This window comes from Coloeus monedula (assembly GCF_965178545.1).
Source record: "Coloeus monedula genome assembly, chromosome: 22".
Taxonomy (NCBI): domain Eukaryota; kingdom Metazoa; phylum Chordata; class Aves; order Passeriformes; family Corvidae; genus Coloeus; species Coloeus monedula.
Genome location: NC_138802.1, coordinates 3,636,530 through 3,707,590, shown reverse-complemented (window position 1 = coordinate 3,707,590; position 71,061 = coordinate 3,636,530). Strand labels below are relative to the sequence as shown.

The window sequence follows — 71,061 nt, the reverse complement described above, 5'->3', positions numbered from 1 at the left end:
CACTTTCTTGCTGTGGCATGACGCACTTCATGCAACAAGATGGACAAAGGCAAGGGGGATCTTGAGTGTGGGGCAGCACGAGCCCTTGACAGCAAATCCTCCACAGCCAAAAACATTGGAGTCCTAAACCTAGCTGGAACAGGAGAGGGAGGCAATGCTCTCTGGACATCTTGGTCTCCTCTGGATGCTGTGACAGGCTCTGGGGCTGGCAGTAATGCCCTGGTCACACAGAATTCCAACCAGGCGGGAAATTGAGGCAAAATCTGTCGAGTGTGCTCTGTGTGCTGGTGATGAATTATTCATCCCCTCCCAGCCAACATTTCCATGCAAAAGGGCCACCTTAGTACTAAGGAGACAGGAGGAAGACAGCAGGGCCGTGGGTCCTGCAGGAACACCACGCACTTCCAGGAGCGGAGCGGGCACGTCTCCCGCACGTCTGCGCAAAGCAAACACGGATTATGCCGTTTCTTCAGGCCTTTCATTTCACACGTCATTTTTTCTATCTAAGTATAGGTTTACACGAGAGGTAATTACCATCCTTTCACAGCTCTTAGTGCAGAGCAAAATGAGATGGAGTATTACATTCGTAATCTAATCGTAAATAAAAAGGGCCGTAATAACCCCCAATTAGCACATTAAAGTGTGTCGAGGACTTGTTTTACCACTCCTGTGTAAACAAGACCCCTGGGAACACCTCACATTGCTGAGGCAGAACTGGTGGGTCCCTCTTCTCCCTCACGGAGCCAAGTTATGCAACACCCTGAGCACCAGCTCTTAGTTGGAGTCAGATATGGAATTTTCATGAGGATAAATTAATTATGGGCAATTCTGTTCCCTCTGCTGACACATCTGGTGCCAGGCAGGGAGGAGAGGGCTGGAGTCTCCTCTTCCAAGCTGCTGGGACAGCATCGCTGGCTCCCGTTGGCAGGTTGTGGGGAAGGAAATGGAGATAAAACAAAGGGGTGGTGTGAAGATGAAGGTCAAAAATGACCGGGAGCCCATTGCTGCTCTCAGAGTTTGGCACTGAACACAGCATTGGATGAGAAACATCTCCCAACACTCCAGGGTGGGCAACAGCTGAGGTGGGGGCTGGTGGGGTCACTCCCACACCTGGGTCGAACCCGGTGGATGTGCATCAGCCATCCAACAGGAGATAGTATTTTCTTGTCGCCTTCTGTAAATCCATGGAAGGCAAACGGGCTCAGGCCTTTCCCAAAGCCGTGATTGCAATCCCCCGGGGAGACTCATTTTCAAATGATCTTGTTAGACATTGTTAGGAATTGATATATTTGCATAGCATGAATGTTAAAACTCAGAAAGAACTCAAATGCCAATTAGAACCACGGCGGTTTTTTTCCCCCTCATTAATCAGTCATAAAAGAGCAGCTCCAGGTGTTTTACCCTGACTAAACGCCGGCAGAACTCTAGTGTTATTAATCTTGATGACCCAAGTGCCATCGCTGTACGCAGATTTCAGCAAAGTGATGGAAGACTGGAAACGACGCAAGACGTGAGACGGAAGCGCAGCCATGGATCACTCCCAGGGCCTGGGGACCACCTCTGGGATAACAGTGCTGGGATAACCCCGCTGGGATAACACAGGCTTGGAGCACAGCAGTCAGGGATGCTGCTGGGATAGCGGCACTGGGATAACCTTACGCTCTGCATAGAATCAGCAACGAAACCTGGAATTTTGTTTCAGAAAACAGCGAGGAAGTGATGAGTCAAGGAAGACTGGGCTGAGAACTGCTTGTGCCGGTGTTCCAAGGCAAGGAATGCTGCACTCAGGTGAGGGAAATGCCATTGGGAAAGTAAAAGGCATCATGAATGGAACAAACACGCAGATGGGTTGGGTTATGGTGATGCCATGAAGATTTTTTGCCTTTTCTTTTATACCCCTGTTATACCTTTTTACAACTTCTGTATTCTCAGTGCTTTTTGCCTCCATTCTTGGACTTGTTTGTCAAGCTGAGAGACTCAGCATTTTAGAGGCTTTGTAGCCAGGGATCAGTGTGCCCCAGAGCCCAAGGTCCTCTCCAGAACACATCCTGTAAACCAAGATAGAACCATCCAGGGGAAGACTCCTTGGGGAGAGGGGCTCACTCGAGCCTCTCACTGGGGAATCTTTGATAGATCTGCTAATTAGTAGCACCTATAATGTTATACCCGATCTTTGGGGATACTCAGGCTGGGTGCATCTCGATGCATATGACCTGGACGTGTGCACCTAAGGATCCTTAAAATAAATACCAAGGTAAAATCCCTTTTCTCCTTCTAACCGTGTATGACTCTTGATTTTAAGACCAGGAAAAGGCATCAATGGCACCTGGCACAGCAGGTTTGCACTGAGTCACCCACTTGGCACCCGGGCACCCAGAGTTTGCTTGCTGGGGCCCCTGTTTTGAGATCACTTGTTTTCATTGCTGGGCTCCGAATGGCACAGCCCAGCACGGAGTCGCTGGGGTTCCACGGCGGCTCAGCCTCGGTGGGCACTGGTTATGGAGAGAAGGACCCTGGAAATGAGCGGGGCATGAGGGCAGCCCCTGTGCCAGCAGGGACCGAGGCACATCCCAGCCTACAGGCAGTCAGAAGGACATCGCCAGGCTGTTCTGAGCCATCGCAGGAGGAATTCAATCAGCTTCACAGTGATTAATTACCCAGCCATAGCCTCAGGTGCAGCACTCCCCTGGGACAGAACGGGGCAGAGGCGCAGCCCTCGCCTGGCCTCCCACCCGGGAATAAAACCTGCATGGGATCAGCTGTAATTAGCAGCACCCAATTATATATCCCACTACAAATGATGATGAAAAAGCAAAAACCCCGAACTAAAAATATCTCCCCTGGGAGAAGTGTGGCCAGTGTTTAAGCTGATAAGACAGAGAGCGAGGAAGAAGATGAAGCAGCAAACTGTCCTTCCACTTAAAAGGTAGGGCTTCAGATATGCAGATTTTCAATAAGCTTTTGAAATTCTCTAATAAAAATACTGTTAAATATTAATTATATTGCTATTTATAAATCTATACATAATTAATAGGAAAAATTAATGGAGCAAGGATTGGTTAAGAACTGTCTTCTAAATATTTGAATAGTGAAACATAATTATGTTTTGATGTGAAAATGTCAGGAATACACTGAAGTGTTTTTCTATTATTGAAATGAGAGAAACTTGCTGGGAACTGCAGCCCTGGGAAGGGGCTGTTTCACCTTGTTCCACTTCACCAGCAGAGTTTTTGTGCACTTTGCTGCCTCGGGACGGTGAATGCCACTGCAAGTGAGAAGTTTGGACACAACAAATTGTGGTTTTCCCTGTTTCAGGTTACAAACGCCCCCGTGACCCAGCTGGAGACCCCCTGGGTGCTGGTGGGGAGCAGCACCTTCCTGACAGAGCGGGGACAAAGGCACAGCAGCGGCCAAGGACAGACCGCACGCGTTGTGGGAACCTCGCAGAGATATCCAAAATACTTGGCTGCTCTGCCTCCTTTTGGGGAGATTTCATGGGAAAGAGATGCCAGGCTGTTTCCTCTGGAATTTGTGACCTCTGCTGCATTTGAAGTGAGAATGGGGTGGAACGACCAAGGAGGGGTAGGAGAGATGGAGGGAAGTGCTCAATGTGATCCCAGTCTTGGGAAGCTGCTGAAACTTGGAGCAGGGTTTCCTGGGCTCCCCGGAAGCATTTTTGGGACTTTTTGGGCAGATGCTGCACTCACCAGCCTGTGCTGCGTCCCTGGGCAAGATGTGGGTGCAGCCGCCCGGGGCGTCTCCAGAGTCCACTCACAGTCCTGCTCTGTAGGTTTGGGAGGGTTCTGCACTAAAAGCAACACAAATCACACATTTTTCTTTACAGGAGAACACAGTACAAGCTTTTGCACTTAGTCAAAGGCTTTTTTACCTTAAAAGTGCGATTTGCTGCAAGGGAACAATGCATTCCAAATAAGTTTTATTTCCAAACAGTCTTTTATGCTGACTTGCTTTGTCCTGAAAAACTCCTGCTTGGTTCTGCTCCCTGCTTTTGTGTTTGCTGATGAACAGGGTCCTTGAGACATGGCTGTGATGGAGGGCGAGCCCTTAGCCAGGCTCTCTGGCCCAGCCCTGGCTTGCAGCAGGGAAACCCCGGCCGAGGAGATGCACGCTTGGAACCTCCTGCTAGGGAAATGGCATCCGTGAAAATCAGCTCCAGCTGAAGTGTGAGCATTCAGAACAAGTAACGCTGCCTCCGCCACGGCATTGGATCTGTCGTGGTGCTGGAGTCTTCACCCTGTGCCTGCTCCCCGCCCCTGCCCCTATGGCTGGTGATTTGGCTCCTTGGGGACTCGCGCACCAGCGCAGCAGCCGGAGCCTCCCTTGCCATGGCATGAGGGCAGAGCCCCTCCCGTGGCACCAGGAGCTCATCCATAAATGTTCCAGAGGTGTTACACAACCCGACAAACTCGGTGCTGTGAAGAACGCAGCATAAAACACAAGGAATTTAGTAGAGCATGTAAAAGATGCTACAAACCCATAAATTTTCCCCTAATGCAATCCTTATGCAGATCTGGGCACAGGGCTGGGCCCTCTCTGCCATCACTCACCCTGACAAATGAAACTTTCCCAAACTTTTGCACATGAAGGAAAGGTTTGCAGTTTGGTTTCTCGGTTTGCTTGTTTTTAAATGCGTAACATGAGCGATTATGTCTCAAGCCAAATGCTTCAAAGGCCTTCTAACTTTCTGGAAGATTCATGGCACAGCTTCCCCACGTTTTTTGAAGAGGAAACTACATTTATTTATTGCACTTTAAGGGAGAGATAATATCTCTCAGCCAATTCCCTAAAACAGCTCTGCTGTCCTAAGGCGCTTACCGAGTATTGCTCTGCTCAGCTAATATATTACTATATAAAAAGGGAACAAATGACCTTAAAATTCGGACATCTGTCTCTGATGGGTTTCTCTGTGGTTCTCAGAAAGAAGTAACAGAGACAGACCTCCCTCAGGCCTGTGCAGAAAGCAGGAGCTATTCTGGCTGTCCTGCTGCTCCTGCCAAAAATCTTTGGCTGGAGCAGTGCCTGAGCATCTCTGTGTCAGCACAGGGACAGAAGCCCTCTGCGAGGACCTGGCCCAAAGGCAGCTTTTTCTTCACGACTTTGTGGACTGAGGACTTGCCCCATCCCTGAGCTCTGCCCCACATGAGGCTTGGGGACACGGTCACAGCACCTGGTGGGAGGGGAGTGATGGCTCCCAGGTACCCCTGTGCTCACACCTGGGTTTGAACATGGTGAGCATCCCCAGGCCCCTGCAGGCACTTCCCTTTTGGTGGGGGATGCTGAGGGCACTGAACCAAGCTCCTGGTGCTTGAAGGTAGAGGAGATGAATGCCAAGGCAGCACACGGGCTGTGTGGTGGCTGTGCCCGGCCACCACTCTGTGTCACAGCTGGTCCCTCCAGTCACGGGCTCAGCATCTGCCCAGTGCCATCCCCGTGGCAGGGCCCGAGGTGAGTGGGCACACGCTGTGCCACAGCCTGCAGCCTGAGCTGTTGGAGGCAGCAATAACCCCTCTGTCCTTCTAGATCTCCCACCACTCTCCCTCCCAGGGTTGCAGGTGACCAAAAATGGGCAACAAACGAGCAGTCAGCATTTGTGCTCGAGATGTATTTTAAAAGGTTAAAGCAAAACAGATCAAAACATCCTTTATTCTACAGTCTTTTCCCCAAAGTAACACGTTAGCCCTAAGGTAAAAATCAATGTTCAAAGCCTGTACCAATTTTCAGAGAGACAAATGCTGTGTTTAACACTTTGCATCCTCGGTGTGCGTGAGGCGGTGCCAGTGGTTCCCAGCTAATGTCTCTGTACTGGTGAGGTGGTGCTGCAGATTGAGGAGGGAAAGAGCTAAACCAGGCACTTGTGAGAACTCCTTTCACAGCATTTCACACTGATGGCTTTAGAGGATGCCAACACTCTGGGTTTGTCAGCCACATCTCCCCAGGACAAACGCAGGAATTGGCCTTCCATGCCAAATCAAGACAGCACATCCCCGAGGATGTGCCAAGCACGCGCTGTCCAGCCCCCACATCCCACTGCAGGAGCCACACTGGGACCAGCACGGTGCTGGGGCACTGCTGAAACCGAGCACGTACCGGTTTTGGTGACCTTCTCAAGTCTTTAAACTCAGCAAAACAGGCAGCACCTTGCTCAGACTTGTAAGGAAAAGATTGGGTTTGTCCACAGGAGTCTTTCCGTGTTTGTGAAAGGTCAGTGGGGAATGTGAAACTCGCCGTGGAACCACAGTGGTTTGTTCAATTTACGAGCATCATTTGTTTTAGTGCAAACAGAAACTTATTCAGGTCCCTGCTCTCACCAGAGGCCAGGGCTGGATCAGAGCAGCAATGTCAGCCCTGAGCCGGTGGGTTGCAATGCCCCGGCAGAAGATGAGAGATGCCAACAAGGCTTCTCATTAGCCCACAGCAGTTTAATTACTCATTGCATGGATGTCTCCTCAGAGAGAGGACAAGGGGCATGGATTCTTGCTGCTTCTTTCTAAGCAAATGCCAGGGGTCTAATTCCTAAATTTTCAGACATTTTCCTGATTAGAGGCTGCCTCAAGTGCCAGGGAAAAGCCAGCAACGGAGCAGAGGTTCAGGTGCCTCATTGACCCTCGCTCTCCACAGCGATCCTGGCAGTGATCCCTGCTTCCCATCCCTGTGGAGCTGCTGCTGCTCCTGCAGGCACGGATTCCTTCCACACAGAAATGTGTGGCTGATCAAACATGCAGCAATAAAAAAATTCCCTCAGCCCACAAACACCTTCCCCATTCAGCTGGGCATTTTCTGAGCTAAAAGGGCTTTTTTCTCCCTTGATGGATCCCTAGAACGATAATTGAACGATTTGCTGTAATAAAAAGTTAAATTGCATAAAATTAATATTGATCCAAATTAGACCATTTGTCTCCCTTCCCTTTTCAGCTCCACAAACACGATTATTACTCTGGCTGTTACAAACCAAATACAATCACAAGTTGCAATCACAGCTTGTTTTCTGCCCTTTGCTCTCCTTCCCCAGCTCCCTTCTCTTGCAGGGGAGAAGGCAGCACCGGGGCCAGCACTTTTTGGATCTTCCCAAGCACCACGATGCCTCTCTGGCCCTGGACAGGCTGTGGCACATGCTCCAGCTTCCAATGTTTGCAGCAGGGACCACAGTGGACAAGGAAGGGAGGAAATATCCCAATGACAGACTTCAGAGCCAGTTCCCTCCTGCTTTCTCTTCCCCTCCACCATTTTCTCATGGTGATAATTGGAAAGGAAGGAAGGAGCTATAAACACCTCTGGAAATTAAAATGAACATGTATAGTCTTGGCAGAGAGGAAGAATATCTGGTGGGTCTTGACTCCTCTCCCCTACACCTACTGGCAAGTGTTTACTTTGAAATTTTTCATTGTCTCCTCTGGGAGTACAGGCAAAACAATATTTGACAGCCCAGGAAAACTGCGGTTTCTATGGAGCCAGGGATGAAAATCTGGCTCGGAGGAAAGCAGGGTCTTGAACATGAGCGAGCCTTCCCAGTGGGATGTGGGAAAAGATGCCCCCCCAGCCTGCAGTGAGCCTCAGAGCAGGGATATGTTCCTGGAGCTGGTGAATGGAGCCAGATTCCCAATGTCCACCTGCAGGTGGACACAGCCCTGGAATTCCCAGCATCCGCAGTGCCACACAGAATCCTCATGGCATTGCCCAGATAAACCCTGGGTTTCCTGGAAACCCCTCTAGCTGCCATCCCCATCCCCAGGACCAGCTCAAGGCAGCAGCCTCCAAAACCTTCTCTCCACAGGCCAAGGAGCTGCTCCTCAGTGGCTTTGGGACATCACTGCTGGAACCAGAACTTGCTGGGGCAGAATAAGCAGAAGGATATCCAGGCTTGCCTGTGTAGGAAACACATTTTCCCTGCATTTGGGCTTGTTCCAGAGCAAGTCCTTGAGTGCAGGGCTGCTTGCCAGGCCCAGACCCCAGCCTGGGAGGCAGAAAAAGTTCATGGGACTAGAGAGGTTTCAAACCAAACATTCCTGGCTCAGGGAAGCAGGTCTGTTCCCACAGAGCCATTCCAAACCAGCTCCAGTGCCAAACAGGTTTATTCTGTAAACTTTGCAGATGCGGAGGCAGGGCAGAGTTACTGAAATAGCTCTCACTGGCAAGGTTTGGGACTAAGCTGCCATGTAAAACTCCAAGGAAATATTTGAGGTGAGCAGCTGGGGCCAAACTCTGCCAGAACTCAGCCCAGAGCATCGCTTGGGACCAGGGACAGCTCCCGACTGTGGTTCCTGGTGTACTGGATTTACCAGGACCAGGGAGGAAGAAAAGAAAAGGGAAAGGCAATTGTACATTCAGCTCAGCCCTGGATTGTTCTTTCACCACGTTCAGCTGAGCTTTACGGTGCTTAATTTAAAGTGCTGTTCCGTGTGGGAAACTCGTAAAACAACACGATCCATATTTATTATCTCTTGATGATTCCGACTGAAATCTTCCCATTTTGTGAGATCAAGGGGAGGGAGAAAAGGCTCGTGCTGCTGTGCCAGCCCTGCCAGAGGGTCGCACATGGGTCTGCAGACAGCCCATGCTCACTGCTCTGCTCAGCCACCTGCACAAGGAAGAGGCTGCAGAAGACACAGCCCTCGCCAACATCTGCCTCGTGCCCCTTATCTCCCACTCCTTCCCCTCCAGGAAAACATAAACCAGCACCTCACAAAGCCTTGGAGAAAGGCTTTTGAGCTGCTAGGTAGAGCCCAGCAGCTTAATATGTCCTTTTCCCTGGGAATCCACCGTGAGCAGCTCCCCCAGTCCTCCCCGCGCCTCGCAGCCGCTCTGCAGCCGAGCTCTGCTCCTGCCTATTCTCCGATGCCTTGTTTTCCTCCAAAGTGAACATGAGTTGCTGCCAGCTCAAATTAGTGTCTTCTCACACTCGGCCAACTGAGCTGCTGAAGGAGGAGAAGGAGTCAGGATCTTCCAGCCTTTAGAGTCTGTTCAACTTCTGTTAACACACGGCCCGATCACCGAACGGGTTCGGGAGCCTTTGGAACTGGGGTCTCTCCATCTCTTCTCAGATGGGAACCCGGCTCTTCCCAGAGCAGCCATGGAGCAAACCTCTTGCATGGGAACCTCAGGCAAGGCTCTGAGGAGGTTAAACTTTGCACACAAGACAGAGAAGCAGCAGAAGTTGAGCCAAAGGTACCAAGGGCAGGGTTTCAGCAGGAGGTGCCAAGGATGGTTATAAAACTGCAAACCAACCAACCAAACCAACCTACAACAGCAAACTGGCCCCAGAAACAGCTCAGTGATCAGTAACTGGCCACGGCAGCAGTTCCTGTAGAACGTCCTGGAAATGCCTTCTGTGGGAGTTGGGGAAGAGGGGAATCCCTCTTGCATTTCCACGGAAACACAAATAACTCCAGCCACTGAGCTGGATGGGGAAACCTTTCACAGGGGCCATTGGTCATTTGATTGGGTGTGGTTGATTGCACAGCTTTGGTGTCTAACTGCCACACATGACATCCCTCTGGAATGACACCTGGGCGCCAAAAAAATTAACAGGAGCCAGAAAAAATCCCAGCTCAATCCAGATACTTTTGCCTGGTTATTTTTGATTGTCCTCCCAGTCTGCTTGCAGACCCTGTGAAGGAGGATAGGCTTTTTATTGACCAGATAGCTGTGGCTGTAATCTCTCTGAAAATGCACATTAAAGGAATTTTAAAATCGAGATTATCTCCATGAGTAGTCCTTAATGATTCCTCTGCAGCTGTTACAATGCTTATGTAAATATTGCCAGTGAATATTTAAGGCTCTATTAAAGAGAAATTTACTGTGCTGTCCATAATTGAATCTCTCCATAAATCCCACTGCACAGGTTGGCTCTCTGGAACACAACCACTGCCTCCTGTTCAGCTCAGCATTGGGATTCTCCCCTCCACAATCCTTATGTGGTTGTGGATATGATGCTGGCAGCATCCTCAGAGAGACACAAGCCTCTGGAGGGGACCTGTACCCCAACTCCAGCAACTTTAAAATCAAAATGTAGGAATAATGTTCAAGTAGGGGGAAAAAGTTAAACTAGGAAGATGTAACAAAATGTGATTGAATTCAGTATAAATTAATATTCCAGGTGGGAGCAATACACATGTATGTATGCACAACTGCCATCAGCTCTTTTGTTCTGAAGCTGGAGGAACATGAAAACAGAAACCCGTCTCCTATCTGAGCTCAAACCTGCCAGAAGTAGCTGAGACATGAGAAGAGGCTTTGGCATTTCTCTGGGCTCACGAAGAGTAAGCCAAATGAATTCAGATTCATCTGCACTTGAAAAGCCACTTCTCTGCAGGACTGAAGCAGCAGATGGATGGAGAACAGGAGCACCACAATCTTCCAGAGCATCTCCCACCACCCAGCATCGCAGTGCCCAGGATGTGAGCTGAACCAAAACCTGAGCCATGGAAATTCCAGCATTTCCCAGAATACTCTGAAAGATCAATAAACTGAACAAGAAGCAGCACCAGATGAAGTTCTCTGAACCAGACAGGCCTTTTCTTCCCCCTCTCCATTACCAGGTCTCAGTCTGCCCACACAAACCTACCACGCTGGCAGTGGCATCCCCTGGTCTCAACCCACAGCCACACATCCCCCGGAGCTTAAAGAGAAGAGAAACCAAAGATCACAACTAGATGAACCTTATTTTTTAAAATAATAATTATTATTGAACATTTACAAGCCAATATAGCATCAGGATCTTAGGAAGATTTAATGGGAAAAATTAATTTTCCTAATTCATTTTCCTAATGAAGTACTTGAGCTCCAGGGCAACAACTGCTAATGGTGCTTCTATCTCAGCTGAAGAGGCAAAAAAATTGTGTTTAATAGTAATTTTAAATATAGATTTGAGGTTCTTTCCCATAAATCATGAAGTCAGATAAGGACTGCACATAATAACTTGTCAGATTACATAAACAAAACTGATTTAAAATACCTCAAAAAACCACTTTTATTCCATTTGCAAGGCTGCACTTTTGTGAGGAGACTTCACTTCTGCGTGAGCCACCACGCACTTAACCCTTCACCCACGGTAACTCTTCCTATCTAACAGCACCAAACCTGGTCATCACACAGGCTTTAAAGAAGAATTTAAATTGTATGGACATGAATTTGTCCAGGGAGGGATCCTGGCAGGTTTGCTCAAGGAGAAGAGCTGCTTCCCATGCAGGGTGATGGGCACCCGCAGCGACAGCAGCCCAGCCAGGCACCAGGAGATGCTCCAGGAGATCCTGCGGTTAAAAGCAGCCCAAACCTCTGCAGGCAGCTCAGGGCTGCTCCCCGCCAGGTTTCCAGCCCCAGCAGCCTCCCAGTGCCTGCTCACAGGAGCATTGTCCCTCCACCACGAGCCCTGTGTGTCAGGGAAATGCAGCATCCATCAGTTTTATTCCCCGTGTGCCGCCCTGAGACACCTCTCAGCTGCTGCCGTGCTGAGCTATTACTCTGAATGTAAATAATGGCCCACGCTGTTCCACTCCTTTACAACAGGTACTTTTTTAATGCTTCCCTCCTTGAATCCCTCTTCCCCCGAGGACCAGAATGGGGCAGGCTGCTTCGTTACTGCAGCGGAACCCCGTCAGCAGAGCAACACCCGCTGGCTCTGCACCCCCAGGGCTTTCACTGGGGGAGCAAACACCCCTCCCTGATACACTGAAAACATCAAGATGATCATTAACATCCTCCCTGAACCTCTGCTCCCTTCAGTAAAGGCATGCCAAGGGGGAAAAAACCCTCACTGACAAAACCTGAATTAGCACTTCAGGGTGTGTTGACAGACAATGGGGGAACCATGAGCCCTCCAAACTGACCATCTTCTGGCCTTGGACCATCCCTAAATCCCCGCTGCCGGGACAACCACCCATCCCCAGCTCGAGGGCCTACTGATTCCCATTAATCAGCACCAGTCTGTGCCTGGGTTGAACCAGTAGCTCACACTGAACCCTCTGTCCCCGGCCAAGGAGCCTGTGCATGGAGGGAGCGGGGCCATAGCTGCCAGCAGAACCACCTTCAGGGGCCAGTGGGAACTGGGACTCCTTGGAAAGCCCAAAACTCTTCCCTTCTCCAGAACCAGCAGAGGGACCAAATATCTCCATCCCAAATGCCCTATCCTTTTCAGTGCTTTATAAACTTTTTATCCAGCTGTAAAATTTCTAATTATCTGAGGTAACTAACCAACGTTGCATGAACTCAAACTGAGACTATTCCAGTCAAATACATAATTAAAAATTTCTGCTGTGCTGGTTCCTTCCCCCAGTTACATAAAATACTGTGCAGGGTGCAGCACCATGGCTGGGACCCCAGCTTGGTGATCCTGATTGTGGTAAATGCCAGGACCAGGAGGAATGAGCTGCGCCCTTCCCTTGCCCCCAGTGCACCAGCACTGGCCCTCCTGGCTGGCATTCCCACCTCTTCCAGCCATCATTCCCTGCTCTCTCCATCTGCACTTGCTTTGGAGAGCCCCAGGCTGCACCCAGGAGCAGGCTCAGCTGGCAGAGATGGCTCCGGAATTAGAGTGAAGCACATCTTCAGCTTGCCCCTCCTCAGAATCCACTCTGGGAAACATTTCTTCTGTAAGGAGCCAGCAGCAGCTGGAGGCTGACAGTTTGGAAAGCCACAAGGAAGAGAGACCGTGGCAGGGAGAAGCCGATGCTCCCAGCTTCTCTGGGGTATGCATTTCCCAGCTGCTGGGACCTCAGTGTTTGCATCTTGCCGACCATGGAGAAACTACAACGTCTCCTCAAGCTGTGCCAGAAAACCTGATATTCCTCCTAATGATTCACCTGCCTCCACACTGCATCAAAGACATCAAGTGGGTCTCATAGCAACTGCCAGATTAGCACATCTCCCTAAGCCAGGCTTATCACTGCGAGCAGGAGGGCTGGAAGGGAATGTGTGTGATGCCAGCTGGGAAATAGGAGCAATTCCCCCCAGCTGCCACATACCTGCCAGGGAAGAGCTGCCACTGGGCCCCTAGAAGGGACAAGCATGGGCTGAGCCCCAGACAGCACTGGCTCCCTACCTGGCTCCTAAATAACGTCTCCCCCAGCCTAATCAAGCCTGGGAGGCTCCTACCCCACAGGCAGTTGCTTTCCTGCACACCTGCCTGTGAGAGGAGCTGACTTCCAGAGCTCTGCTTTGGCTCAGCTGTGTCCAGCTGTAGCCTCTGGCACATCCGTGTGTGCCATGTTCACGATTCCCTCAGCTTCCCACAGTCCATGTGAGCAGGGAGAGGGTCTGCAGCAGCTTGCTGTGCTTGTGTCCATGTTCCACGTGCACTTGTGTTTGCTGTGGGAGTGCTGACAGCGGATGTCAGCACCTTTAAGCTGCAGGAGGGGTTTAGAATCACAGAATCACCGACTAGTTTGGGTTGGGAGGGACCTTGAAGTTCATCTTGTTCCAACCCTCTGCCATGGGCAGGGACACCTTCCACAAACCCAGGTTGTTCCATTGCTCCTTTTACTCTGAGGGTCCTACTGGAACAGCCCCAGCCTGTTGGAAAGCCTGGCTGGAAGTGCTGGTGGGAGAGGGAGGCCAGCCACGCTAAATGCTCCTGGCAGCAAACACATGGATGGACAAGCGCATCCAGCTCCACTCCAAATCCATTTTAGATCAAAGGCATTTGACTCTGCCTAATTCCAGAGAGTCCTCCTGTCTTCCCAGTCCAACTGTAGGACTTCCCAGGCACAGCCCTATTCCTGCTGCTGCTCCAGCACCGAGTGCGGGACCTGCCTGTGGGTGTCACGAGTCCCATCTCCTTGGCAAGAGGGGACAAGTCCAGAGCAATCCAGACGGTTTCCGTGGCTTTTTTGGCCGTGGAAATCCTGTCCTTTGGGTCTCACTGCTGCTGCTTTGCCCAAGCATTTCCAGCCTCTCCTTCATCTCTGGATGCTATCCATAGCATTGATCAGTGATGCCAGGGAGCTTGGCAGGACCTTGTGACCCCATGCCTGCCGTGCCACAGCTCTGGGGATTTTGTTTGCCAGGACAGCTGGATACAGAGACATCTCCAATGGGAGTGTTTAACAGCTTTTCACAACAGATTATTGGAGGGTGCTTTAAACCCCAGGGCCATTATCTGAGCCTAATTTTCCGTTCCAGCCCCTAACATTTCAATTTCCCCCTTCACTGATCTCTGGCTTTAATGGCTCTCCCAAACTTTCCTCAAGTTGAGAAGTGCCCATTTGGCGTTCCTGCTGCATCCTACCGATGCCTCATCTCCTTTCTTTCTCCTACCCCTTTCCCTTTTCTCATCCTTTTCACCTTGAAAATACAGCCTCAATGTCCTCACTTCCCTGGGAATTGCCGCACTGGCCCTGGCCCTGGCAGGGATGCTGCATTTCCCCTCTTGGCTCCCTCACATGGGACTGCAGCTGGACCCTGGGAAGGAATTTCATGGAGCTTGGGAACCTTCACTTCCCCTTTTCTTGCCTCTCTTTGCAAGCCAGGCTGGATCTGACACTCTATGTCGCTCCGGCGGGACTGAGGGTGGTGCTTGGCTGCCAAACAGCTCCAAATCCTTTCAGTGGGGCCCAGCAACACTCGGAGGTCTCCAGCGGCTCCGGGGGCTCTCGTCCCCCTGCTTTGTCTGCTCACTCCGTGTGCCCAGCGCTTTTGGCCGGCTGCCGCCAGCGAGGCTGCGCTGTCCGGTCTCTTCCCAGCCCCCTGGGGACAGGATGCTACCGGGCTTTGGCAGCTGCTGCTCGGTGTCACTCAGCTGTCACTGCCTTTGTCCCTGCCAGCAGGCTGCCTCCCCGGAGAGGGGCTTGCTCACCCACTCCCAGCCTCCCTGGCACCGAGCGGTGCCGTGGGCTCAGGAGAGGGTTTTGTTGGGCTCCTGGCTGCTTCTTCTCCCATCCTGCAGAGTCGTTCCTCAGGCAGAGCCGGCTCTGGGATGCATGCACAGCCCAGCTCTGCCCTCCCCTCTGCCCAAGGAGAGGTGGCTTCAGTGTCTTTGGGAGTCCCTTATTTGACGCCAGGCAGTTCTAAAGCCTGCCAACACTCAGGGAAAAGGTTTCAATGGCATTTAAGCCATTACTCCTGGCACCTGGTTTTCAGCCACGCTCTCTGCTGGACTTTGAAAACTGCTGGTGGGACAAGGGACATCGAGCCAGGTTCTTCCCAGGCAATGTGGGACACACAGCCACAGCAAAGCTCTAGCATGCCAGTGTCTGCCCAGGACGGCCAGGTTTTGAGGGTTCCCATCTCCTAAGCCCCTGGGAGAATGCCAGGGCAAATATACGAGCCCCAGCATTAACAGCATCCATGGGCACAGAATGGTTTCAGCCAGGAGGCTCGTGGGGCTGATTGAGAGCAAATTGGTGAATGTGGGGCTTTTTCTCTCCCAGGGCTGAGCATGGCTAACTGCTCCAATGGACAGCTTTATGGACTGTTACATGGCTATGGCTCTTCCCATGGCTTCCCAGACCCATTTCACAAATGGTGCTGGCTGCAAGCCACTGCTCTGTGCCGAGCTGCTGGCTGGGACATTGTCGCGGAGGCTGAAGCGACGAGAAGGAAAACACGGATGAGAAATAGATAGGGAAAAACAAATGTCAAGCTGTGCTTTTTATAGTGTGAGGGCAGAGTACTGGCTGGGCTTTTAAGTAGAGAAGGATGTGCTGGTAATTGGAAAGGTGCTGGGGGGAGGGTGGCAGCCTGGCTCCTGTACCTGCAAGTGCTCAGGACCCCTGGCCAGCCAGCCCTGAGCGAGGATGTTGCACTCTGACTGCCCACACTGAGCCTGGCTGAGACCAAAGGCACCATGTCCCTCACAGTGAAGCCCGGGCACGGGCCAGTCCTGATCACCCCAGTCACAGAGCCTGCACGGTTGGAGAGAGGAGACTCAGAGGAAAGGACTGAGCTGGATCCCAGCTTTCAGGCAGGGTTGGCCCCATGTCACCACAAGCAGAGCAGTCCTCTGGGTTAGCAGAGAGCTTGGAAACACTCACTGGCAGCCAGAGGCTGAATTAGTGTTGCTTAACTGTGGCTTTTTCTGGGAAAATAAAGCCTCAAGGCCACATGTGGCCATACCTGTTCGTGCTGTCCATCGGACACATCATGTCATGTGCCCCCGCTGGTGAATCCTGTGTTCTATTCCTAAACACTGCATTATCGAAGGCCAGAACGAGTATCAGGCAGAGAAATCAGCTGTTCCCTGACCTAAGCCGACTGGAATCAATTACTGCAGGGGGAAAGTGCGGTCAGCCACCTCAGAGCCCTCTGACAGGTCAATAAATACTCCTGAGAGGACACGCTCGCCCGCGGAGGTGGACGTGTTTCCCCTGGCATCGCTGCTTGAGTGATGTCCTGCTGCGCTCCGGTGCTGCTGACCTGGGTGTCACATGGGCTTCACACAGGGCTTCACACCAGGATGTCACTTTGCCCCCAAGCGCCACCAGGGTTTTTGCTCCTGCCCCTCCTGCACTGGTCCTGCTGTGGCAGAGGCGAGGAGCCGGCTCCCAGGACACCCACCACCAGCTCCCGCCTCCGTCCTCTGCGCCAGTCACAGCACTTATTCACGCTTGAAAATTTGCAAGGGAAAGATAATAAACCCCCGAAGAAATTCTGTCCCTGTTTTGGCCTGACAAGGAACTAAGAAAAATGTCACTTTTCAGTTAATATCATGTTCGGAAAATGAGCAGGAACAGTGGGGATTTCATTCTGGTACGTTTATTAAACACATAGAGACATGTCACTGCCAGCAGAGCCAAGCAGGTCCTGCAGCCCTGGGGCTCAGTCCCTGCCAGCACCAGAAACACCTGAGAATAGATCCAATACAAGCCAGGCATTTGAAACCTGGGAACTGCATCCACATGTGCTTCCTGAGTCCTCAGGAGAAGACCCACTGGAAACCCAGTCCACAGCACAAGCCATGGGCAGCCTCCTCACTGCCCATCCCAGGTGGGCATGTGGAGATTGTGGGTTGAGCCTACTGTGGACTTAGCCCACCAAGGACAAGCCCCGCCACAGACTGTGCCCACCACGGGCTGTGCCAACATGTGCCATGCAGGTCTCCTCCACTGCGGCATCCTTAGAGCTCTTCCTCTCCAAGCCCTCCTGCCATAACTCATCTCTGCTGAGAGGCGTCGCTGCCTCAGACTGCTTATTAGCACAAATTGCCTGGCAGTAACAAACTGCTCTCTCAGCGCTCGTCGTTCACCGGGCGCGCGCGGCCGCGGCCAAGCGCGGCGATGGGGCTGGGCACGTCGGCAGCTCGCTCTGCCACAGGGCACCGTGGGGCTTGGCACGACCCACGGGCTGCCTCAGCAACGACAGCAGTGATAAATCCCCCGTTCTGAACAGAACTTATTGATGGGTCAGTTAATTGCAATTTTAATAAAAGGTTTTGTTCAGACGTGCGTGGGCCACGCCATCCGCCAGGAGATGGATGCATGCCGGGGGATGGTACCTGTCTGGGAAGGGGGAAGCAGGGAGTAGGGATGAGCTGCTGGACAACCTTATCCATCAGTGCTCCCTCTGCTCTGCTGCACAGCCACTCTGCCTGCCACCACAGGCACCTACACGTGGCCCCCCATTCCTGTCCCCCATCCCCGTGGGGTCCTAAGGGCACTCAGAGGGTGGAGAGTGTGGAGATCTTGGAGACCCATCAGCTGGGATGATGTACTTACACTTTTAATAAGAAATAGCACTTGATATAGAACAGTTCCAGCATTTATTGAACCAAAGTGCCTTCCGCTGCTTCGGTGCAGAGCCCTGAAGCCTGTCCTGGATGATTTAAGAATGATCCATCTGGAAAATGATGCAGACAATTTGTTACATCCGGCCAGAGAGCCATAGAAACCACCATAACAAGCTTAAATGATTTCAGCATCACTACATCATCCAGCTCCAGCCAATCTTCCTCAGAGCCACTGCCAAGCTGGGGTTGCCCATCCTGCATGGCTTCTCTTCCTGAAGCTGATGCTGCTCATGCAGCCCATCCTGGTGCTGGACCCAGGCTTCTAATCAATGCTTTGTGGGACATGGGGGACCCCTTTCCACCTTCCCACTGCTTGTCTCACCGTCCTGCCCTCCCAAATCCCTATTTTCAGACAAGAAGCTCCGAGCAGCTCACAAACCCTCCCGGTGGGCTCCTCTGGCTGCCGGCAGCACGGGTGCCTGTTGATGGTAACCACCTCGCCCTGGGTAAATCAGGGCTTCGGTTTTCAAAATAGCGTGTTGATTGAAGCTTAAAATATCCCCAGCAATTACTTCGCCCCGGTATAATTATAATAATTAAACTTGGATAATGCTTAGTCCTACTTTTTATCAGCACTGTGTGCTGCGGCACCAGTGTGTGGTGTTTTGTTTTCCAGCCTCATTTCCCAGCCTCGCCCTGCCGAGCAGAGCTGAAGGGACATGAGCTGGCAGCCTCCAGTGCTGACAAGGGGATGGTGACCCTGTCACAGCCCCTCCAGCCCTGGGGACCACTCGTGGCACCGTTTAACCCAGGGCATGGTGTGTGGTGGCCGTGCCCTGGCCCTCGCTGCACGGCGGGACCAGCAGCAGGAGGGGATGCTCCCAGCTCCGTGCCGGGATGATGGGTGCTGGAGGGAGTAGGGATGCTGGTTCTTCCCTTTGGCTGCTTGCCTTGTCCCACCCCAATCCCTCTCCCACGGCTCAGCACAATATTTCTCCTCCACGCTCCCAGCAGCGACACTTGGAACAGCTCAGGCTGGTGAGTACGTTTCCGGCTGTGATAAATAGCAGGGAAAGGAATGAGATCCTAACACTGTATTTCATGCCCTGAAATCCCACTTGCATCTGGAAATGAACAGAGTTCTCCGGCTGATATATGCAGCTCTGAGGCCATTCGCATCCTGTTCGCTTGTACACATTGTCTCAGTGATTTAAGCTGGCAATTTGGCCCTAAAATGAAGAGCAGCTCGCTTTGTCCCTCCCCATTTTTCTATATATTTTCCTGCAGAACAGAGCTTTTGGAGGTTTGGCTGGGCTGGGGCTGGGCATCATCTCTGGTCTTGGTTTTGTGCTGCCCTGGCACGGAGAGCTGTGGAGGGTCCTGGCACTGCGGGAAGGCTGCTGCCACAGACTGGGAATGCAAGTGGCAGGTGGCTGGGCTGATGTCTGTCTTCCCAGACCATCCTTCTTCAAAGCCAACATGGACACCAATAAAGGCTTTCCCCCCTTCCAGGTCAGATGGCATTGTGAGGAATGACAGCCATGCTGTCCCAGTGCCTTGGGAAAGGGGGATGCTGTGGGAGCACAGGGGGCTGTGGGAGCTGCCCCTGCTGCCTGGTAAGAGCCCTCCTTGTGCTGCCCAGTCCCCACATCCGTCTGTCCATCTGTCAAGCAGTTCAGAAGCAGGGCCAGCCTGAGTGTGAACCATTGTGACCTGCTCCACACCCAATGTGCAACCCAGAGCCATCACTTACCAGGGACCTGCCCATGGCCAGGACTCCTCCTTGGGTAAAAGATGCAGCTGGGTGAAGTGATTTCATAGCAGAGCTGTTTAAGACATCATTAGTGATGTTTAATTAACTCCCCAACAGTCCTATTAAATGGCTTCCTTCTTCCAAGCAGCTGTCCCAAGGCACACAGGGTCCCCTCAGAGATCTGGGGGATGTTGGGTGAGCCTGGGGACCGGGCACCCTCCTGCCTGTGCCACAGGGTGTGGAGGTGGTGCTGCCATGGCAGAGACTCCAAGGGGATGCACAGGACCCTCTTCCCAGGATGAAGGCCGGGCTATTTCCCAGCTGCTCACCCGAGGCGTGCACAGCTGGGAACAGTGGGATTTCCCCAGAGAAGCCTCTGGTTTCCTTCTTGCTGAGACATTGATCCCCCTGGACACCAAACCAACCCCGTCCCCTCCCCAGGGACCGCGGCCGTGCGCGGAGGAACCCAGTCACCACCGGCTGCGCGGTTCTCATATCAGTTTTAATAGCAACATCAGAGTACTAAATATACAGAGGGCAAGGGGACAGGGTGGCATTTACAGTGCTTCCAAATACACGGCTTCCACGGACAGAGACAAATTAAAAACCGCTCGGGAAGAAAAGGTCCTTTTGGCACCGCCCCAGCTCGCGCTGTGGGCGCGTGGGGCAGCCACAATGCCAAAAGGCGACGGCGCTTCCACCGGATGCCTCCCGGTGCAGGATTTTCCCAGGAAAAGAAAGAAGTACTCAGTGATGTAAAACCGGTTACAAAGTAAAACTGTCTCATGTTAGAAAACGGGTTTTGGCAAAATAAAAATAAAGTGTAAACTTCACTGTACATGTCCTATCAAACAAAAAAAATAAACCCCTTGGAACCTAAAATAGAAGAATCTGGGTCAGAAATCTGTGCCCTTAGTGTACATTTTTGTGCAACATATACTTTTTTCAAAGTAAATATAATCTCCACTCGTGACACTATTAAAAATGTACCTACAAACGCTGAGAGTAATTCTTAAAAATGTGTGAGAAGCGTTAGATGAGCTCGGGAGACCAAACCCACAGACTTGGAAATGGCGAGGGATTTCTTGCTGGTTTTGAAAAAATTGCGTACAGATTTAATATCTGGTTGAAAGAAAATTCCAACCACATTCATCCTGAAATGGGCGGGCTGAGATAGGATAGATATATTTTTGTTCTATTTTATTTTTCAATTTTTTTTTTTTACAAAATATATATTATGTGTAGAATATCTACTATTTAACTACCGTTTCAGCTGAACTACCTTCCTTCGTGACAAGCTGCCAGTGGAGAAGAGGTAACCTGAAATCCGTCCCCGCGCCGGCGCTGCCATCGCTGCGGTGACCTCCTGGCAGGCTCGGTGCCCTTGACCCCATGGTGCCCCATGGAGCACTGGTGTTCTCTGGAGCACGGCTCCTGCCACCACCACCGGCCGCCCTTTCTCCAGCTGGGAAGACAGAGTGAAGGTAAACGATCGGATCTGGAGAGACGGGCGGCTGCCCAGGGCCGGCTCTGCCCGGGGTGCTGTGGGGTGAAGCCGCCCTCGGGGGACCCCGGCTTCCAAAGGTCAGGGGATTGAGGAACAAACCCTGCCCGCCCTACCTGCTGGTGCCATGACATGGGAGCTCGGACCTAGAGCCCCAAACCAGCTCGGTTTGGTGCGGGACAGAGCCCGCTGGTGCCGGTGGCAGCAGCGGAGCCGACTCCCTGGCTCAGTGGGAGTGGCACATCCTGTGGCTCCTGCTCAGGGTTTGCAAGGGATGTGGAGGGAGGAGAGTCCTGCACGGCCCTGGGAAGCCTGGGCTTGCCGCAGAGCTGGAGGAGAGCCACCTCTCCTTGCCATGGGTGGCTTGTCCCACACCACTTTCTCTAGGACAGAGCCACAAGTGACACACAGACACTCCATGACACGTCTGGGGATGTGGCAGCCTCTCGGCTGCCACGGTGTGTTTCTCAGGGACTACTCAGGGGCTAAGGAATCCGGAAAATGAACTGAAAAGAAACAAGCAGCAGCGGGCTGAGGGCTTACAGCAAAGCAAGGAGCAAAACTTTTCTTTTTTTAAGCTTCCAGGACCTCGGGGTGAGACGATGTGCCCAAAACATGACAAAGCTCCCACGGGAGCATGTCTGAGAACACCACGCTTCCCTGCTTTTCCATGGTGGAATGATCTACTCAATAGACTATGCCATGGAAATGCGACTTTCTATTTTCATTTCTTTCTTGTTTTTTGGCTTTCATCAATAGGAGGGAATGAAATCACCACAGTTCATTTCTCTTCACTGTGCAAGACCTTGGGACGCCTGGATCCTGCCTCGTACATCACTGCATCAGCGGCTCCATCCCAGCCCTTCCTCCTCCTCCTCTCCCTCCACCGCAGTGGCCCAGCATGGATGGGGGGAGGCTTCCTCTGATAAAGTGCAAGTGCTGTTGGTCCTTATAAATAAGGGAAGATTGTGCATCTACTTTTGTTCCCTGGTTCACCGCTCAGCTCCGGGGAAACCAGGACATGTCCTGCTGCAGACTGTGGGGGAAGCTCATGCAAGTCCCACCTTCTGAAACCTGTGACCATCCTCGGGGTCACAGTGACTCACCTTCCTTCTCTCTCCCTGACACAAACACACACACACACACACACACACACACACACACACACGCTTTCCCCTCCTCTTCCCCAGCTCCACAGGGAATTTCCTGGGAGCCAGGTGCCTCCTCATCACCACTGCTTGCACTAGTGCTGCCCGTGCGGCCCTGGCATCCCCCAGCTCTGCCTGACGACTCCCCTGCGGGCAGCAGGTTCCATCCGTGCAGAAACAGAATGCTGCTTCACATGCCCTGGAATGAGGGAGCTGAGATATATTTCTTGTCATACTGCTACCGCGATTACACTGGAATACCTGTGGGAATGAAATAAATAGGAAGATTAAGGGGAGAAGCTCAAGGAACGTGGCTCCAAGCTGGCGTGGATGGATTCCCATGAAGTCACAAAGGGAGGAGAGCCTGTGGCAGGGGCTGCACCACTGACACCAGCATCACAGGAAAGCCTCAGGACACTGAGATGACGCTGGAGCAGTAGCTCAGACTCCAAGGACAGACACTCCCCACGTTTCCCAGGGACGGCTAAAGCTTTGGGGGCCACTGCTCTAGCAAGACACTGTCCCCTCTCCTCCCTGGAGGCATCCAATGCTCTGGAGAGCCGGACACGAGCCACCCAGGAGATACTGCTCTCCCCAGGGGGATGGTTGGCTCGAGTCCACAGGTAATTGTCAGGGCTGGCAAGGAAGACTTCTGTCTGAGGCAGTGTCCAAAAATTCAGGACAAATAATCCAGACTGTGCAATTCCATGGGAAAAGGACAGAAAAGGACACGGGAACAAGAGACCGCACGCATGGCTATGCGCAACACCAGGGTTCTACTTTTTTTTGTTTTGTTTTTAAACTGCACGTTCATTATCATAAAGAAAAGGAGCTGAGTAATCAGTGGGGGAGTAGAAACGTGGATCTGGACAGTTCTAAAAAAGCACTAGTATTTACCAAGGGCAGTTTACAAAAAGAACTGGAGGACTTTGGTCTGATCTCTGCTGTCGTTCCCACCCATTTAACATCGAAGGGACGCGAGAGAGACCCATCCCAGTGTACGATGTGCAGCACAGCATGGCAGCACCCGACTCCATGGAAAGACTTGGAAAGAGGGTTTAGGGTCAGCACCCACCACCACCACCCACCTCAGCACGAGCTGGATGGGCATGGACGTTTCTAGATCAACACATCAAGCTGGAGCCTGCAGAATCGTGCTTCCCTGGCAAAAATTCCCTTTAAACACTATTAAGTGATCTCCAGGATTGTGGACAGCTGGCTGTGTCTTCTCCTGCTGCAGCAGAGCCAGCCAAGACCAGGAGAACAAAGGAAGAGGCTCTCTCCATCCCACAGCCCCAGGCTGGGGCAGGAGGCAACGAGCTCCTTCCTCTTGTTTCTCACACAGGGCTGAGTACACTTTGGTGCTGTGGCCAATTTAGAAGCCATTTTCCAAAAAACCTCCCACACCCCACTCCTAAAATTTGTCTTCTGTGCCAAGAGAGGCCAATCTTTTGGAAGTCCGCCCCTAAAATCTGCCCCGTCCAGCCCCGAGGTGTCATGCCTAGCGTGGCGGAGATCACAGCTCTGTGGACACAGGGCAGGCCCAGGATTTCCGGCTTCCTCCCATCGACCTTGATGATTTATCGGGATACAGAAGCCGGGAAATACCTTCAGCACCGCCTTGAGCTGCGCTCTGGATGGTTTTGGGAAGCTTCTCCTCTGCTTCCCGCCGGCAGCGCAGTCCCGGCTGTCTCCCACCACGGTCACATCGCAATGCTGGAAAAGCATTTCCAAAAAGAACCAAAATGATATATATATATGTATACATACATATATATGTCTATACATACACACACACGTATATATATGTATATATGTCTACCTATATATACACATATAGGTTGACAGGCAAGCTGCCAAAGTAGAAAACATCAGATCACCCAGTTTGCATGATGCGTGTTAAAGAAATGAGACTTTTAGCCCATGACATCATCTTTAAAAATGAGTATTTAAGATCTTCAAAAATTGCTACAGTACAAAAAGTGTTTGTGTGTGTATATATATATATATATTTTCTCTCTACATATACCGTATGTATGTACGCGTATGGACCGGAATGGATGACCCCACCAGAAGAGATGCCCCACTCTTCCTCCACAACATTTCCAGGCGTTATTGACTCGGCTCTTTGCAAAGTCTTTGCATCGGTTCATGGCACATAATGGTATTATTGGCACAGGTTCAGAGTCACCGTCCATGGCCGGGCTCCAGGCGCTCATCCTTCCCTTTCCATCCCTTGCTGGTTCCTCCTCCTCCTCCTCCACGGGATTCTTTGCTCGCACACTTTCCTTTCTCTCCTCCCAAAAACGCGCTCCTTGACAACGCAGTTACCTATAGGCGTGTTCATTTTTATAAAAATATATTTGGCCCATAGAACGCTGCTCTTTGAGTCTCCTACTGGTAAACAGAAATGGTAGGTACAGGTAACCCATTATTTTTTTATATTTTTTACAGGTTCACCAATGGAATCCTGTTGAGGATGAGAAGAAAAAGAAAGATTACGTCATGACAGGGAATCGCACCACGTCTTGTGTCACTGCTTGGATGATCCCCCACTACCTGGAGGTTTCCTCCTCCTTCCCCCTGGCTGCGGAGCTGCAGGATTCCTGGGGGAGTGGAGCATGGAGGGAGCAGGGTACCAGTGACCTCCTCCTCCTCCTTCTCCGCAGCTGCCAGTCTGTGCTGGGGATTGGGATCACTATTTCTCCTCAAGGCCTTTTCCAGAGTGGGATTTACTCCTGATCATCCCTGCGTTCTGCAGCTTCTCACACTCGGGCCTTGAGCAGCGAGTGCTCTGGCAGACGAGCAGATGATGACAAGCACTAACAAGATTTTCTAAAGTTAAATCTAAAGAATCAATAAGGAATTGGTTAAGCACTAAACCAGAGATCCTATCAAAGTCCTTAAGCTATTTATTTACCGTCTACTGGAAGATCTCTCTGTATGCAATATTGGACCTTCAGTGTGAAGACAATCACTCCCCATCATTGGCATGTGGCCACTTGCTTTACATGTCCATGACATTTCATAGGCTATAGCACAGCTGGGTGTGCCAGAGCCAGCTGCAAGCAGGTACCTACAACCCGTACAGCAGTGCTCAGGATTCCCTAATCCCAGGATCCCTAATTCACACATCCCTAATCTGTGCTCTCTGCCTGGCTAGGATCAGCATCCAGAACGTGGCATGCTTTTTGTCCCAAGGTTCTTTCTCTAAAAACCACTATTTTAAAGCAAGATGCCCAATACACCATCTCCAAGAACAACCCTGAAATCTTAATTAGCGAGACAGATTTTCCAGAGTCCTTAATCTCCTTTGCTGGGAGTGCTGGGACTGCTGCTACTCCTCCGAAGACAAGCCGGGATTTTTTATGATGACTCATTATCTGTTAATGTTAACACAAACCATTTGCTGTTGTTAGGCAGAACGGGGCCAGCACAGCAGCTGCTGCCGTGTTCGAGCGCGGCATTACCACACAACGCCGTCAGCTCTCACCGCCCTGTGCCAGGGCAGGGTCAGGCTGATGTCTCTGAACCTGCACAGCTGCTGGGTCCCAAACTGCCCCGTCCCTGCCAGCGGTGCCGAGCCTCCCGTGGCTCCGGGTGAGCACTGGTTAATGCACGATGGCAGGATGTACAATTGGTATTGTATCCCAAATAGCCTCTTTGTGCAAAGTAGGTCAGCGCTTGATCAACCTTACAGATTTTTGTATAATCTCATTCCATGGGGTTTTTCAGTCAAAGAGAGTGGGATTAAGGACAAGAATAATGTAGAATCTCAAACTCCATTTCAGAAAGCCCCAGAGCCAGGATGAGATCAAGTCAAACCAGCCACCCTGTGCTGCGGTGCTCGGACAAAGCCACTCAAGTCTTTGTCACACGTCCCGTGCTGGTCTGCAGAGCGGCGGTGCTCCTGCCTCTGTCTGGGTGCTCCTCCAGCACCACTGGCACCAGGGCAAGGGGAGCTCTCCTTTTCATCCCTCCCTGCAGGTAACTCCTGAGAGCTTTCACAGACTGCTCCACTCCTCACCTACCCAGCCCAGGGCCACACTGAGGCTGCACTGCTACACCAGGCTGCTGCAGACGCACCGGCTTCTCCGCCTGCAGGAGTAGCTGCTGGCAGCCACTGCTGAGGCGTGACATCCACCGAGGTGTGACATCTACCAAGGAGCTGGTGCTCCAGTGGGGCCTGGCTGCTGGCACAAGCAATCTGCTGGAAAGCTCCACCAGCTGCTTGCCACGGGCGGCGTCGCCTGCTGTGGGGAGGGACGGTGTCCTGGCGGGGACCATGCCTGCAGCACAGGAACCCTCCCCACGGCTCCTGCAGGTGCAGGAGGAATCTGGCCCCAGGAAATAGCTTCAACAACTGCTCCCTGTGTAACTAGATGAGTTTCACCAGGTTTCGTGACACAACCCCGGTGTTCCCTGCAGCTCTCCGGGCTGGAGATGCTCCGTAGTGCTCTCCCTTATATCTGCTGCCTCAAGTGCTCAGCCCAGGCTGATGAGGCTCTCAGCATCACCCAAGGCCAGGGTGCCAGTTGGGCAGCAACACGGTCAGTCCTCACACCAGGCTGATGGACTGTCAGATGTGAAGCTCACATTAAATTCCAACTTGGCTCCCAGTGGTTGTGTCGACGAAACATCTGCAGCACCTCTGTCCTGCCATCCCTGTCCTGGGACATGCCACCTGCCTTTTGCCTCCAGCTCTTGCCCCACACCATCAGGAGCACTAATGTGCCAACCAGACAGCTCAGAGCTGTGAAGTGCTGTCAATTAAAACTTGTAAAACACCAGGACAAAGGGGCTGTGAGGAAAAAGCTGCATGTAGTCCCTTCAGCCAAAAAGCTGCATGTGCTCCAGAGCATCCTCTGCCTCTGCTGTGGTGCAGTGGGTCAACAGCAACTGTCCCCTTCAGGTGACCTTGCTGCAGCTGTGCATGCCAGCCAGGAAACACTCATTCCCCCGGAAGCGGTGCAGCCCAAGCAGCTGCATCTCCTTTTCCACCAGCCTTTCCTCTAGAAACAAGAGCTGGAGAGGCATCCTCCATGCCTCTGCTCCTCTGGCGCTTCCCTCCATCCCACTGCTCCTCTGGCACTTGGCAGCTGGTGACAGCACAAGGCAACCACGGTGGCAGGGACAGCCTAGCAGGGAGCTCATCTCAATGCCATCTGCACCTTGCACAGTGGCACATGAAACTTGGAATGCTCATTTCACCTGCGGGATTTCCCACCAGCACCTGGTTTCAACTGGGACACACCACTTATGCAAGTGTGTCCCAGAAAAAGCCTGGTGCAAACACACCTATGCACAGTAAACACGCAGAGAACAGGTAGAACAGCTTGGGGATCAATCTCATTTTGTTATCGTTAATGAAACCAAACAGCAGCTTCCAGAACTGCATCTGTAATTGAAGTGCCATTACAGAGCTAATGCTCCAGGTACGAGCCGGATAGATTTTTCCAGAGCACGTCAATGCGCGTTTTATGGATTCCATGAAAACGGGTCAATGAGAATTTCAAGGATTTAATAAGGCGTAATGGAACGGCTTCAGGCTATTTAAAGAAATCTGTGGAGGTGACCAGGGCACAGTCTTTGGCCTGGGGTTTCACAGGACTGGGGGCAGGAACAGTGGGATCCACACAGGATTCCTACAGTGCTTCGAGCTGCTCCTTCCTTCCCTCTACCTGAGGCATGGAGAGCTGTAGATGGCATTGAGTGTAGCTGGCTTGCTTTACATGTTTTTTCTTTTTTTTAATTCACTTTAAGTCAATGGAAAGACATCCCAAACTACAAAACTGAGGGTGGAAAAGGCCCAGTGGGTTATTGCTGAGGCTGGTGTTCCCTGCAGAACTGCACTGCTCATTCTTCTGCTGTCCTCACTCCTGGCACCAGCTCCTGCCTGGGTTCCTTCACCCTCTGTCCCCTGAGACAGTGGCCACAACAAAAGAGTCAGAGAAAAAACATGAGCACGTCAGTGGATGGGGAGTGAGAGCCTTTCACCTTCACCAGTGAAGCTGCTTCAGCCAGAGGAGGCTCTGGGGGGCAGTGGGGCCATGCCAGACAAACCCCTTCTCTCTGCCCCACTGCCCTGGCACACACCTCACCTGCCCTGTCCAGACACCGCCAGCCTCGGCACGGCCGAGACCATTAACTTTTTATTCCCCTCCATTCTAATCTAATTATATTTCTGTGTTCAATAGCTGTGCATAATGTTAAACAGGCTATTCCGAGTAAGCTGCAGCCAGGGAAGGCTGGAAATTTCATTTACACTGAATATATGATTCATTACAGCAGGGACTTGAGACAGAGCAATTAATTCATCTGAGCATGTGGCTCGGAGCGGGCACCTCTGCCCAGGGCGAGCTGGCACACACAGACCTCAATGGCTTTTCCTGCCACTGCTATCGGCTGTGCCCCCTTCAAAAGTGACACAAGGAGGTGGAAACGGCTCAGGCCAACTCAACAGAAAAGAAGAAAATCCCCAAAGATTGTACCCTTGCAACCAGAACAACATCAGTGCACTCCTTCAGTCACAGCAACACCCCAGGTGTGACTGGCTGCTGGGGACTGTGCTCGAAGGGTTGGCTTTGCAGAGCAGCAAGAGAAAGAGGAGGAAGAAAGGGAAGAGGAGGAGGAGGAGGACCCCAGCACCCTGGCAGTGAGCATGGAAGTGTTCATGACAGCAAACATCACCAAATGAGCTTTCAGATACTGATGGAGCATGCATGCCGGATGTCTGGTGCTCGGACTAGGCGGGCTGTCCATCATGCCACCAGAGGTTAATTACAGATCAAGCCATTTCCCAGCACGGAAATTACTGTGGCTTGTTGAGGTTTAAGAGGTGGGCTGGAACCATGGGATCATGCTGAAGTTCAAGGCTGCCCCAGGGGCCCTTTGCTTTTGAGTCCGTGTCCATCCCAGTCCCTGTCTGTTAGCGTGGGCCTGTCTGCAGTTAACCTCCCCGGAAAAGCCATTTGGCTCCCAGTACCCCATCCACGGCAGGAAATATGTCCAGTCACACTGACAGAAGTGCAGATGGGAGGAGGGCACCAGGCAGGGTACGATGGGCACAGTGGGGGCACAGGATGGATGCGGGATGGATGCGGGGAGCGCGGTACGTACCAGGAAACAGCCCGCTGGCGTCTGCCCTGCCCCCAGAAGTCAAACAGGCTTCGGCCAGTCAGCAGGAGATTTCAAACCATTTCTCAGACACAAAGGCCACGGGAATAAGATGCCGGTCAGAAGAAGAGGGTCTGCAGCGAGCAGAAAGAGGGGCTTGTACACGCTGGTACGTAACACACATGGTGCAAGCCGGGGTGGCCTGCTGCACAATCAGCTTCTTAGGGGGAAAAAATTACACCTCTCTAGAGTGATGCTTTGAGTGGGCCTGGGCTTGCCAGGCTGTCTGGAAGTGCACTGGGATAGAGGGTCCCAGAAAGCATCCCTGGCTGGCAGAAAAGCCATATTCCCTGCCAACCAGAACACAGGAACTCTCTGTCACCTGGCTGGGGGTGTTCACATCAAACCAAGGCTTGTGGGTACCCAACAAAAAGGTGTGACAATCCCTGCCAGTTCTCCACCTTCCAAGATGTGAGGAAGCCCTGGAAAATGCAGACGAGCAGAACACCGAACATACGCAAGAGCTGCTGATTGAAGAGGCATCGATGAAGTTGTTGGCTCCAGGCCTGTCCTTGGGGCAGGCAGACATGGGCTGTGGCTGCCATGCATGCCATGGTTCCTTGAGGCTGCCTGGAGCATCAGCTGCTTATTTTCTCCCTCAAAACTCTGTGCCTGGCTTCCCCTCTACCTTTGATGGGGACACACATTTACCATATGGTGAAACCACACCAGCACCCAGTGAAAGGGCTCTGGTGTGGGAAACATCGCTCCCAACCCCATCGCTCCCCATCCTGCTCCCGATCCCCTCCCTCTGGGCAGGCAAGGGGCTGGCAGAGCACGGCCACATCCCTTGGCTGCCAGTGACGCTCCTCATTAACACTCCGCCGTTATTTCACAGCAGCCAAACGGTTCATTTGGCTCTCGCCGCCCGCTCCTCCATTAATCACCCGCTCGTTTGCAGCCCGGCAGCTTTGCCGGTGCCACTGAGGAGACAGCTTGGGCGCTGGAAAAATGGATCCAGTGGCATTTTATGTGCTGGCAGCAGCAGCAGTAGCTGGGAACTGAACACCGTGTGGTGCTGAGCTCGCCCAGCCCTGCAGGGCCAAGGGCTGCTGAGGCACCCACCCAGCACTGCTGCCAGAACTGGGGGTCAGGGGCCAGTCCCACACTGAACTATGAGTGGGTGAGCACCCGACAGGCAGGTGGCTCTGCCACATGCTCCCAGAACATCACCCCTGAGCACCCCATCACCACAGCGGGACGGCGCTCCCCAACCCACCGGGAAACCACGGCGCCCACCTCACCTGTTTCCATTGAAGGTCGTTTTATAATCCCCGGGCGAGTGCAGCGTGTCCTCTGCGTAGACGGGCACGGGGGTCCGGACGCACTCGTGGGAGCACTGCAGCGTCTCGTTGTAGGCGGTGAAGATGTCGAGGGCGCTGGGCACGCGGGCGGGGGCGAAGTCAGTCAGGTTCTGGCAGCTCTCCTCCTGCTGGTCCAGCTTGCGTTGGTGGCTGTTGCGCCGCGGGCGCCCGCTCTGTGCGCAGCTGGGCCGGGGGACAGAGAATCAGACAATCATGGGATGGTCTGGGTTGGAAGGGACCTTAAAAACCATCCAGTTCCACCCCCCTGCCATGGGCAGGGACACCTTCCACTATCACAGGTTGCTCCAAGCCCCGTCCAACCTGGCCTTGGATACTTCCAGGGATGGGGCAGCCACAGCTTCTCTGGGCACCCTGTGCCAGGGTCTCACCATCCTCACAGGGAAGAAATTTCCCCATAGATCTAACCTAAGTCTTCACTCTTTTAGCTGAAAACCATTGCCCCAGTACCATCCCACTGTCTGCCTGTGTAAAATGTTGCTCTCCATCATTTTTATAAGTCTGTTATGGCCTGAAAGGCCAGAGCAGAAGGGACAGGATGCATAGTGTATCCCTGAAACTTGGCAAGGGGACTCACCTGACTGACCAGTCATTACAGATTGCTCAATACTAGATTAGAATTCAGAAATTCCAATTCCAATTCAGAATTGGAAAGATCAGCCACAAGCAGTCATTTGGCTTGGTGCTTTTTTTTAAGAATCAAATTTATATTTTAGACACAAGCTTTTTCCCATCAGAGGAATTACTTAATGAGTCACACATTTGTACCTGCAGGAAGCAAAAGCCTTTTCTTAAGTGAAAATATGTAGGTGAGAACAATGAAGTGAAACCCTTTCCATTTGGCAGGCACCAACAGGTTGGAACTTCTCAGGATAAATGAGCTCAGGACCTGGTGTGACACAGCAGAGGGATGGCTGGCAGGGCAGCCCTGCTCTCTGGAGGCTCCTCCAGCTCTGGAGGCTTCATCAGGATCTCGTGGCTGCACAACACTTCTGGCTCAGTACGTCAGAGACGAGGAGAACCCCAGCTCGCAGGAGCCGCCCTCAATCAGCCTGGTCCTATTTCAGGGTCTAGACACTGATTTAATTAAGATGCCACTTTTTCCAGATCGGATCGACAGCGCCTCGCAGAATGCGGGAGTTTTGGGAGGTGGCAGCTCTGAGGGCAGTGGGAGCTGGAGATGCTGGCACTGTCTGCGGAGGGGCACCCGTGGGGACACTCTGGGGACAGGAGCGCGGGGCTGTGCCGGGAGTGGCGCTGGCCAGGGCGGCAGCATCTGCCAGCAGCAGGGCACTGCTGGCTCTGCTCCGGTTGATGCAACCAAAAGAGACAGCCCTAAACCAACTGCTGTCTCCCCACAGCATGTGTGCAGGAGCAGCAGTGACAAGAAGGACGCTGGCTTGGCATGCAGCCATCGCTCACCCGTCCTGCCCGAGGGCGACAAGTGCCAGCCAAAGGACGGGACGGTGGCTGTGTCCCTGCTGGGGATGGGGCCGGAGTGTGCAATGTGGGTCAGCCCGGCCATGGAGCACCCGCACACGGCCTGGGGTCACCCAACGAACCAAGGCAGTTTGGTCAGAGCTGAGCAAACTCCCAGGTACTGTTTCTTCACCTGGGACACACCTGGGTGCTGCCCACACTCCCCTGCCAGGGATTTTCTCTGGTGAGCTCTCAATTTCACTTACTGTAAAGCATTTCTATTCTACACTGATCACTGGATTTATTTTTTCCCCTTTTCGGCTTCAGCAGCAGTTACTGAGCTGTTCTGCCAAGCTGTGGTCAGCCGGATCAATGACTCGTACCGCTCACTGCTGCGACGGGAGACAAACCCCACAAGTGTTTTATAAACTATCTTCCCTGCTCCTTCACTGAAACACTGTGGCAACCAGGGAAGTTTAGTGAATTAAATCCCACGTGAGCTACAGGAGAGAGCGTCACTGGCTGCTCCCCAAAGCAAGTTCAGCTGTGGGGCCAGAACCTCGGCGCTTTTGGTCGGCTGCTGCGCCGCATTACGGCTTTGCCAAGATGAAGATGCCTCCATAGCCCTGCAAAGGGCTTCTTCCCTCATCCCAGTCAGCCAGCAGGCTCCTCATCAACCCGATGTTGCAATTTCCTCCTGGCTGCAGGAATCGATTTGCTGCAGCACCCACGCAGAGCTCGGCCAGGCCAGACGGGAGAGCCACTGGCAGGGCCGTGCGGCCGCTCTCTCTCTTGCCTCAGCCCCGTGCTGCAGCCGTGTCGCTACGCCAGCAACGCTGACCTCAAAGTAGGCCAGTTTCCCTGGGAAAATAGGTAAAGTGAGGAGTGCCTGGAGCGAAAGCTAACCTATTTTGCCATACGCCCAGCCACGCTGAGAGAATAAACGGGAGAAAATGAAGCTGGAGGAGCACAGCAGCGCCCTGGGGGTTGGGGCATGCTTCAAACCGTGGCACCTGAGGGGCTTCAAAGGTGTCCTTCAGCCCCTGGGGTCCCAAGGAAGGGCAGGAGATGCAGCTGCTTCTTGCCAAGCCAGGCTGGGGATTTTAGGAGCAGCATCAAAGCTCCTTAGGGAAGGCGGTGGAGGAGCTGCTGCCGGCACTGGGCAGATCCTGGGAACACCCGCTGTGGCCCAACACACGGCTCCGTCCTCTCCAGGCGGCATCGTGCTGAGGCACTCAGCCCCGGAGCGGTGATGCGCACGTGTCCCATGTGAGACCTGTCCACCCAACCCCGGGCATGTGCTGGTCCCCAAAGCCACGGGCCAGGTGGTGTGAGGTGGGGAAGCTGCGGGGGCACAGCCGAACTCTCATGAGCCAACCTCCTTTGGAGGTTTTGGTGTAAACCCCCCATTTCCTCCTGCAATGCCTTTCCAAAACTATCCCGGCAGGTGCCACGGGCTTTGGCACCTGCAGCTGGATGGGCACCGCCATCCCCATCCTGTCCCCGTCACACACCAGCCCCCAAACCAAGCAGAGCAGGAGGGACCTTACCAATTTTTTAAGACAAGGGTTGTTATCAGCGCGGCTATGACCATGATGAGGGACACGGTAATAGTGATTATCTGATGAACTGCCAGACCTGCAGACAGAAGAAAAAAGAGAGTGGGGATGGGAACTGCGGGGACCCCGGCAGAGTCCCCCTCCCCACACAGCCCCCCTGCCACCCCCTCCCAGCCCTTCCTGGTGCGGGGCCACACACAGCCCCCGGCAGCGGTGCTGCAATCCTCTCTCCTGCCTTACACAAAATATTCTGTAAGCCAGGCTCCTCATTTCCTATCCTCTCAAGTATGTTCCTTGTCAGCCCGAATTAGGCACGAAGAACGGAAGAGAAGTGAAGACGTCTCCCCTCCGGGACGGAAAGGGAGACGAGCGCAGCCTTGCACCGGGTGTGGGATTCACCAGGGATAATAATTACGGCACTGACGGCTGCTCACTTTGCAGGTTGGGTGGGCTCATTTCCCCCTCTTCACCTTCCACGGGGTATCATTTTGGCTCGTGGATCATTCCTAATGAGCAGTTTGGAAACAAAAGCAGCTCGCTGTACACTATGTTTGTGATTTTGCGCTGCCTTACAGTTGCAATTTCATAATGAAATGATTTTTCCTGGCTGCAGCCCAAGGATGTGCTATTTTTCACAAACAGATGTTGCAGCTCCTGATGGATGGTAGTTTTAATAAATAAATAAGTCTTAGAATGACAGGAAAATAAGCAGTTTTATATGTATATATATCTGTATGAATCTGTGGCAAGGACGGCGTCAGTGCCAGGGCCACAGCTCAGCTGGGGCTGGGGTTGCCTGGGGGCCACCGGGCAGCACTGGGGCAGCCACTGCTCGTGGGGAAGGATTCGCTCATGGCCCCCGTGCTGGCAGGGTGGGCAGCAGCCAATTCCACCCAGAGCCGGAGCCATGGCACTCACTCCTCAGCTGCTCCACCTCTGGCTTTCATCTCCCAGGGGAATTCACAGGGAAAATACCACAGGGGCTCCCCACCGCCCACTGGCACCCCACCTCCTGAAAGTGAGGCATGGAGAAAGACTTCTGGCCCCATGCTATGAGTTCCCAGAGGGTGTTGACGATGGGAGCATGTCCCGACGGGCCCGAGGAGCGCGGTGGCAGCTCGTGCCCACGCGTGCCAGGTCAGGAGTGACGCCCACCCCGGCAGCAGCCAGCCCGGCCGCATCCTGCACGGCAGTCTTGGAGCAGCTCCCAGTGGGACGCTGCTGAGAGAGATAAAAGGAAAGACTCTAAAAATAAAATCAAACCAGCCCAGTGCCCGATTCCTTTGAAAACAGAAGCGGAGTCAGGGACGAGACCTTCCGCAACACTGGGAGCTCAGGCAGTGGTGGCAGGGCCGAGGGAGAACCTAACGATGCAATTAATCCTTGCATTTACGTAATGGGAAAGGCACAGGCAGAACAGATTGCAGGTGGCTGAGCACTGGGAAGGATGGCAGCTCCTCGGAGCAGGACACATGGATTTTAAGAAAGGCTGGATAATTTTAGACTCCATCACACACATAAGTTGCCATATGTACCGGCACAGCAAAGTTCCTTTGCATCATGTATTAGCTCTGCACCAGAAGCCAGGGGGATTTCAAGGGGACAGGAGATCTTTGTCTCAGTGGTGGTGATGGACAGAGGGAAGGGACCAGACAGGTGGCCCAGGATGGTTCCCTGGGAAGCCCTACAGCGATACCTGCTGCAGTAAATGCTGCCAGGTCTTTATTCTTAATTTATAAATATATCAAATACTTTCCTCTAGGCCCTCAAAGAATGTAGGGCCATACGGATCAAGATCAAACAAATATCCAATCTGCGAGGGGTGGGGTTAATGGATGGGGCACCCTTCGAGAGGGGAGTGTCCTGTAAGGGACATAAAGCACCCTGGGGGGTGAGGTGAGATGGAGAAAGATGCTGCCAAGGGCAAAGCAGTATTTTAGACACAGCCCTTAAAGCCCAGTTGGATGGAGGAAGGGGACTTGGAAGATAAAATCAACAGCTCATAGAGCAAAATCCTCCTCCTCCAGTGTGGGAAGCTGCTGGGAGAGCAGCTTCCTGGGAGAGCCCATGGCCCCAGAGAGAGACCCTGGGAGCAGGGATTGCAGTGTCTGGGTTTTGCTTGCTCATCTCCACGGCAAAAGCTCCGATCCCAGCGGGTCACGGAACCCGGCGGCCACGTAATTACACGTCATTAACCGTGGAAACCGGGAGCTGCAGGGACAGCAGCGGCGGGAGGGCAGGGAGGGACACCCAGCACCGGCCTCGGCACCTGCGAACGCCTCAGCCCTGTGAGGGCCCGGCGAGGGCTCCCCCTGCCAAGGCTTTTACCAGGCAATTTGACGCAGTGACCATTTAACTGGAGGGTAATTACAGGAGAAGTATTTAATGGAACTGAAAGTGTGTCCAAGCCTCTGTGCTTCTGCTAGTGCAGCAGAATTCCGCGTGCTGCCTGCCAGGAGGGAAAGCTCTTCAAAGGCGCTCTCTGAACCCTCGGAAATGCTGAAATATCGCTGGGTTTTTCCACTCTCGTGCCATCCGTGTGCACTCCGCTCTCACCGGGGCCTCTCATCCCCATGGTAGGGGGAGAGGGGCCACAGAATCCCAGCAGGCAGCACAACTCAGCTCCCGATTCCCCACATCCCGGGCAAAACCCCAATCTTCTCAGAGCAAGCCAATGCCAGGGCTTTTTTTTATCTGTTATTTTAAAGACCATATATTTGCTGCTGAGATGAAAGTGCTGAGGTTTGGCCTTTCTGGCCACCTTTTGAAACGGCTCCCGGACAGCTCTGCATCAATGGAATTAATTCCACGAGAAAATCCATTTGAGACTAATGTCTTGCTACTGCAGGAGCGCGCAATGGCAGCGAACAGGAGATATAAGCTCTTAATTAAAAACAAAGAGAACCTCTATCCCCCAAGGCCTTTATTTCAACAGCTCTGGTTAGGCAGCCTGTATTTTTCATTTTCCCAATAAAAACAGCTATGAGCTGCAACTCTTTGAAGACTCTCGTCAAGGCCTTGAAGCTGCATAAAATTAAAGAAAGGAGAAAACAGCTCTATTTCATTTGAAAGGGAGAAAACTGGAGTTACTCTTACGGGCCTGATACGGCTACCCCCAGCCAGGGCTGCACCGGAGGCACGCCAGTCCCTTCCCACATGTGTGCTGTGTGGATCTCCCTCTCCTCAGTATCCCATCCTCATCCCTGCCATGAGTCTCCTTCCTCTGTTCTCACATGCCCTGGGCACCAGGATGCCAATGCCTCCTCCTGAGCGTCATGGAGAAGCTGGGGCAACCCGGCTGGACTCAAGAGGCTTTACAGCTTCCCCAGCCATCAGAAATCACATCTGAGCCCCAAAAGCCTCATCCCCTGACAAAGCTGCTTGCGGACAGAACAATTCAGTCAGGAGCGTGGCGTGGCCTCCCTGCTGCCACCGCCGGCCTTTCCCAGGGGGGATCAGCCAGATTTGGCCGCAACATGAACCTACTGCTGGTTAATAGCTTGTAAGGAGAATAATTTACAAAAGCCACAAGGGTCTGATACAGGGGAGGAGATGCAGCAGAAGCCTTCTTGAAAAGCCTTGTTACACTACACAGCCAGTTCCTCTGCTGCCCAATCCACCGCACCACAAACCGCCTTGGGTTTGCTCTTCCCAACACCTTCTTGCTGGCAAAGTTGGGGGCAGCAAAGCCCCTTGGTTTTCCACCTGGTAAATCAGTGATCACTCCGAAACCCAGCCGAGGGAGTGTTAGTCATCCTGAGGTGAAAACGCAGCTTTTCAGTGAAAAACCCACCAAGGTTCCTGGTTAACTTCCTGGTATTTTGAGCTGGACTGATGAAAGAAGGAAAACATCTTCCCGCTACTGCTGCTGCTGCGAAATGTTCTTACCAAGAAGGAAGATCCTGAAGGCTTATGCTAAAGACCCTGGGGCTTATCTTCTCAGGTGTTACAGCAAATATCACCGAGCAATAAATACTTGGAGAGCAGCAGAGGAGAGTTTCTGGCTCACTGAGACGCATGTGGGAGGATGTGCACAGGCACGTTTGCCATCTGCACATCCTGGGCAGTGTCCTGTCTCCCTTGCAGGGAGAGCTCAGCTGATGGCCACGCTCCTTCCTTGCCTCCACCATCATCCTCCACCCTTCTGGAGAACTGCAGCTGATGCACGGCCCTACGAGGGATCCTTTGGGAACCTCCCAGGGAGGGTGACCGGTGGTGCTGGCCCAGGAGACACTGTCCAGCCCCTTCACCTCCTCTCCGTCCCCCAGCTGTGGCATCTCCCCACCCCTTGGCACTGCAGATCAAAGAGGCAGCTCCATCCTCACTGCCCAGGGTTTTCTTTTAAACACATTTTATCTTTAATTAATTCCTTTGAAGCCTTTTGCATCCACTATCTCCTCGCCTCCAGCACCCCTCTTTCTGGAGGCAGGGTCATCACCAGTGGGAAGCAACGCCTCTATCATTATTTATTCCTGACACGCTGCTGGCTGGCAGTGGGGAGGGGGTGGTGAGTGGCCTGGGGCCACCACCAGCTCAGATCCAGCTGCCAACACCCACATGATCCCCACGTCCTCCCAGGAGAACAGCAGCCCTGGGGAAGGGGTGTCCCTGAGCACCAGCTCTGCCACAAGCTCGCTGCTCACAGAGAGCGGTGCCAAACGCGCCGCAACCAGCCATCAAATACCACTAAGAGCAGCAGGCAGCACATGGAGTTTTCTGCTTTATAAAGCACTTAAAGGTTTAATTAAAGACGGCTTTATCCTAAAGCTCCTGAAAGGAGCCTCGGACAAACCAGCGAGTGCAATTCCTGCCTTGCTCTGACAGCTCTGATTCATTCCACTCTTCTCTGCTTTGGCTGAGGCTGCGGGACCCGGGGATGCTCTGCCTTGACGGAGGAGCCCAGCCCACGTGGAGAGTGCCCGGTGAAAGCTCCTCACAGCCCTTCCCACTTGCAGCATGCTGGAATTTTAATTATTCCTCTCTTTCCCTGCTCCAGAGTAAAATGATTACGACAGCCCCGAAGAAGGACGCACATTTTTGAAAAGCACAAGCATAAACTATGCCTGGGTGAACATCTTGCACGCCCAGCTGATGCCAGCAGCGCTGTGCTGCGCGTCAGGGGTGGCACCGGGACAGGAAGACCTGAGCCGCAGGTCACCTGAGCCCCCGTGGCAGCACCCACCGGGCCACGGCACGCGCCAGCCTCTCCTCTCATCCCAGGCATTACCAGCCATCGCTCCTCTGCCGCCTCTCCTGCCTATGAGCCGAGTAATTCCTCTTCCAGGGGAATTTTTTAAAGCCTGTTTTTGCTGTCAGCGACTCATGAAGGCATTGTTTCTGGCTTTTTCTCTCTCTCTCTCTCTCTCTCTCTCTCTCTCTCACTTCTCAGCGAGGAGGAAGGGGGGCGAGAGGAAGATCTGACAGAGCAGAGCTGCTCCCATTGCTCATCTCAGCGAGCACTGCTGCCTCTGCTGAAGTGAAGCGGCTCTTTTTACCACCCTGCGTGCACTCCAAGGACCCCACGGTCCCACAGAACCACCAGGGACCCAGAGGCAAAGCACAGAGGGATACAAGGGCACAGCACAGGAGGGACATGGGGGCAGCAGCACAACAGCAGCTACCTGCTCCGATGGAATCGAGCACGGGAGAGTGTGGATCTGTGTGGCTCCCAGAGCCCTGGCACAGCTCTGCCAGTTCCCGGAGTGACCCCGGCTCCCGTGGGTGCCACACACAGGTGGTACTAACCTGAGCCCCCCAGGCAGCTGCCAGGGACAGCTGAGGGACCACAGGCAGCGTGAGCAGCACCGCGCCCGCCCCAGGCTCCCGTCAAGGCGCCTCACCGGACAGGGACTGGCAATGCTCGCTGAGGCAAATAAACCGTACAGGCGAGTTACCTCATCCTCATTTGTAGCCATATGTTTTTCCCAGCAGAGAACAAACACTTCCAGCCGCTACAGCTTATATAACAGAGTGGAGCAGGGCTGGGAAGCTGCACGGCTTCGCACAGGCGCCGCACCAGCAAAACTGGCACGGGCACAGACCCTGCTTTGAGACAGTGTCGGCTGCTCGCTCCCAAAACGCTGTCCTGAGGCATGGCAGGGGCATGGTGCTCCCACTGGGAGCATACTGAGAGCTCTCTTGGGTGCTCAGCCCCAGCACTGGAAGGAAAAGCGGATCTGGAGCTCAGGAGCTTTTCAATTGAGGGTGGACGAGCTGGGATCAAACAGGGCCTTTAGACCCGGGAAGGAGTTTATCGCATTCAGTGCTCGAAGAGAAGTTAATTAGCAAGAACTCCGATCCTGGAAAAAGCCCCTAATGAGAGCTAAAGCCTGAAGATTAAAGCAGTTGGCCCTCTGGGAGCTGCCGGGGCTGCAGCTCCCGTTGTTCTGCGGCCACGCAGGACAGCAGCGGTGGCACCGGCGGGTGGGTGGCATCACTGTCAGCTCGCCCTCACCTAAACAAGGCAGCCCACTCCAATAAGTCCCAGAGCCTCAGCACATGCCAGGAGCCATCCTCCCACAGCTGGTGCAGGCAGAGGGGCTCCTGCAGCTGGCTGATGGCAACAAGCCACTGGACCCCACCCTCCTGGACTGGGTGATGCCACTGAGGCCAGAGGCACTGACCACAGCAGGTCTGGGGAGACCAGGCTGATGCTCTCATCATGCAGGGAACAGCAAAAGCCACAGCCCTTATCAATACTCCCTCACCGATCTATCCAGGCAATTCCAGCGTTTTGTAAAAGGTGTGTAGGCTGGGAGTTATTTTTCGGCTATAAATAACTCCTTTAAGTCAGGAACAACATCCTGGTTGCATCGTCTCTTTCTGCCAAGCAGGGCAGGCTGGATAAATTAATTGAGATTAAGATTAGGCCATAAAATTCCTTTTCATTTCGACTAGAAAATCGCAGTGGGCTTAAAGCAGTCGATGCACAGTGAGTAAATTCTGTAAACTATCCACCGGTATCCCACGGTTTAATATCAGCAATAACAAATATAATTTGCAATAAATGGGAAGCAGCTTTCCCATCCATGTCCACACAGCAGCCAGCACTGGGGGAAGGCATTGCTGTGCCGAGCGTGGCGCTCAGGGCGATTATGGGAGATGGGCTGTGGATGGAGACTGTAATGGGAAAACACAGCAAGTGGCTGGAAAACGCCTCGGATAAAAGCGATAATCAGCACCGCCATTCTCCTCCGAGCGCTTCTTTAATGTCACACTAACTTCTGTCCCAGGCAGCGCTGCCACCGGGACACTCGTGCTCTGCTCCAGGACCCGCCAGCCCTCCTGATGTCCCCGCCACCACCCCGGCCCCCGGCAGACCCTACCTGTGCTGTCTCCCAGCCCGCGGGGCGGGCGAGCATCCTTGCCTCCGCTGCTGTGGCCGGCGGCCGGCTCGGCGGTGCTGCTGCGGCCGGGGCTGCTGCGGGGCACGTCCCCGCCGGGCGCGGGGCCCGGGGTGCTGGGAGGCCTTCGGGGCGGCGTGGCAGCCGTGACGGCGGTGGCGGCGGCGGCGGCGGCGGTGGTGGCGGCGGTGGTGGCGGCGGCGGCGGTGGTGGTGGTGGTGGCGAAGGCGCCGGGCAGCGTGCTGCTCTCCAGGGAGTCCTCCTCGCCCGTGGGGCCCCAGACGATGACCTCGGGCAGCGCCGTGGGCCGCCCGTCCCGTGGGGCGAAGCCGCGGCCGCGCAGGTGCCGCCGGCCTCTCCGGGAGCGCGGCCGGCGCAGGGGGCGGCCAGCGGGCAGTGGGGCAGCGGGGGGCGGCCGGCGGGAGCGGGGTCTCTGCAGAGGGGGCGCGGGGGCGCAGGTCCAGGGGGGGCCGGGGCGTTGCAGCTCCTCCCCGCTCCCCGTGCCCCACGGCGAGCCACGGGACAGTCTGTGCCGGAGCGCCGGCCGTGGCGAGAGCCTCCCCCCAGTGCCGGTGGCTGGGGGCTGGCAGCTGGCAAGGTCCATGGCTAGGTGGAACATGGCTATTAAAATCCAAGCATGGCTTCCGAGCGGGCAACCTGACCTGTGGACAGACAGGGAAGGTGTTAGAAGGGCAGTGGGGCAACCCCGCACTCCCTCTCAGTATGGCACACCCTAGATCTCCCAGCCCAGCCACCCAAAACATCCCCCAGCTCCATGGGTATCATTATCCTCCCTGGTTCTCCAGCCAGAGTCCCCCAAAATGGCATCGTGGGGCATCCTGCACTCCCTCCCCCTGAAAACTACCACTGCCAACATGGCACTTTGAGGATCCCCATTTACAACCCTGACTTTTCAGTTTGTCTGGGAATGATGGGAATGACCTGAGGATGGGTTTTACCAGGGAACACCTTGGAGAAACGGCCAGTGCCTGCTTTGTCTGAACTCAGCCCTTTTGGGTGAATTATCCAAAGCAGACGGCCCAGTGGAGCTCCAGCAGCACAAGCTTTCACTCCAGGGACACTGAGATGTGGGGGTATCAGAGAGCCCATCCCCTGCTTCCCAAGCCCACAGGCAGCACGATGAGTCCCTCAAAGGGCTGGAGCAGATGAGTCCGTGGGCTCTTGCATTTGCACGTGTAGCCCATCTCCCACTATGGCAGTCGCCCACGCCGCAGCAGGAACATCCTCCCACGGAGCACGGCACATCCCCTCCCACGGCGTGGGGCACCCAGAGCTGAACACGACCCTGCAGCACACGGAGGGCAGGAGGAGCAGCGCCTTTTGCTGCCCTTTCTGCCACAGAGTAGCTGGAACCCCCCTGAGCTGCTGGCAGCTTCAGCAGTTACAATTTTGCTTTCATGTCACCGTCACGTCACATCGCGTCACAGCCCTCTCCCTTCCCCGGTGGCACAGCACCAGGGCCCTGCTTGCCTCATGTTTCCTCTGATGCTGCCCCACGTAAAGCAGCAAGAAAATCTCTGATAGGCAAATTTTTGTTGCTTTTTTTTCCCCCCCGGAAAAAAAAAGTCATTAGGCCAAAGCCCAAAAATCTTTCCTCCATTTTACTCAGCTTTTACATGAGAAAGACTTTTGTTGAACTCAGCAGGAGTTAATGAGAGCTTTACATGGCTAAACAGGCTAATCCTCCGCAGCGGCGCCCGCACAGTCCTTGGGAGCACGACAGAATGTGCATCTGGTTGACAGAAGCATTTGTACACTCCCTCCGTGCCTGAGCAAGCGAAGCTAAAGGAGCTGACCTGGATACTCCCAGGCACAGGCTTTTTCTGCTCAGAGGATCTCTGCTTTTTTCCTAATTGGGTATTTTTTCAAAGCGTAACAGCATTTATTTTGGGGAGGGAGAAGGCAACGCAAGGAAAGAGCGCAGAAGGAGAAAGGGAAGAGCCAGAAACAGACAACAGAAACCAAAATAGTTCAGGCTGGGGGAGGAAGGATTTCAAGGCTTCAAAAAAACCACAAACCACCCAAACCGTGGTGGTGGTGGTGGGTTTTTTTAGAGGCCAGCAGAGTGGTGGCAGCACGAAGAGTGTCCCCCACGTGCTGTAGGCAATGTCGTGCTTCCACTGGCGAGGAGTCACAAGCTCATGCTCCAGCCGGATCATCAAACACTTACTCACCTTTGCAATGCTCAGGATCACTCCTGTAGTGTGTCAGGCTTGATTTCAGCCTCTGCCCAACTCCCCAACATCACCTGACACCTCTCCTTGCAAGGAAGGAAAGGTGCTGGGCACCTCCTGGCATGTCACTCACCCTAGGTGCCACCTCTTACATCATCTGTGCCCACCCCCAGACCTCACCCCCTTCTGTGTTGTCACACTCAGAACTTTTATGAACGGTTGCTGAACAGAGCAAGGGAAGATGTGCCCAGCCCAAACTTGGTGCTTGCTGCATCCCAGCCACTGCCTGGAAACTTCTGAGAGACAAAATGCTGGTGCTTGGGATTGGCAGCTCACAGGAAAAACAGATATTCCTCCTGCTTCCATCTCCTGCTGTCTCCTTGTGACATTCCAGGCTGCAGTGATGGCAGCATGAGCTTGCAGGGGCTTGCTCCTGCAGAACCTGCCTGAGCGTGGCTGCATCATTCACAGCAGCACCAGGAGGATCTGTGGGCAGAAACAACATCCAACCCTTGTCTTCCCCTGGGTCATGCTGGAAACTTGTGTCCCAGCGCAGCCAGGCAGCGCTGGTGACACCCACACCAGTGTCCCTCACTGCTGCCACTGCTCCCCAGGCCAGAGGCTCTGGGATGGATGCAGTAAGGGACACCCAGATGGGGCAGACCCCATTCTGCCCTGAGGACAGCTTGGGTCACTGTCCCACCAGTGTCCCATCAAGTGATGCCACCCAAGGGGCTGTCACCCCAGGAGTGTCCTCCTTGCCACCACACCGGCTGGCATGTGCCCAGGAGATGGCTTCAGGGACAGAAGCAGCCAAGTCCGGTTACCTCGGAGGAATTTTGCGTGGCATGCGATCTTCTGAGGGCTTTGCAACAACAGATAAGAGCAAGTGTCCTTCAGAATAAATAGCAGCGTGTAGGAGTTGCCGTTGTCGTGGCAACGCAGCGTGATGTGCCCGGCGCGGCGGCGGGGATGGATGCGGCAACGCGTGGCGCGGCCAGAGGCAGGACCACCCGGCCCTCCCCTGCCACCCCTGCCCCCGCCCCACACCAGCACCCTGCCAAGGCTGGCAGGGGGAGTGACACGTCCCAAAGGACACCCAGGCAGCGGGGATACATCCCGCCCGGAGTTCCTGCCACCTTGTCCTTGCCCCAGAAAACCTGGGCTGTCCCGGGAGAGCCCGCTGCGGCTGGCACAGCACGGCCCGGCCTGGCACAGCGCCCCGGGAGCCCCCGCGCCTCCGCCTCCCCGTCGCCCGAGCAGGCAGGAGAGCACCGCACGCCTCTCGGGAGCGCCAGCACAAAGTCACCGCTGCTCGGAGGCCGGGAGGGCGTTCCTGCTTTGCCGAGACATCAAACAGCTCAAACACCTCCTCAGTGGCACGAGCTGCTCCTCAGGGACAGCAGAGCAGAGGGAGAGCCCCCTGTGCTGCTCCCAGTGCACGGGATAACTCCCTAACTGCACCCAAAGAGGGGCTCCGGCATAGGGAAGGGAACACATCATCCAGACCCACACACAGCACCCGCCTGCCTCGGTTTGGGGGCACGGAGCCAGTCCTGGCCGGGGGCACACATGGGCCAGAGGGATGCATCGGGTTATGCTCCTCGCACGGGAATCAGGGCTTTGGTTATTCCTCACCCCCCTATAAGCACACACAACCTATTTTGCAAAGAAATTTGAGGAGTGTGGGCAATTTTCACATTACTTCCTTTCCCATCTTGGAGGTGAATGGGAATGGTATCCCAAAATACTTTTCAAACTCTACGAAAAACTCAATAAAACTCTGAAACTGGGTTAGATAAAGCAACACAGAGCGGATATATTTGAGAAAATGAAATCCTGTCCTTGATCTCCTCATCCAAGGCCTTGGCTCCCAGCAGCCACAAATCCTCTCCCTTGGCTCCACGGATGGTGAGGCGGCCACGCTCACACACAGGAAATGGAACTCCCACAAATATTTACCTGCGAGAAGCACGAGAGCAGATTTCAAGGAAACTGCTGGGCTAATGACACGGCTCAGGCACACCAGGCACTCCGGGGCTATTTCCTGAGCCCACCCGAGCCCATCCTGGTTCCAAAGGTGATGGAACAGTGGGTGTTGCACTGGAGCCACCATGGCCTCCCCACCCTACACACCTTTCAGAGTCCTCCCCTGTATGAAACCCCTTCCTGAATGCTTCCAGGTGCAGCTGTGTGCTTTGAAGAAGGGCAGTTGGCTCTTGAGAGAGAGATTAATTTCAAGGATGTTGGAGGACGTGAGCTCGCCGCGGTCTTCAGCAGCCGGGAAGAGGCTGCTGTGGAACTTGGCTGCTGCCGCCACTGCGAACATGGTACCAACCTCCACGTGCAGGGAGGGAAAGCAGAAGCATCCAGCATGGAGTGGGACAGAATAGCCCCTGCCCCAGTCCTGGGCACTCTCAGGGGTGGCGGCACCTCAGGCAACCTTGATGCTGCAGACAGGACATGGATTAGTCCAGTGCACCCGCTGTGCTCCCAGAACCCCCTGGCTCTGGTAACGTGTCTGAAAATTAACTGGGATCACGGCTCTGACAAACATCAAAACACCACCCGTCAGCACTAACCCACTTCCCCAAAGCCTCAAAGGCTCACTTGAGTGCAGTCCCTTTCATAAGGTCCTTTTTTGCTCTCCAGCATCAGCCCCTTTCTCCCCTGCCTGTGGAGACACTTCAGAGGAGCATTAACTGCAGAATAGGCTGATTTTTAATGCAGAATTATACAAATGGAGCCGTTCTTCCATTTCATGCCTCCTGTTAGGTAATCTATCGGTATTGCACAGGGAATCAAGGTTATGTCCTTGTTGGGGTGATTTACGCACTCCGAGCATTTCATATCTCTGAACACCAAGCGAGGCAGGGACAGAAATATTCCTGTGAATGCCTGGAGCACGAGCTGTGGTCAGAGAGTTGGGGTGATGTTTCCTTGACCCAGGCAAGACAAGGCAAGAAAGCTCTAGGAAAAGCATCCTTGGCAGCGCGGCGTGTCCTACAAAGGTGCTCGGAGCGGGGCAGGTTATGAGAGTACGTGCAGGAACTCGCTGGCTCCATAAGGAATAGAACGAGGCCGCTGCAGCCCAGCAGGTGACTTTCACACTGGAGCAGGAAGAAGAGGGGAAAACTTCAGTGGCAGATACTTGGCCCGCGATTGTGTGTCCTCGCCGAGGTGGGAACTGCAGCCACCACTGCAGCTGCTCTCCTCTCCTTCCCTCTGTCCTGTGTGATGATCCCTGCAGTGCAGCGACTGTCCTTTCTTGTCACACTACCAACCATCACCATGGAAATGGAGCATTGCCATCCTGCACTCTGGGTTGGACCAGGACCCTCCCCAGGGCTGGGAGGAGGGGAGATGCACCATCCCGTGTGAGGGCGGCATGGATGGTGGATGCTGTGGGATCAGCAGGAGACCTTGTGGACCACTCCCACATGGCGTCAACCACATCCCACCCCCCACCCCTGCCATCAGCAGCACCATGGAGACCTCTCTCCTGAGCTGTGTTCTGCTATGGGATGAGTTTTTCTGATCCCAGACCCAATGGGAATCGGGAACATACAACCCACTGCGCCATCTGTAGCCCCAGCTTCTTCCTAGATAATTATAAATTTGTGAAAATATGGCTGCCAAGCTCTTTAAAGCCAGGACTGGGACTTAAGGCACAAAGGCTGACACACAGTAGCACCTAAGTAAATTAAATGTGCCACATCACTACCTATCTATATTACAGTCCTGAGCTTCAGGATTACCTGCTAATAAAAGTGATATTTAAAACAAGTCCTAAGTTCCTCCACTGCCCCCTTCTCCCCACAAGTAATTAAACTGATGCGGCTTCCCACAGTGGAGGGGATGGGATTTATCATGGAGGGAAATCAGTAGAGGGTGAAATAGGTTGAATCCTCCCCGCCACGCTGCTGCAGCCAGGCAGACAGTGAACACCCACTTCCCTGGGAAAACGGGGCAGAAAGGGGTTGGGTGGGGCTGGGAAGCCACGGGTCCCCCCAGGATGGGAATGCCAAGATGGAGGCAGCGGGATCCATCCCTGGCGGTGCTTGGGGAGCCCTGAGAGGGGGGCAGGAGGGCGGCCGCGGCGGGGGGGAGCTGCTCGCTCTTCTGCCTCTGCCTTGAGCTCACCCAGCTGCAAATAAACAATTTTACCATTTGAATAGCCGCGAGTGCGGAAGGCATAATTAATACCCAGTGGTACCATCAGCCAATGTGCTGATGCGGGAGGTGCAGCCCCTGCCAACGCCGTCAGCGCACAGCTTTGGCTCCGCAGCGCGCGGCCCCGGCTGCTCTCGCCTCCAGGCTCGTCCTTTGCCAGAGGCAGAGGCAGGGCAAAGCCCCAGTGCAGGCGCCTGGGGCTGGTGCTGGGGCCTGCCAGCGCAGGACGTCTCCAGTGCATCCCACACCCACACAGTGGGAAGAGTCAGGATCTGGCAGAGCAATGTGGGGAAGAGTAAAAGGGAGCGGGCAGAGAGCAGGCGTGCGCGGCATCGCTGCGAAGGCAAGAGCTGCGCCCAGTTGCTGCCAAAGTTGGGCCAACCTTTAACCCTGAGTTTCAAGTTCAGTTCCCATTTTCAAATATTTTAAAAGACACTGGCGGGACAAAGGGCCCAGTGCCTCCAGGCAGCCTGATGATGAGTGTGAGAGCTAACACAGTGAGCTGGCCAGCACTGCCCATTATGACCAGTCCAGCTCAGCTTGATTAGAGAGGGCAGGACATCTGCTTGAGAGTGTTTTCCCTGGTCTTCAGGGATTATTTCAGGCAGAATTTGAGAAGTGCCAAAGTGGGTGGGAAGCCCAGAAGTTTGCATGCATCTTCAGACAAAGACATGTCTCCAGCAAATTTCTGTGCAAAACCAGTGCTCGGTCATTTATCTGCCACCACTCTGGCAGCAGGAACTCCGAGCCCAGTCTGGCTCCCTGGGAAGACTCAGAGTGCTGCGGGCTCATCTGCCAGCATGGCAAGACAGGTCCCAGACAAGCCAGGGGATGAACTGGCCTGAGTGCTCCCCAAGGGGAACAGCACAGTGGCAGGCTCAGGCCCTGCACCCCACCATACTGCTGGAGCATCCCTCCTGGGAAGGCACAGTGTGGGTGGTCCTGGAGCATCCCCCACAGTGGGCATGGGGCAAGTACCACTAGAACATCTCCCCCAGCAGCACAGCCTGGGTACCACTTGAGCATCCCCTGCAGTGGGCATAGCTTGGATACCACTGGAGCATCCCCCACGATAAGCACAACCTGGGTACCACCAGAGCATTCCCCTCAGTGGGCACAGCCCAGATACCACTGGAGCATCCCCCGTGATGGGCCCAGCCCATCACTACCACTGGAGCATCCCTCTCAGCAAACACAGTGTGGGTACCACTGGAGCATCCCTCCCAGCACACACAGTGTGGGTACCACTGGAGCATCCCTCCCAGCAAACATGGTGTGGGTACCACTGGAGCATCCCTCTGAGCACACACAGTGTGGGTACCACTGGAGCATCCCTCCCAGCACACAGTGTGGGTACCACTGGAGCATCCCTCCCAGCAAACATGGTGTGAATACCACTGCAGCATCCCTCCCAGCACACACAGTGTGAGTACCACTGGAGCATCCCTCTGAGCACACACGGTGTGGGTACTGCTGCAGCATCCCTCCCAGCACACAGTGTGAGTACTGCTGCAACATCCCTCTGAGCACACACAGTGTGGGTACCACTGGAGCATCCCTCTGAGCACACACAGTGTGGGTACCACTGGAGCATCCCTCCCAGCAAACATGGTGTGGGTACTGCTGGAGCATCCCCCTCAGTGGGCACAGCACGGCCGTCGCTTCCCCCACTGCCACCCGGCCGCCCCAGCCAGCAAACACTGCGTGCATTTAGCGTGGCAGGGACGGACAGTGGGGCGTTTCATCAACCCGGCAGCGATAACACTCGGCTTTTGTCCCTCCCGGATAAAGGGGGTTTGTGAGCGCTGGCTTTCCAGCCCAAACTGGCACCTGTCGCCAACTTACCCCACTCGTCCCCCCCTCGAGTTCTGCACCAGCGCTGGGGACCAGGCAGCAGCAAGAGCTCCAGCTCAGACACAACTTGCTGGGAAGTTTCAGATATCCAGATCCACCAAAATCTTGTTGAAGAGCCACAGTCTCAAGCTCTGCTCTTGCTGATATTAAAAACAATCCATAAACCTAAGGAAATCAGGGGTTTCCCCCCTCATTTTAGCTTCTACCCAAACCTCCTTGTGTATTCCACCTTCTCGTGCACCACAGAATTGCTGCCCAGGCTTTACATACTGATGGTGACCAAGGAGGTCCTGGCACACAAGACAGTGCCGCCTTCTCCCATCCCCATCACAGCACGGAAAACACTCCCCCATGTACAAAAATCAGTCTGCTGAGGGAACAGGGCTGCAACATATGTAGAAGCACATTAAAACCAGAGCTTAGAGATCATCCCTGCTGTTAGTTAATGCTAACCACAATAAATAGGGCCAGCGGCTGAGCTGAGGGGCTCCCTGCTGTGGACACAGGCGCAGGCAGGACAGCGCACTTCCCTGCAGCTGCCATCCAAGGATTTTCTGCTTTCCCTGTTTTGCTCATGAGTTTTCTTCCTTTGCCACACGTCTGCCTCCTGTACAATCAACTGCAGCATGATCAGGTCTCCCCCTCGGATAAAGGGACTGCACTGGGGTGTCCAAGCAGGATGCAATGCCCAGCACTGTTGGATGGGGTGGGATGGGATGGGATGGAATGGGAATGGCATGGCAGAAGCGAGGCTCTCCCCACCAGAATGGCAATAGTCCTGCCAGATCCCAGACTGGAGCTTATGAGGGATTTTGTTCCTCTGAATACATATTCACAAAGTGATTCCAAGGGATAGCAAATAATTCAACCCAGCCCTCGGCTCTGGAGGACCTACAGAGAGGAAAACCATGGAACAAAGCTACAGCTTATGCTGCCCTTTAACCCCACCGCTTTCCAGATAAATAACCCAGCACCGATCTTATTTTCTAAATGAATGTGCTCGAGCGTGTCATTACAATGAATGCGGGAAACGCTTTGATCTAAAACAAAAATAAGATAAGTTGGCTCAGTACATCTAAAGTAGCAGCTTAACAAGCTTTAAAACAAAACAATTAAAAGAGGTCTGTGGTGGCTTTGTAACACAATGTGTCTTCGCAGGAGCCGCGCATCAGAGCGCACCGTGGTATCCGTATCAACGGGAAACGCCTCCAACCATGGAACAGACCCAGGGAGAAAATACCCCATAATGGGATTTTTAATGATGGCTTCCCAAAGTGCCTTGCTTTCCCAGAAGCAAAGACAAGCACTGACCCGCTGGAAGCGTCTGGCTGACCAGCACAGGCCCAGCTGACCCTTGCCCACAGCAAAGGCTGGATGTCCGCACATGGAAGTCCAACTAACTCGGGTCTTCACTCCAGCACCACAGTCTCCTGGTGGAGCTGCTCTCAATTTGCACTGCAGTGGCTGAGATCCAAACCTGTCTTTCTCCTGGGAAGTCCCCGGCAGCCCAGAGATGCACAGCCTGCCCGGAAACCTCAGCAGCCATCCCCAGGAATGAACACAGGCAACACGTCAATAATTTCAAAAGCTCCATAAACTCTAACAGAAATGGAGAAGATGAGAGGAATGAAGACTCTGAACGCAGAAAGAGGAACAGATGGCTTTTATGGAGCAAGAAATACAATAGGAAAAAATGGAGCAGCAGAGCTCTCTTTGAAGGTGTGAATCGTCAGTAGGGAAGCCTGGAGAAAGCCAAGGCCTGGGAGCTGGGAGCTCAGTGCAGGGCACTGCATTGCCCAGCCGAGGCTCTGGCTGGTGGTCCTGGGGAGCTCCTGCCCCCCCCCCCCCCCCCCCCCCCACTCCTGAGACAGCACCAGCTGTGCCCAGGGACATCCCGCTGCCAGAGAAGGGTCAGCGTGACACGCAGCATGGAGAAAGAACAGCCCAAAAAGATGATGAAAAAGCCGAGCTAAAATAGAAAGTGAAGGCAGCGGGAATGAACTCCAGGGCAAAGACTCTTGATCCTGTCACAGAGAGTTTTAAATCCCTTTTAGCACCGAGCAGTTTCTTTTCCATGGAGAAGAGCCATTCTCCCTGCCATGGCCATCTCACTGCACATACAGAAGCCAGGCAGCTCACAGGCTCTCCCAACTGCAGCCATGGCAAAATCCTGATGGATCAAAGTGACGATGAGGATTTGCCTCCAGGACCTCAAGAACACTGTGCCATTGGGGGCACAGCCCCTCAGAGCCCAACTGCCAGTGAGTCAGGGATCACTGTGCTCTGCATCTCATTAAAAAAACAATAATCCCCTTTGCGGGAGAGATTAAACTTTTGCAGCATTATCTCCAATGGGTTGGCAGCAAGGGATGACCTCCTGCATCCCTCAGAATCTCAACTTCCTTCAAAGGCACCTATGCGCATCCATCCTCATCCATCAAAATTAGCAAAATTGATTTTGCCAGAGAATATGTCACTTTGACAGGAGCCCAGAGTAAGTCCTGAGTGTATCATGTCGGATGATGCTAAAATAGAGCCCCTTACAAAGACAAGAAACAAGAAGATGAATAAGTCATCCTTGTCCTTTCCATTAAAAACTTTATAAGGAAATGCATGAATGACAGCTACTTGTAGAAGACAGGTTGATTCATGTTGGGAGCTCTTTCCAAAATAACACTTGCTGGCATCTGGAATAGTCACACCTTCCCTACATAAACGCCCCGCCGCTGCGGACTCAGCCAAGCTTTGGCTCTGGCCAGGACGAGGCAGAGCCAACCACGCTCCCAGCAGGATGCGCGGCTTCATCTCCTGGCATTCATCACCCGCGTTCCGGTGGGTCCTTAAGTGGATGTCCTCATCCATGTCAATTAACTGATGCCTCATTACTGGAGTCCTGCAAAGGGAGCAGAGATGCTATCGCAGGCTCCGGGAGCAGGGCTGGGGTCACGCGCGGGACTCAGGCAATTACGGAACGCGTCCCTGAGGAAGCTGCGTGTGCTCGCCAGGCAGGCAATTCCCGGGGGGGCAACCTGAGCTGCCCCCGACCTTGTCACATCTTCAACCTGAATGGCGTGCAGTGAAGTGGCAACATCAATTAGCGGCATTTGCTCTCACCAGTGCCTCGAACGCTGCTGCTGAGCAGCATGTCCCCAGCCTTCCCATGCCGAGCACAGCAGCTCTGCACAGCTCCTCAGCTGGCATCACACAGCCACATCCCCTATTTATAGTGCTATAAAACATGGCTGGAGTTTCTCCTGACCATCCCAGGATATTGCAGAAGAGGCACAGCCAATACCCTCGGGGACAGGAGCCATCAATTCTCACCAAGCTGTAGCTGAAAGCCACAAATCCGCTCTCCTGCATGGCACAAGGTGGTTCCTCACACAGCATGTGCTGTGCTGCCGGTGTCCTGCGGCACACGGTCACCCCTGCACCAGCACGTTCCCATCTCCACGCTTCTCTTGTGCTAGGGCATCTGCCCTCTGGTGAGCTCCTGTTTTTCCACCTCAAGGATCCAGACTTGCCTTTTGAAGGAAGTGCCTTGCCGCTCCCAGGCTACGTGTTGTCTTTGAAGCAGCTTCTGCTCAGCCTTTATTTGGAAGTCAGTGGAGCTGACTTCCAGCAGTGGAGCAGCCAGGCCAGCGAAGCTTCACTGCTCCCGCCTCGCCACGGCTAAGCCTCATCCCACAGATGCTTCAGCCGGGGTCCGGAGCAGCTCTGCAGCCAAGGCGCTGCTTCTCCTCCCTGCCAGCTTCTGCAGCAGGAGCTGAAGAGTCCTTTCCATACCCACAGAGATGCTGTGCCAGGGAACAGCTTCTGCTCCCAGTGGCTCTGGCTCGTGGGGACACAGCAGCCATTGGCAGCAGGGACACAGTGCCCCTGGGATGCTCCAGCACTGCCAGGAAAGCGGAGCTGCCAAGAAAGACCTTCAGAGCAAACTTCAACAAAAATCATCGCATGTCAAAGCGTATCTCCTGCCTACGCATCATTTCCAAGTCACAAGAAGACATTTTGCAGATCAGAGTTGGAAATGAGCACTTTGTGAATGATGTGCTTTATTTATTTTTGTAAGTCCTCAGGCGAGTCCCAGTGAGTGCTTTGGCCTCCTGCTCTGGGCACCCAGCACCCACTGACCCCACCCCTGCTCACCCACCTCCAGCCAAGCTGGGTTGTTCCTCCTTTACTCAGTGTTGCTTGGGACCATAAATGCCAAATCTCTCAGCACCGATGGGAGGACACTCCCACACAGCTGCACTTGGGGCAGGTCTCCACCCTGCTCCCAGAGCATCACACCCAGCAACCTTGGCCTCATGTCAGCACCCCACTGCATAGCACCCGGCCCTGCCACCATGCCACAGGCAGCGTGGGCACTTTGCCTCCAGCTTGGGCAGAGTGCGAGGGGCACTGGGGGGTGATGGAGCCAAAATGCCTGTCAGTCCCCACCACATCCCCAGTGAAGGAGCTCAGTGCTGCACTGAACGGAGGTTTTAGCGCAGCTTTGCCTTGCAGAGCCGCCGAGGCCAGAGAAAGCAACTGACAAACCCAGAAAGCAGCAGAGATTCAGCAGCAGAGAAAACCTCATTTCAAAAGGAATCCTCATAAAACCAAATTAATGTTGAAGGATGAAGGCAGGTAAACCTCCCACAGTTAAGTTCAGGCCACTGAGACTCAGTTTAAATCTCTCAGCAGTTCTGATTTAATCAATGCATTTCCAAGTGAAATTAGATGAAGTACATCTCCATCACAGGAAATTATATAAGCTATCAAAGTCTGTAGGTGCAAGTCCCAGTAAGAAGAGCCACAGAAAAATATTCATATAAACTCAAATTCCATTTTTAAGGAGTCACTTCAGGTCCAGAGTTGACATCCTTTTAGTGATAAAATTTGCTCTGATGAAAACAGTGAGCCAGGGTGAGGAAGGGCCAAGCAGCAGGTTCGGGAACAACCCCTCATAACCCATGGTGGCTGCTGGGATGCTGGGCTTGGCCAGGAGCCCCCTCCCAGCAGCACCACCCAGCGTGGGAGGGAAGGAAGGTGGAAGGGAGGAAGGATGGAAGGCAGAACAGAAGGAAAGCCCTTTTGTTTTAAAGGAGGGGGTGAAAGCGCCAACAATGTCACACCATCCACTGATCCCACCCAACACACTCAGCCTCCAGAAATTATCCTGCTAGAAGAGTGTTGCTGTCAAACCCAAACTCTGTTGGGCTGGAACTGTTGCCCACTTGGTCACCACCAGCCCTCGAGGAGAACAACAGGCACCACAACCCGGAGCAGAGCAGCTCCTGCTCCTCCTGCTCAGCGCACTGAGGTTCCGGTAATCTTGGTAATCTTTCCTCCCAGTCCTCCCATTAGCTATATTTAAAGGCTTAAGCATGCATACATTTTCATAATGAACCTCAAACCTGTTGGAAGTCCCACGGCTTATTCACACCCTATGGAGCTGCCCTTGGGAGCTGCTGGCAGTGTTCACCACTGCCCTGTATCCGTACCTACCTATAGATACCGAGGTAAATAAGGCATGCTGAGAGAGCTCAAGGATCAGATTGGGTGAGAGAAGGTGGGAACAAGGTTGGAGAGCTGGCCTCTGCCTGGCTGCCATTCCCTGTTACAGGCTGGGTTCTGAAGGAACATTAGCAACTCCTTCTTTCCAGCAGATGACCATGTACATAAGGCAGAGCCAAGCCATGGCACTCCGGCACCGGGAGCAGCTGGGCCGGCAGCTCGCCCGTCCCGTGTCCTGCCTGCCGAAGGCTGGCACAGCAGCTGCCACACGGGGCAGCCCCCAAACATCCCGGGCAAGCGGCGGCACCACAACAGCTCCCACCTGCCACCCCACTGGAGACACCACAAAGACAAGGCAGTGGCTCCGGCGTTATTACAACAATTATTCATGCTCCGGGAAGCGGCTACCGAAGCCCTGCGCCGCTCCCCTCGCCTCATCTGGGAAATTGCTGCCAGCGTGGAGGTACGAACCGCTGCATAAAAGTGCAGTTTATTCAAGCATTATTGTGGCTGTTAAGTATCATAGCCAGTGACACCAGATGAATTTCTGTGGCAATCAATCCACCCGGGAGCAGCCAGCTCAGCCCCTGTGTGGATGCGGGATGAGTAAGGACTCCTCAGTGGAGGCCATTAACTCCCACTTCTTACTGCTCTCATTACTTCCCAGACTGCAAGGCTTGCATCTTTGACGAGCGGCTGAATCTACATTTGACAGTGTGAACCTGATGAGTGAAATTCATGGAAAATGTTTTCTTTGGCAGTAACTACAAGGCCCATAAAGTTTCCACGGAGCCAATGTGCAGGGATGTATGCTTTTAATGAGTTGTTTTATACAATCGCCGAGAAATTGCAAACGGTGGTTTTACTCCTACTGCAAATCACTCCACAGCTCAATGCTGTAAAAACCGTGGCATATTGTTTAAAACATTATATTCGTAGCTATGGAGGGGAAGTCCTCGGCAGCGCTGGAAGCCTGGCATGCTGCAGAAATCTGCCATGCCCTCACAGGCGGGCGCAGGCACTGACGCAGGCGTGTGCACGTACACGTATGTCTGTGCACACTCAGGGAGTGACAGAGCCACTGCCACCTCCCCAAAGAACAGATTTTGCCCCGCAGCACCCACACCTGCCAAGAGCAGAGCAAGGCTGGAGCTTCCCTGGGACCTGGCAGAGGCTTTCAGGGCAGCGCTGCTCGCTCAGCCCTGCTCCGAACCGGGGAGCAGCAGCTCCCCTTGACAGGAACCGAATAATTCTGAGCAATGCAGTTGCACAGGTCCTGCCCTCCCCGGCGGAGGAGCACGTCTCACCGCGAGGTCAGGCACTGCCACCGCCCCGGGCGAAAGGGATCCGACTTGAAAGGAGCAGCACGGTACCATCTCCCCGCCGCAGGCAGCTGCTCCAGGCAGAGGCTGCGCGGGGTGAAACGGGCGCTGCAAAGCTCCACTGCTTCTCCTGGAGCTATTTTTCTAGTAGTCTTCGAGAAATGAGGAGAAATGACATGGGAAATGTCAGAAATAAAGCCAGAAGCAATTAGAGTTAGAGAGAAGGGAGAGCAGCAGGCAAGGTTAGCAGTAAAGTTATCTCTTATTAAAAATAAAACACGGAGGGACTGGAAGCTGATGAGGTGGCAGAAAGGACAGCCTGGTGCTGGGGATCCAGGATACACAACACAGAAATTCGCAAGGCGAATGAATCGAGGAGGGAAGCAAGCAGAGGGCTCCTGTTTCCATTGCTAAACTCTCCTCAAAAATAACAAAGCAGAGGGCGTCCTCTGTTCCCAGGATTACAGCTTTCTGCCGCGCCAGCCTTGGGAAACGGCCCTCCAGCTCCACTGGGCTTTTCATCGGACACACGATAAATCCAAACGCGTGGCACCCTGAGAAAACCCTCGGGTGCTTTCGCCGGGAGGAATTCCTAAGGTCACTACATCACCACAGACTCTGTCCTTCCCACACGCAGCAGCGCATCCTCGGCTGACGGATGGACAGACATCTCCGGCGGCAGCTGTCTCCGATGTCAGACATCTCCGGTGTGCCCGGGCTGTCGGGGTGCACCAGCCGGAGGCACGGGACAAAGACGGGGGGCATTGGAAGCCGGCTCGCCACGTGCCTCTGGAATACGCGGCGCGGCACGGGAGTGTAACAGAGAGGCCGAGGGCCTCCCCCAGCTGCTCAGCACAGACAAAACCTCAGTTCAGGTTTCACCCTCCAGGACTCCATCCACAGCCCGGGCGGAGGGACAAAGCCTCCAGCGATTCCCGAGGGTGGCGGACAAAGGCTTTTCGCATCACCACTCGCTGTCCGTGGATTCGGGGGGCCCTGCCCGCCTCCCTCCGTGCCCCCAAGCTGCAGCCATGTTCTGCCGGAGCGCAGGGGCGCGGGGGGCGGCGCGGGCTGATGGGCTCCCCGAGGTGCTGCGTGGGGTAGGGCTGGCGGTGAGGGCTACACGCACCCATCCGCTCACCCCGCTGCTCCCCTGCCCACCCAGTCCTGCTCCCCGGGGAGCAGCCACAGGGCCCGCTGCGAGCTGCGGGAGTGAGGTGGCGGCTCGGGACTGCTCGCCTTGGGACCCCTCTCCCCAGCAGCAGGTGATGTGCCGGAACCACCGTCCCGCTCGGTGGAGGGACGTTGGATGTTTGACCCCTGCCCAACACAACCGCTCAAAAACAGGACTTTCCAAATACAAAACCGTGTTGGGGAGAACGAAACAGATCGTGGATTTCACTTTTCTTTAGGGTCTCACTTGTTTAACCCACTGCTGCTTTCACTCGATTCCGCTGAGACGGGCTGAAGCCACCAAAGCCCGGGTACTGCTGGGGCCCCGGGGCCGCACGCAGGCAGGGTCCGGGGCCAGGGCTCTCCAGCCACAGCACCATGGAAATAACAAGATTTCGGCTCAGATGACTTCGCAGCGGTAATGAAAATGTGTTACGTAACACTTTGCCTCCGTCTCCTCTGCTTTGCAATTCTCGATTAATCTCCCGAACACATCCATCCATCCATCCATCCATCCATCCATCCATCCATCCATCCATCCATCCCTCCATCCATCCATCCATCCATCCATCTATCCATCCATCTGCCCGCGCCCCGGCCGCCCCTCCAGCCCCTTCCCCCGAGCGGCCCCCGCCGGGGCGGCCAGGGGGGAGCGAGCAGCCGGCGAGGGGACGCTGACCGCGGATCCATCTCCTGGGCAGGGCGGGCGAGCGGGGCCGGGGAAACCGGGCGGGGGGAGCCCGGCACCGAGCGGAGCGCGGACCGGCCGCCTCCCCGGGCGCCGGCAGCCGCCGGCTGCACCGCGCGCTCCCCGCTCCGCTCCACACACCGCTCCCCGTCCCGCACCCCGCTCCGCTCCCCAGCCCTCTCCCCGCTCCCCACTCCAAGTTCATGGTTTAACTCCGCCGCTCCCCGAGCGCGCCCGGCGGCGGGATGCGCCCGGCGCTGCCCCGCGGGGCCACCGCTCCCCGGCCCTACCTGCTTCCCGGGAGCCGTCGCATCCACATCGTCACGTCTCGGCCCGGCCCGGCCCGGCCCGGCGGGGCTCAGCGCCTCAGCGCTCCATCCGGGCGCGCCGCCCCGCGCCCGCGGCGGCGCTCAGCGGCGGGGCAGGCGGCGGCCGGCGGGGCGGGCATGCCCGGCGGCGGCGGCGAGGACCGGGGGTCTGTGCTCCGGTGCTCCGGCCCCTCAGCGCCGGCGGGGCAGCTGCGCGCCCGCGGAGGCTGCGCGCCCCATGCGCGTGTCGGTGCGGCTCGGCGCGGTGCGGTTCACCGGGGCTCGGCTCGGCTCGGCTCGGCGCGGCGGGGCTGGGCGCGCGCGCGTCTGTGCGCGCACCCGCGGGGCGGGGGCGGGGGGCCGCGGCGCGGGGAAGTTGCGCGGGGCGGAGGCGGGGGCGGAGCGCGGCCCCTCCGCGCCGCGGCCGAGCGGGGGTGGACCCGGATCGGCACCCGCGCCCGGACCCGGTTGCGGCTCCGTCTCCGTGGGGATCGCCGGGCAGTGCCGGGACCCCGCCGGAGAACGGCCCGTCCTTCCCCGGGACGCCGCCTCCGGCAGCCGTTTCCCCCGCTGGAGAGCTTCTTTCCCCGGACCCCGCGAGCAGTCGCTCGCCGGCGGCCCCGGGGAGCGAAGCCCCCGCTCCGCCGGTGGGCACTGGCCCAGCAGCTCCGCATCCCTGGACCGCGGTGTCACCGCGCGGAGCCCCGGTGTCCCGTACAGCCCGTCCCCGCCGGGCGGGCGGCAGGGGAGTGCGGGTTCAATCCGTGCTTTGCGGGCAGGGCGAGGGGTCCCCCGCAGTTCAGCAGCCCCGGGGAGCCCCGGCCCGCTGCCCGGCGGAGCGGGCCCGGCTGCTTCTGCAGCGGGCTCCACCAGCCGGCCGAGCGGGCATCCTGCTCCCGGAGCGGGCATCCTGCTCCCGAGCCAACCCTGGGAGAGTTTCCATCCTGATCTGCACAGCTGGCCCGCAGGTACAGTGTCGGGCCAGCGGGAGCGCGGATCCGCCACCGCCGCCTCGGGCCCCCGCACCGAGAGATACGCAGCCACCACCGAATTCCCTTCGGCTGGAAGTGCCTTTCGTGCTCCGTGCTCGCCCAAAGACAGCCGAGCACAAAGGGGAGCTTGCGGGGAGAGGCGCTGGTTATTTTGGGAGGTGTTTCATCAGAGCCTGATGCGTTTTCTCTCTTTCCGGGGGTGCTGCCAGTAAGGAGCGACATTATTCCTGGTGTACTGTAAGAAAAGTGTGTCTCTCAAAAGCCGAGCTGCTTTTCTGTTCAGCTGCTGCAATAAAAGAAGTTTTTGTATGCATTTGGGGATACATTCTTCAAAGCTGCTCCTGGCTACAAGCGAGGAGCAGAACCGTGGTGCCCAGAGCCAGCGCTGCCGGGGTGTCCCTCACGGGGACAAACCACCCGCAAGGAAGGGGCACGTCAGTGACCACGGCTCACTCGGCTCTGAACAGTCACAGCGGAAAGCAAGGCTTGTGGAGAGATGAGTCTCTCTGCTGCCTTTTTGACTCACTGGGTTTCTTTTCTGCCTCCAGAGAAACTTACTCTCCGGAGAGAAGAAGCCTCCTGTGAACAGGGCAGCTGGATGGAAGGTCAGCGCTGTCCCTTGGACGCCTTGCCAGCCCCTGCCCCTCACGTGTGCTCCCGCTGGATCGGCTCCAGCTGCCGCTAGAAGTGCTGTAGATCAGCATCCAAATCCCCACGTTCCTTGGAGCTGGATTCCTGGTCAGAAGGAACCTCATGTGGGAAGGATGAAATCTCGGGGGTTGAACTGTGGACCAGCTTATCCTGGGACGTGGCAGCTGCCCGGGGAACAAAGTCTTCCATCCCAGCCCAGGCAGATCCAGGGCTACAAAAGTACCTAAATAATGACCGAGCTGTTTTTGGTTTTCACTAAGCACGATCCTCACTTCTCGGGGTGGTTAGGGCTTGGTTCCCTCACCAAAGGAATCCCACCTTCGGTGGTGCCACAAAGCCGATGCTGTCCCCTCCCCACCTCCTGGAGCGAGCCTCTTACAAACGGGCTGTGGCTCTGTCCAGTCTGCCTCCGGGAGGGAAGGAGCCTCGAGCCCCGGGGTGTTCATTACAAACAATCCCAGGATTGTACTCACAGTGCTCACAGCTGCTGATTACGGCAGCTTCGGCACAGACAGGTAACAAAACCCGGGGTTCACCTGGGCACACCTGCCTGGGGGCTGCATGTGCAGGGACCTGGAAGAGAAAGCTCAGCTTTACTGCAAGCCCACGGACTTTATCAGCCATTAAACCCAGCTCACCAACATGAAAGATCGGGAGAGACAAGAAGGGAAGAGTGTTCGATGGAGCCCAAGAGATACTGGAACGCAGTTAAGTAAAAGACAATCAATTAAGGCTTAAATAAACCCAAACGAGCAAACGTTAATGAGAGCTATCTTGTATCTCAAACAAATCCTCTTAACTCAGCCCCACTTAAAAATATATTATTTCCCCATTTGTGCCAAGTGTGTGGAGCTGGTGGAGGATTGCAGGGAGGACCATGCTGGGGATCTGGGGCCTGGCAGTGCGGGTTGAGCTACTGGATTTTTGGCTATTAACATCTGTTTTAGTCTATGCACATTGGTCAGGCAAGTGACAGCAAGCATGGAAAGGTCCCATGCCCTCATCATCAGCCTTCCTCTGGCCCTGAGCGTCTTCTCAAGCTTCTGGCCTCAATTCCACATTGCAACATCACCAGCCAGAAGCTTCCAGAAGCAAAAGAGATCAAAGGAGGGTTGAGGTTTTCGACAGTACCAAAGCAGGTGTTCAGGCAAAGCTTTTATACACAGGAGATTATTTAGGTTTTCAGGGCTGCTTTGGGATGCTTGGAGCGGAAACCTCACAGGGAGGGAGACACCTGGCCAGAGTGTGTGCATCCTTGCTGCCCTCCGGAGAGCCCTGCCTGTCGCTGCCCAGTGACACGTGCAGCACGCACTCCGTGCCTCCCCGAAGCAACCAGCACAGCATTTTTTGCGGTGCTTGAATAGGCGGGCGGTGCCACTCGGCAATCTTGGCCCTCTTTGTCTCACTCATCTCCTCAGCAGCGCTGCCGGGGCCGCCTGCACGGGCAGGCGATGGAGCAGCCCGCTGCAGGAGCGGGAACCATGAATTATCCCACCATTTAAGTAGGAGGGAAGGAAGTCATTAGCGAGTTCATTTGTCTAACTTGTTCTTCTCAGAGTCGTCGCTCTAAGAGAGTAAAGTTCCTGGTGCTGGTGAAAAGCTGCAGGCGCTGACTGGGGCTGGCTGCTGTGCTGGGGGGCACAGATGCTCATGCAGACCCGTGTTAGGGGAGAAAAGAGGGTTTTTCCCTGCAATCCGGTCTGTGCTTCCCAGGTTGTCCGTAACAGCCCCTGTGTGTTCACCCACCCACCCACCATGGGTTGGATCAGGTGTGGGCACCCCAAGGGTGCTGTGAACCACAGCAGGGGAACGCTGCCAGCTGTGCTGCACTTCATCCACCGTGTTCTGAGGCAAAATCTGTTAATTTGCCTCTGAGTGGAGAGAAAGACACTGCCCCAGCTACGCTTGCCAAGGAGGAGTGAAAATTGTCTCTTCAGTAGAAGTAGGTTGTCATTACCCATTTTCCTTTCATACGGGAGAAGCAGAAGTGTTACTTGGAGCTTGTGAAGCACAGAGGAGTATAATGCAATTTCTACCTCCTTGTAGCATCGTCCTTTCGTTTTTCAGACCAGTGCTGACAGGGAATAGGATTCTGGAAAGCACTTCGGGGATTTTATACACTGAGCAGCTCTCTTGAGACTTGCATTCCCTTCAGAAAGCATCCCCCACTGCCCCAAACTCCTCTAATGGTCTAAACCACGTTGTCTAACAAGGCACAGCTCCAATCTGGCATGCTGGACCCCTGAAAGGGAATCACAAGGCAGGAGAGAGGGAGGGGAGGGATGAGATGAGATGGGGAAAAGCTGGATGGGATTTCATGATCCCATTCTGCAAGCCCAGAAGAGTCACCCAAGTCCCCAGAGCCTCCCTGCTGCAGGGGCTGTCTGCCTGAAGGTGTCAGCCAGCCTTGCAGCCACAGCTCGCTTTTCCAGGGGGGGTGCTGCCTCTGCTCCCAGAGTCCTTCCCCAAGGAGAGGAGGCAGAGCCCACCTCACATCCCCAGCTCCAGGAGCCCTGTGATGCTCAGCCAGTCCTGGGGCCCAGCGAGGAAGGGAGGGAGCTGAAAATAGGGTAACTGAGGTTCTTGTTAATAGGCCCCTTGGGGCAAATCAGAGTGAAATGATGCTGAATGACCAGTATTTTTAGATATATATATATGTGTGTGTGAGAGGTTTATTTTAAAACAATTTGGTTGCAATGGAAAGGGAAAAAAATGAAGCCGTTTTGGTTATCATTAATAAAAATAAAAATATAGCAATACAAAAGTATAAAGGTATCACTTAAAAAAATATAGAAGGAAAATAAAGACAAAGAAGGGATAAGGGTAGATAGTGGAAGGATCTCAGCACCTGGGGATCCAGTGACAAGACTCGATTGTTGCAATTTAGATGTCTGTTGTTTGAAGTGATGGTCTCGGTCTGTTGGGGGTGGGGAAAGCCTACAAACCCCAGTGTGTTCATACAGGCTCAGGTTCAGGTGGGAATGCCCAGGTAGCTCCCTCGATGGAAGTTTTACACTGAGTGTTGCAATACTGCGCAGTCCTCTGGTGGAGGGCCCCAGAAATGAGTCTGTGGGCACTTTGGGGGTCTTTGATGATTTATTACCCCTTTGAAGACATGACAGCTGCTGCCAACATAGCTGAGCCAGTTATGGCCCCTCAGAAGGGATGAAAACCCTCAGGCCTATGTGTGAATGTCCTGATACCTTCCCCTGGGAGGCAGTTTTACACCTGAGCTCGTTGTGCAAGGGAGGACATTGCCCTGATGAAAAAGCATTACCCCACCTCGTAGGATCTGCTTCTTATCAGCCTTTTCCTTTGCCTGGCTCCAAACCCAGCTTGTTGCTCAACAAAGGTCACCATCCAGTGGTGGGTGCTCACCCCCTCTGAACCTGGGCTGCTCTTATGCAAACCAGAAGTTTAGCCACCACACCCCCAAAACCTTCCCTCTTTCCCTTCAGCTGTGGGGTGCAAACCTGGCACGTGATACTTTGCCAATGGTGCATTGTTTGAGTCAGTAACCTTCAACACTTCAGTCTCTTACAGAGCTGCTCCCCAAAGCTCACATCTTGTGTAGCACTTGTCTGGCCAGGCTGCTCTCATGCAGTTTCTTCCCTTTTTAAGCTAAACATTGCTAATCAGCTTCTTCAAGCTCCAACATATGTCCTATAAATATCCCTTGTGGAAGCAAAATCTGTCTCGTGTGTGTATGCAAGACAAAAGAAAAAATTAGAAAGCGTGAAGCCCTGACTTAGCAGCCCGGCAGCAGAACTGCGCTAAAGCCTCGGATCTCAGTGGAAGCGGGGAACATGCCTGCCCCCTCCATACCCCTCCTCCAGCCCCAGAGTGAGCCAAAGCCCCGAAATGTCCATCCCTGACAGCCCCAGAGCTTGCCCAGGTTCTGGTCTTTGCCCTTAACTGCCTGCAGGTTCCGTAGGAGCCACCCACAGGCTACTGCAGAGGGGATGGGGATGGAGCTGGGCAATGCTTTGTCCTTGGAGCTGAGCAGGGAGCTCAGTGCTTCCTCTTCTTCTTGGTATTCAGGAACAGCCCTGAGGTTCCTCTACACCTCTTATTTCCAGCGCTGGCTTAAGAAATGTATGAGCCCCTGGTTGAGCTGAGGGTAGTGTGGGATGCCACGATCCTCAGCATGTCTCTGTGTGGGGTGTGGTGGGGACACGCTCCTCATATGAGATATCTCCAGGTACAAGAATCCTGAAGGCAGGTGTCCAGGGCTGTGTCGATGAAGCTGCTCTGGCTCTGCCACTCTTCCAGCATGGATGAGAGGAGTGAGGGCTGATAGGAGTGAGGGCTGATAGGAATGAGCTCAAATCAATCATCTGTCACTCACTGGCTTCCTTGGGCAGGCTGCAAAGCCCTGACTGAAGCAGGACCCTGAGGACAGATGAGTGAGCATCTTAATCACCTTCAACACAAGCAGCAGGAATCCACCTGCCCACCCTGCATGTTGTCCTCAGGTACCTTTTGTTTTGATGGAGGCACAGGCAGAGCTCGGCTGGATTCACCTCTGCCACATGGGCTGCAGAGCGGGGGGTGTCAGGCAGGGTCTGGAGACCCCAGGGGGATGAGACAGGGGCTGGAGAGCCCAGGGGGCTCAGACAGGGCACAGAGAGACCAGGCTTTCACCAGCAGGAGAGGTACCTGCCTTTGTTACCTCTGCTGAGAAATCCTCGGCACCATTAGAAAGGTGGCACTGGCCTCAGCATTGTCATGGTTTCCCCAGGTTCTCCATCGAGCTGCTGCAAGGTGAAGCGAGGCGTCTCTCCTTCACGGTGCCTGTCAGCTGGGAGCCGTTAACAACCCGGAGAAGTGGAGCTGAAGCAAAGGTCTCCTCTGCTCTGTGAAGGAGAGGGGCTGTCACAGGCTCCTCACAGGAGAGGAAAGCCAATCCCATCCCGGTGTGCTACAGAGGGCGAAGCAAAGAAACCCATCCTGCTTCCCAGGACCCTTACCTGCGCTGAATCTCGGGGTTTCACCTCGATGGGGTGCACAATGCTCACAGGCTGAGCCCTGCAGCTCCCATGCAATGAGGTTTTTGTAAGAGCAGAGGTCTGACTCTGAGCTCGGCTTATCTCCAGCTCCAGCACCAGTGTCCTCATCCTGTGTCCCTGGCTGATGAACTTTCCCAGCTCCCCATTGCTGGGAGGTGGCTCGGAGGGGGAATGAAATTACAGCACTGGGTTTCATGAACGGTGTGTGGCTCTTAAACCCTGCAAGCGTCTCTAGCAGGGCTGTTATAGATTCCCTTTGCTTTGGCTGTATTTGTCTCATCAATCTCAGTGATGTTGACAATTGGGCACGGTTTAATTCTGCAAATCTGAGGAATGATCAGGCCAATTTAGTTCACATTTAAAGCATTTGTGTTCACATGCTGGAAAGCCTTTTTTCTTCCTTGCTCCTTGCCCAAGGCCCTTATTATCTGCTGGTGCTATTTATCAATGCACAGCAGGTATATTACAAGAAGGTCTCTTTCGCAAAGCGATACAAAATAATCATTCCTGTTCCTCGTCTGCTCAGCAAGAAAAGTGAGCCTGGCTCTCCCGCCTGTCAGCATTCCCGAGCCGCAGCATTTTTATATTACTGCGGGAGAAGTGATTTAACTCAATAAGCCTCCCTCATAAATAGCAATAGTTTGATAAAATAAAAGGAGTGTGTCAATGAACATGGTGTTCCCCTTCAGCTGAGTGGCTTTGGGTCCTGCCCTGTGTGTGGGACATTGCAGGACCCCCCAGCAGCCACAGAACTCAGCCCCTCTCCAGCTCTGAGCTTGCACTGGGATGCACCTGGGACTGGGAAAACTTCTATCAAGCAGGGGAGGTCTTATTGGGGTGGAAAACTTCCATTTTTGCCCCTGAAGTGCATGAGATGAAGGATCAGTCTTTAATAATGGCTCATGCTTCTGGAAAAAACCCTCCTCCTCCCTCCCACACACACTGTGGCTCCTCATCCCCTCCCCAGTACCGATTTGTCTGGGTTTAGCCACTTTTATCCCATTTCACTGCACAATTGCACAGATTTTCACTGGACACTGGAGCTGTCTGAGCTGGGTGCATCTTCCTCTGGCATGTAATTAAATCCCTGGTGAAGTGGCTGGGAATGTCTTCACACCTGGTAAGCACAGTTAGGAAGGAAGATCAGGTGGTCCTGGGAGCTGGAGAGAAGCAAATTATGTGGAGAGTGAAGAATGCCAACCTGTGTACCCTGGAACCAGGCTGGCTCCCCAGGATGGGATCCATGGGAGTCCTGGAGGAGACAGAGCCCGAGCTCTGCCCTTGGAACGATGGCCTCTGCAGAGCAAAGGGGTGATTTAACATGCTGCCATTCCTTGAGCACTGGGCCCGTGGGTTTGTTTGGCTTTCTCCTCCCCCAGGGCCTTAGGTGTAATATCACCTTCCCATTAATTTATATGAGAACATTTCCAAATAGTAAACTGCCAATAAATTAGTAATGCTGATCTATAAAAGGGAAAAAAATGGCCTGTTGTGAGTTTATAGCCCTGTGGAAAAGACATTAAACAGAGGCTTCCTTAGCATGAGCACTGCGAGGAGCTGGGGGGGAGAACTCTGGGCTGAGACCCGCCTGGATGTGTTTTGTCTGGCTGGTTTTTAAACCTGCTCCCTGCAGTATCCCTCTGCGAGAGCCAGGCAGGGAAGAAAGCACTAAAAGATTCCCAACGACCAATCCAAAGGCGATGAAAAATGAATGAGAGGATGGTGCAGCCTGGAGAGAACAAACAAACTACCTGGAGCAAATAGTTTATTTTAAGGTGCTAACAAATTTGCTCCAGAGGCCTGCGGAAAAAAGTCTGGTACCACCAGAGCCAACCTCTCCCTTATTTATAGAATAATTGTGATGATTGATTAGCTGGGATCAGAACTATATTTACGGCATGGAAGTTTTCAGCAATATTTCAAGTAATTTACCTCCTCACACAGCTCCCTGGCGCTGTCATCCCAGCTTCACTTTTTCTCCCCGTGAAGCCTGCTTGCGCCAGGATTTATGGCTTTGTTTGTGGGAAGAGAAGGTGTCTTGCTCCAGAGAACAGCAGCAAAACAAGAGCTCAAGGGTAAAACCCAGGCGCCGCAGTCCCCCAGCAGCTCCCTGTGCCAGCGAGGGTGGCCCTGCCTGGCTCCCACGGTGGGCAGTGTCCCTTGGCTGCTGCTGTCCTCTGGCAGAAGGACACGGCTGCTCCTCAGCCCCCGCTGCTCTCCCCGGAGCGCTCCGAGGGTGCTCCAGCAGCATCCTGACCACCCCATGAGGCTCCTGGGCTCCTTTGCTCCTACACCCAGCGGGCAGTGTGGATGGAGAGGTGACAGCCACCATCCCACCCTCCCGCAGGGCTCTGGGGAGCCTGGCTCGCTGTCTCCGAAACAGCCGGGGAAAACCTCTTCACATCCTCCTGCTCCTCATCCACCCGGGTCCTCCCTGCTCCTGCCGCTGGATACACTCGCTGATTTCAACGCAGGGAGGAAGGAAACACTCCCAGGAGAATAATAAATGTAACGAGTTTGGGAGAAAAGCCTAGATATTTGGGCTATGCCCCAAACAAAGCACTTAACACCTTTTTTTTTTTTTTTTTGGTTTGTTTTTTTTTCTTTAATGCGACAGCTGCGGCCGTTTTCCAGGTGAGCAGCAATGAGGGAAGGAAAGCAGCACGGAGGACAGGGCAGGGCAGAGGACTTGGGTTCCCCATGTTTGCCTCCAAAGGGATGCCCACTTGCTCCTGGAGTCAGTGCCAGAGGCTGCGAAGTGCTGGCCAGCATGGGCTGAGGCTGCAGACAGACAGACAGACAGACAGATGGGCAGGCACAGGATGTGTTTACCAGCCTGGAGATGCCCATGGCAGTTCCTGCCTCTTCCCTGCTGCTTTCCACTGCCTCCAGCCTGAGCTGCAGAGTTTTATTTAAGCCCCTTTCCACTCCCGCCTTGTCTCCATTTTTTTATCTCCCAATAAAAGTAAGCTGTTATTTCCCTTGTGTTCCAACTGCCCTCATTCATCCCCCAGTACCCGCAGGGCTGGCAGCCAGAGACTGTGCCAGCACTTGAATACTGAGGGGAAAAAAGGCATCCTACAGGCTGAAGGCCCTTAGAAGTGAGGGAAGCTCGATGCTGCTGGAAATAGAAGCTGCTGCAGCCAAGGTCCTGCTGCAAACCAACTGATCCCCATTAGGTCATGTTTGCTTCCCGGCACGGCCTCAGGACTGGCTTACAGCACAAACATCCCCTCCTGCTGCCTGGATTCTCGGGGCTTTTCTCCCGGTCAGGACCTGCCATGACCTGTTTAGGAAGCTTTAACGCTGCTTTTAAAAGACGGTGGCATTTCACCACCCGAAACACTGGATTTATTACAAAGCTGGGATCTCAAACTTCATAAAAGGGGATTAACCTGCCCCTCCAGGCAATGTCAGCTCCCTCCTTCCGAGGGCATGGACCTGGGCAAGGAGGCAGGCGGCAATTAGCCATTGTTAATTGGCCACTGAACCCCTCCCCTACCCCTCAAAACCTGCTGTGGGAAACAGCTTCCGAGGGGTTTTACTCTGCACCTTCTTAGAGGAACATGAATTTCATGTGCCCAGGACTAGACACAGAGGCCGACACCACCAGCATTAGTGACCCAGGACTAGGAACAGCTCCATTATGGTTCGGGAATTAGATGTACCTGGGAGCAGCCAGAATATCATTTGGTTCATTTGTTAACACAACATCTATAAACAGAAGCCTCAAGCAAGCCCGTTCTCGGGGCCCCAGAGGACAGAAAGAAGGATGGCCCTTGTCCCAGCAGCATTTGTTTTCATTAAGTGGGTGGAAGGGCCCTGATGGAAGCAGGGAGCTTGATTGTCAGGTGACCTTGTTGACTCAGGAAAAGTCGGAAGTTTTCAAACCGGAGAGAGCAAACCAGCTTGATTAAAAAGAAATAAAACCCAACCTAAGCCTACACTGCCACACCCCTCAGCATCTTGCCTGTGTCAGCAACTGTCCAAACTCTGGCTTTTCCCCAAAGCCCACCCACAGAGGAAGTGTTGGTGTTGTGTCAAAAAGGCCTTTTAGAAGTCCTTGCACATCTGGAGACCTGGAAGCTGGAGCTTCCTTCATAAAATCCAACCAATGGAGAGAAGTGTTTAACTCCTTAGGCTTGTTTGTTTTGTGTTTGGCCCCAAGACACCAAAATTAAAGGAATTTGCTCACTAAAATGGTTTGGAAATGGATGACTTTTTTATACGATGCTCTCCCACAGCGTTTCCTTGGCATCCATTTTCCGTCTGCTTTTCCCAGCAGCAGAACCTTCCCGGTCTCTTCGTGGAGTTACCTGTCCTCGCCCAGCCCTAAACCACCCAGAAACATTTGCTGCACAGACGCCAGCCCTGCAAAGGGAGCTCTTGGATGCTCCTGCTCCTTGGCAGGCAGATGGGGACTTCTCAGGAGCTGTTTGGGATCCAAGTGTCCGTCCCTGGCCGGTGGCAGGGGCAGCCTGAGGGGTTGGGCACAGCAGAGCGTGGCCTTGCTGCCAGCCCACTGCTCTCCTCACTCACTCAGCTCTGCTAGAGTTTGTCAGCACATCCTCCAAAACTTCTTGGCAATGAAGTCGTTCAGGGGAGTTTGATGACTTTTCAGAATAGGTAAAGCAGCCCCCAGCCCTTTGGCCCCCTTGTTATCAGTCCTCCTCCCTGATACCTTCAAGGTCGTGGCTCCTGTCCCTCTGTCCCCATTAGCCATGTCTAATTATGACTCCAAGCTTATGTGCTCTTTGACTAGTCCGGCTTATCCAGCCATGCTTGCTCTGCCATGGCTCCTAATCATCATGTCAAGGATCCTGGAATGCCCTGCTGTGGTTGCAGGAAGGATCCTCATCTAGGCAGGAGACAGGGAGCAGGGAGAAGCTTTTCTTAGAACCAGAGAATCATTTAAGCTGGAAAAGACCTCTTAGGATCATCAAATCCGTCCGGTTTTGCTCAGGCTGAGAGGATGTGCATGGTGCAGAGGGATGAGTGACCTCCGAAGGATCTGCACACAGTGAGTGGGGTGATGGGGGCACAGAGCCTGCTGCTCGTCCTCTCCCTGTACCTCTGGGACACTTCCATCCTTCTCTCTGCAGGAAAATCATTGAGAAACGTTCCCTTTTCCCCATTTTTTTGGGGTCTTGGGCTGCAGCACTGGCCCTGAGCAGCCTCTTAGAGTGACTGCTCCTCCTGCTCTGGCTCCTGCAGGATCCATCCCCTTTGTCATGGGTGCCAGCAGTCCATGAAAGTGGCCCTGAGCTGCTCAGAGCCCTGTCCTTCCTCGCAGCAGCTCCAGGCTTGTGCACAGCGAGAGAAAAGGTGCCTCACCGGAGGCTCTGCCATCTCGTCCCTCTGATGCTGGAGATTGTTTTGATAAGCTCCTTGTTTCCCCAGCACAGAGCACAGAACTGTTTTTCTTGCACTGAGCAGACAAGATGTTGAAATGTTTTTTTCCTGTGATAACTGAAAGTGGAAGGAATCCTGCCTGCGATTCTTGTCAAGTCGAGGGATCTCTTTGTAGTTCAGTGAATCATTTCATCCCCAATGTTAATTTAAAAGCAAACAAACAGAGCTGAATGCATTTGATGGTAGAATTATTTCCAGTACATTTCAGGTTTTGTTGCTGTGTGTTGTAAAACACCATGGCACGAGCACTGCGTGGTGGAACCAGGGAACTGGAGGCTGTGCCCCACTGAGCCCCTCTGAGCCCCACTGCATCCCACTGAACCCACATCATGCCTGTGCTGGGAGGGCAGAGCACCCACCGCTCCCCAGGAGCATCCCAGCTGCATCCTCTGGGAAAGGCTCTCACCCCCAGCACAGCCACAACAGCAAACCAGGAGTTAAAAACTCCCCTTGAAAACAGGAGCTGCAAAACATCAGCCTCGTTCCACCTCAAAAGAGCAAGAATGAATCGGAAAAGGGCAAAGTGCGTGAAAGGCTGAATTGTAATAAAAACGGTGTTTAAATGTGCCACCGAGAATTAATCGCTCCTTTCTTTGGAGCTTCCCCTTTGAGGGCTATTCCTAGGAATTTGTGGGAGGAAGCAGGAACAAGGAATCAGTTTTATTTTGCATGTAGGCTATATCAGGTGTGGAACTGCCCTGGTTTAGAGGCTCGTGATTGCAGAGGGGCAGCCCTGCACCCCCTGCTTGAGGGCTCTCGGAGGGGACACGTAGTCCTGGAGGGCAATTTTGGCTCTTCTGGGGGCTGGTGGCCCCAGGATCCCCTGGCAGTGATGGAGACTTTCCCACCTGTTTCCATGGTGGCAGGGTCCAGGTCAGAAGTGC

The 71,061-nt window shown here is 54.1% G+C and overlaps 1 protein-coding gene across 1 annotated transcript; it reads right to left on the bottom strand.

The window, feature by feature from the left end:
• Window positions 1-24,485: 24,485 nt before the first annotated feature.
• Window positions 24,486-58,124, bottom strand: AJAP1 (adherens junctions associated protein 1; the record flags this gene model as incomplete). The annotated part of the gene is made up of 6 exons (XM_082295563.1): window positions 24,486-24,549; window positions 29,199-29,329; window positions 30,500-30,742; window positions 33,547-33,634; window positions 40,881-41,560; window positions 58,096-58,124. 5 exons carry the CDS (start codon window positions 58,122-58,124, stop codon window positions 29,257-29,259), a joined length of 1,113 nt encoding a protein of 370 aa, XP_082151689.1. The 3' UTR covers window positions 24,486-24,549; window positions 29,199-29,256.
• Between the last annotated feature and the right edge of the window lie 12,937 nt (window positions 58,125-71,061).